At 33.2% G+C, this 72,089-nt stretch overlaps 6 protein-coding genes and 1 pseudogene across 6 annotated transcripts; 2 read left to right on the top strand and 5 right to left on the bottom strand.

Moving 5' to 3' along the window:
* Positions 1-13,030: 13,030 nt before the first annotated feature.
* On the top strand, positions 13,031-17,882 carry LOC146949740 (inactive poly [ADP-ribose] polymerase RCD1-like). The gene is made up of 4 exons (XM_085745671.1): positions 13,031-13,199; positions 13,478-13,621; positions 13,700-13,795; positions 14,971-17,882. The coding sequence occupies exons 1-4, from the start codon at positions 13,170-13,172 to the stop codon at positions 14,998-15,000; spliced, it is 300 nt and encodes a 99-aa protein (XP_085601797.1). The 5' UTR covers positions 13,031-13,169; the 3' UTR covers positions 15,001-17,882.
* Positions 17,883-21,435: 3,553 nt separating this feature from the next.
* LOC146949739 (uncharacterized) lies at positions 21,436-22,444 on the bottom strand. Its single transcript, XM_085745669.1, has one exon. The coding sequence runs from the start codon at positions 22,406-22,408 to the stop codon at positions 21,695-21,697; it is 714 nt and encodes a 237-aa protein (XP_085601795.1). The 5' UTR covers positions 22,409-22,444; the 3' UTR covers positions 21,436-21,694.
* A 141-nt stretch (positions 22,445-22,585) lies between these two features.
* Positions 22,586-23,764, bottom strand: LOC146949738 (uncharacterized; annotated as a pseudogene).
* A 924-nt stretch (positions 23,765-24,688) lies between these two features.
* Positions 24,689-25,651, top strand: LOC146949737 (thioredoxin-like). The gene is made up of 2 exons (XM_085745670.1): positions 24,689-24,920; positions 25,079-25,651. The coding sequence occupies exons 1-2, from the start codon at positions 24,758-24,760 to the stop codon at positions 25,396-25,398; spliced, it is 483 nt and encodes a 160-aa protein (XP_085601796.1). The 5' UTR covers positions 24,689-24,757; the 3' UTR covers positions 25,399-25,651.
* Positions 25,652-29,530: 3,879 nt separating this feature from the next.
* On the bottom strand, positions 29,531-30,446 carry LOC146949736 (uncharacterized). Its single transcript, XM_085748559.1, has 2 exons — positions 29,846-30,446; positions 29,531-29,609 (listed from the first exon to the last, which is right to left on the bottom strand). Exons 1-2 carry the CDS (start codon positions 30,444-30,446, stop codon positions 29,575-29,577), a joined length of 636 nt encoding a protein of 211 aa, XP_085604685.1. The 3' UTR covers positions 29,531-29,574.
* A 13,250-nt stretch (positions 30,447-43,696) lies between these two features.
* On the bottom strand, positions 43,697-48,953 carry LOC146949735 (UDP-N-acetylglucosamine transporter UGNT1-like). Its single transcript, XM_085745673.1, has 10 exons — positions 48,753-48,953; positions 46,334-46,410; positions 45,754-45,921; positions 45,553-45,686; positions 45,117-45,247; positions 44,979-45,023; positions 44,781-44,878; positions 44,573-44,680; positions 44,239-44,295; positions 43,697-44,125 (listed from the first exon to the last, which is right to left on the bottom strand). Exons 1-10 carry the CDS (start codon positions 48,877-48,879, stop codon positions 44,051-44,053), a joined length of 1,020 nt encoding a protein of 339 aa, XP_085601799.1. The 5' UTR covers positions 48,880-48,953; the 3' UTR covers positions 43,697-44,050.
* Positions 48,954-51,044: 2,091 nt separating this feature from the next.
* On the bottom strand, positions 51,045-57,426 carry LOC146949734 (tRNA (met) cytidine acetyltransferase, putative (DUF616)). Its single transcript, XM_085745672.1, has 9 exons — positions 56,685-57,426; positions 55,183-55,470; positions 54,794-55,007; positions 54,315-54,424; positions 54,032-54,231; positions 53,740-53,843; positions 52,521-52,711; positions 52,203-52,402; positions 51,045-51,565 (listed from the first exon to the last, which is right to left on the bottom strand). Exons 1-9 carry the CDS (start codon positions 56,932-56,934, stop codon positions 51,344-51,346), a joined length of 1,779 nt encoding a protein of 592 aa, XP_085601798.1. The 5' UTR covers positions 56,935-57,426; the 3' UTR covers positions 51,045-51,343.
* Between the last annotated feature and the right edge of the window lie 14,663 nt (positions 57,427-72,089).

The following is a 72,089-nucleotide window of genomic DNA, read 5'->3' as shown; positions in this document are numbered from 1 at the left end:
GTAAATGGTTTCTGAGATTTTCACTATGAAACCATTTTCCTGTGGAAATGGTTTCAAAGTGTTAAGTTGGTTCAATTATAGTGTTGTTGTTGTTTGTTTGTTCATGATGTAAATTGATCATGTAGATCTTGTTACTATTGGAAAATTGATCATGTAGATCTTGTTCATGATGTAAGTAGGTTCAATTATAGTGTTGTTGTTGTACTTTGTAAACACTTGTGCTGAGGAAATATGGTAAAACCATTGTGCTGAGCAAATGGTTTTGGTCAGTTGTACTCCAAAACCATTGTGCTGAGCAAATGGTTTTGGTCAGTTGTACTCCAAAACAATTGTCTGTAAATTGATCATGTAGATCTTGTTACTATTGGAAAATTGTTCATGTAGATCTTGTTCATGATGTAAGTTGATTCAATTATAGTGTTGTTGTTGTACTTTGTAAGCACTTGTGCTGACCAAATGGTTTTGGTAAACTCTGGAAAATATGCTAAAACCATTGTGCTGAGCAAATGGTTTTGATCAGTTGTACTCCAAAACCATTGGCCTGTGAAAATGGTTTTGGTGAGTAATAAGCTAAATTCATACTCCATCAGTTTTCAATCAAGTAAAATTCAGTTTACTTCAGTTTTATAGCATAAGTTTTTTAGAATCAGTTTTCAATTCAATGATCCTTTACTTCAGTTTTATAGCATCAGTTTTGTGTTTTATAGCATCAGTTTACCTTTGAAGTTTTAACAGTAATTTTCAATGATTCAACCATAAGCTTTGTATGTAAAACCATTGGCCTGTGGATATGGTTTTGGTAAGTTATACTCCAAAACCATTGGCCTGTGGATATGGTTTTGGTGAGTAATCATCAGTTTTATAGCATTGAGCTAATAAATCACAGATTGAATATTCACATTGAGATAAAAACATCACATATTGAATATTCACATTGAAATAACAACATCACAGGTTGAAAGATTCAAATCTGTGATTTTATCTCAGATTGAATGAGTTAAAAATCACAGATAAAAACATCACAGATTGAATAAGTTAAAACTGATGATTACTCCAAAACAATTGGCAATGATTCAATCTAGTACAATTCAGTTTACTTGAGTTTTATAGCATCAATTTTAAATTCAATGATCCTTTACTTCAATTTTATAGAATCAGTTTTCGATTCAATGATTAAACAGTAATACGAATTAATAGAATAAATCGAATTAAGAGAATAACTCGCCGGATAATTACGTCGGAGTGAATAACGTACGAGAAGGTGAGTAATACGTCGCAGAGAAAGATGAGAATCACGTCAGAGTGAATAATCACGGCTAAGAATCAAGTTGCAGATTCGAGAAACAGTGAGAATAGCGGTGCCGGCAATGGATTTCTGAATTGGAAGAATCAAGATGGAGAAAGCGAGTAAGGGTGAATAACGTCGAATAGAAGGATGAGTAAGGGAAGAATCACGTCGAAGAAGCAAGCGACGCTGAGAATCACGTCGGAATGGCAAGAAACCGGTGAGAATCTTGATTGCGCCGGCGACGGAATATGGAAACGGTGAAATTCTCGATCTGGAAAGGGAAGAAACGCTGTAGCAAGCAGAAAGCATAAGATTAAAACACGTGTACAAAATCCGACGGTTATGATATGTTTGGGCTAAAGAATCAGATTATAACACCTGTCCTTGATCTAATGGTTCAGATTGGCTTATGCATGGTGCATATAAATATCCTTATGCATAATAACTTGTGCCTTGGAAATAGATTGACATTAATTGTTTGTCATTTACAATGCAATTGGGGGATTGAGCAATACTCAGATCTGATCAACGATTAATGGCGCCCAAAGATTAGCATCCAATGGCCAGGAATGATTGGCGCCCAAAAACAGTAGAATTAGGGTTGGCAGTGCTATTAGGAATGTTAACTAGGATTAGGAATAAGTTAGATATCTAGTGAGCCATATATATATATATATATATATATATATATATATATATATATATATATATATATATATATATATATATATATGACATATCAAATAAGAGGAATTTTTATTATGAGAGGATCTTTTATCAACCACCTGATCAAAATCAACGGCTAATATTAAAACTCTTATTCTAGTAAATGTCTTGATTTTTTTCCCTAATCCGTTATTTCAATTCCTTGAGTACAATACAAAACCTAATTTGCATACCTAACCCTAAACCAATTTGGCGCCACATAATCACAAGTCATTTGAGGGTTACACGATTACTAAGCATATTAATGGCATAAGTTCAAATTCAAATTTTCCCTCTAAAACTCTTCCAATTCCCCAAGTAGGGGTGTACATGGGTTGGGTAAATCCAAAAAACCCGTCAAACCCACCCAAAAAAAACCCAAAAAGGTGGGTTGGGTTGGGTGATTGGGTGGATATGGTTTTAAAAAATGAAAAACCCATAAAAAAATAACGGGTTTTGGGTAAAACCAGACCCAATAAACCCACTTACCCAATAATGTCTATATTTTTATTTTCATTTTCATAGCAAGGAATGTGAATAACAAAAGTTTTAATCATAAATCTAGTCTAATTTCTAAACCCTAAACCCTAACCCCTAAACCATATATGTTCAAATACGGGCCTTGGAAACCTAGAGGTCCAGTAGCTATTTGGCTCATTTGCAGCCCAGCAGGCTATCTCATGAGCAACGTGATTGCTATTCCTATTGGTCCACTGGATTTATATCTTATCTAAACCATCACATAATCTGATGCAAAAGTCTATAGTTCCCCCTGTAAGAACGAATACGCTTCCTTGAAGAGAAGGCAATAATACAAGCTTGTGAATCCGTCTCAATAATAACCGAGCTGAGTCCTTGCTTCTTGATGAATTGAAGTGCTTCCAAAATACCTAGAGCTTCTGCCAAGTTAACATCCTCACCACTCCTGACTACCCTAGTGTCCACCACAACTGTGCCCCCATCCTCCCGTCTCAGGATTAACCCCAAACCCCAACGGCCATCACCTAAACGGTGAGCATCCACATTGATTTTGAGGTAACCCTTTGAAGGAGGACTCCATCTAATGTTGCAGCTCTGCTCACTAAGGTTGTCTGTTGGAGCTTTCGACGAGGTATGCTGATTCAAGGCTCTGAGCTCCTCAACAATATTTGACGCTCTGGAGATAGCTTCAATCACAGGTATAAATTTATTTTGAAAAATTAGGAGGTTTCTGGCATGCCAGATTTGGTAGATAATAGCCATTATATGACATAAATTCTCTTTTTCCATAGACAGCAGGATCTGATTTAGCCAATCCTCGAAACTAAGGTTGAGATTGTCCATGTTTAGCGTGAACTTGGACGCAAACCAAACTTGTTTCGCCCAAGTACAATGCATAAATGTGTGAGAGATGTCCTCTATTGACTCTGCACATCTAGGGCAGAGGGGGTCACTGAGAATGCCCCTATTAAAAAGGTTGTATTTAACAGGGATACCTTTGTGGAGAATGCGCCATATAAGGTTTGTGTACTTGGGGGTATCTTAAGTTTCCACAACTTGTCCCAAGATTTGTTATCCTGAAGCTGATATTTACTAGGTTCATTAGAATGACGTTGGTTACAAGATAGAGTAGTGTAGTATCCAGACCGAACCGAGGAATTACCATCATTGGTTCCCATCCAGACTAATTCATCCTCCTGATCATGAAGGGAGAGAGGTATCTGAAGAATTTGGTCAGCTTCAAATGGGAGAAATAGCTCCTTGATAAGGTCATGCTTCCAATTTAAAGTATTCTGGTCAATCAGATCTTTAACTAGATTATAAGGAGTTGCTTGAGGTTTAGGTGTCCAGATTTTGAATCCATTCTGGGTAGGTAATCATTGATAATTCTAGATGTTTATTTTGTTGCCATTTCCCACCAACCAGACACTTCCTTTGGTAATCAGGTGTCTGGCCTTTAAAATACTTGTGCAGGTGAAACTAATGTTTGGGTTGCTTAGCTTCTAGAAAGGAGCATTTAGGGTGATACTTTGCTTTATACATTCTAGCCAGCAAGGAATCTTCATTGGTTATAAGTCTCCAACTTTGTTTAGCCATCAGGGCCTCATTGAAATGACTAAGATCTCTGAATCCCAATCCACCTTGTTTTTTTTTTATTTTTACAGAGTTTGTTCCATTTAATCCAGTGGATTTTACTTTTGTCCACAGAGCTACCCCACCAAAAATTACAAATCATTTTTTCAATGTAATTGCAGAAGGTCTTAGGGATGTGAAAGCAACTCATTATGTATGTTGGGATAACATGAGCTACAACTTGTATAAGGGTGCTCCTACCAGCAAATGACAAGTGTTTTTCCTTTCGACCCTTCAACTTTTTCCATATTCTTTCTTGTATATAATCAAAAATTTGTCTTTTTGATCTTCCAATGTTGTTTGGCATTCCCAGGTACTTTGAAAAAACTATTACCACTTGCATAGGGAGGCAGCTAATCACCTCAATTTTTTGCTTGATTATCCACTTTTTTGCCGAATAGAAGTTCAGACTTATCTAAATTGACAAGCTGGCCTGATGCCTCCTGGTATGTGGATATAATCTGTTTTAATATTGTGGCTTCTGTTTTATTTGCTCTGCATAAAATTAAACTATCATCAGCAAAAAATAAGTGACGACTTATTTCAGGAGCTCATGGGGCAATTTTGATTCCATGAATCTTATTGTCCAATTGGGCTCTTGAAATAAGGTTAGAGAACACATTAGCACAAATAATAAAGAGGTAAGGTGATAGGGGATCTCCCAGTCTTATTCCTCTATGAGGTCTGAAACTAGTTGTAGGCTTCCCATTGATAAGAATACTATAGGAGACAGTAGTGAAACATCTCATAATAAGAGAAACAAGATGAGTAGGGAACCCCATACTGGTCAAAGTAGATTTAATGAAAGTCCATTCCAGTCTGTCATAGGCTTTGGTCATGTCAGTTTTGATAGCCACGTAGCAATTCTTCCTGTTAGTATGTTTGAGGTAGTGGAAAATGTCAAAGGCAATGATGGTGTTATCTGTAATAAGTCTTCCTGGTATGAAGGCACTTTGGTTATCAGTTATGATGTTAGGAAGAAGGGGTTTAATTCTGTTGGCTATAGTTTTAGCAATGAGCTTAAAGATGACATTACAGAGGGATATGGGCCTATAATCTTTAGGAAAGGTAGGGGTTTTGTTTTTAGGAATCAGACAAATGTTAGTGTGGTTGTACTGGCTAAGGTCATCCCCATTATTAAGGATGCTGAGACAAATGGCAGTGATGTCAGTTCCAATAATGGCCCAATATTGCTGGTAGAATTTAGCAGGGAGCCCATCAAGGCTTGGAGCTGCTAGACTTTTCATGTTGTGGACAATATTTAGGATATCCTCAGAAGTAAAAGGAGCTTTGAGAGATATTTTCATATCCTCAGTGAGTTGGTTTTGGACAACTTGGGTAGCAACCTCTACATTAACAGGGTTCTGGCTAGCAAACAGATGTTGAAAATAATCAACAAAAACCTCTTTTATTCCATGAGGGTCATAATGAGTGTGCCCTGCATTGTCCTTAATTCTGGTAATATTATTCCTTTTCCTGCGCTGATTGGCCTTCATATGGAAAAACTTTGTGTTTTTGTCCCCATTTTGAAGCCAAAGTGCTCTAGACCTTTGTTGCCACCAAGCTTCCTCTTGAGTTAATAGCTCATCGAGCTCTTTTTCTATCTTTGATTTGAGTCATAATGCCTTGTTGCTCACTTCTAGTATTAAGCTCATATAGGGCCTCCTGAGTGGTACCAATTTATTCTATGTTGGATTTTTTATTTAATATTAATTTATTATTTGATGACGCTAAAATATAGTGAAAATAGGTTACACAACTTTTTTAAGAAATAAAAAGTTGAGCAATTTTTATGAAGAAAAAAAATGAGGACTCGTCATTTAATATTGACAAAAAAAACAGAAAAATAATTTGGATAACACCCTCTGTATATACTAGATGTAGATGGAAGCGCACTTTTCCTTATACCACCTTTCCCTCATACACATTATATATTATATAGACGAATAATGACAAAGATGAAGCAGTTTTCAATGGTGTATAACTGATCATGGATGCTGACTACCCCATGGAGGTAAAATAGATAGTTGGAACCATGTCATGTTCTTTTACGGTTTAGTCATTATAATTAAGGACACATTTTTTTGACTTATAACTCATGCCACAATTGTATGAGCTGCAGAAATGACTGATTGAATTCGGTGATTCAAAGTGAAGTTGAACAGGTGTCCGGTAACAATGTCATAAACCTGATGAATGTCGACCAAAGTGGTTGGGAAAAGGACCGCAGTTGAAGTTGGATCAGACAAGGTTTGCGATGCTGAGGCTGGGGAAGAATCTACCAACAAACCCGTGAAGCTCAAAGCTATGAAGATTGGGAAGAAATAATTGATTATATGCATCTGTGTTCAATGTGATGTTTTGCTTTAATGTTTGTCGTTGTTTTTCAATTGTTGTATGAACAACAATAAATACAAAAATACTTCATTTTAATATGATTTATTTTCATATTATAAATAAAGAAGTCATTGGATTATTTTGAATGCAATAAATTAATACTAATAAATACAAAAATATATCAAACAAAATTAATTTTAAACAACAATGCATAAAGTTTTGTGGAGGTTGGTAGGGGACAAAAATCGTTTCAGAAAAATAAACAATAAATAATCATCTATTGCAACACTAAACGAGTGAGAGAAGGTCAATCATTCTGAAATTCTTTCACTTTATTTTCATTATTTATTTCTTTTATACATCCTTCTTATCAAAAACCTTCACGTCCTTGAAATCGAAAATGGATTTTAGAGTCTGTCAATTTTCTCAACTCTATAGTAATTTATGTTACGCCAACTGCAGTTTCTTAACATCAACGCCATAGGAGTGTGGCAATTGTAATATATTAGGTATGAGCTCATTTCGTCATTTATATTTCAAATCAATATTTCAAATCTCCGATTGCAAGTTTTTCCTATTGATTTATGAACTTGATCTTCTTGTTGAGTTATAGGGGATGAAATCAAAGAAATACTCTAAGAGGAAGAAATCCACCTTTGGGATTAGAGATCCCGTTGTATCACACAATTAAACAATTTGCAATTTCTTAACGCCAAAACCCTAGGAGTGCGGGGAGGAGATGGAATCAGGTATGGTATAGTTTCTTCATCTATATTTCATGTCAGTGTTTTAAATTGACAATTTTATGTTTGTTCCATTGGTTTATAAAATTGAGTTTGTTGTTGATTGCTAGAGTGTGAAAGCAAGGAAATATTTCACGAGGAGGAAAATCAACCTTCAGGGTCTGAGATCTCGATGTATCATACAATTATATCACTTGCAATTTTATAACACCAAAACTCTAGGTGCAACACAATGGTAAGAAATTAGATATGAGATCAGTTCTTCATATATATTTCAATTTAGAGTTTTAAATATATGATTACACAATTTTTTATATTGGTTTATCAAATTGAGTTTGTTGTCGAGTTCTAGAGCGTGAAATAAAAAAAAATCAACAGGAGCAAAATTAACTTTTCGGATCAGATATCTTGTTGAATCACACATTGAATTGGAGAGATTTAGTTTTATTATAATTTAAGAAAAAAGAAAGAGAGATACAAATACATCGGGCATTAGACCTGAGTCAGGTACAACTCAAATGGACATACATCTTGATAAATCAGAGTATCAGACCAAGTGAACCAGCCCTAATATATGCTAACAAAAATTAACTCTTCACAGACACAACCCGCGTACGGGCTCGAAACCAAGTTGCAAAAAAGATGAAAAGCGAACATTTGCAAAAAAAAAAAAAACTAGGGTTTAAATCTGGTGAATTGATCAACCGCCAACACAATATCAAAATCCAAGTTCCAACAGCTCCCTGAACACAACAAGCATAAAAGCTCTTTCGAGCATTAGCCCGAGAACAGTCACCAGGACTAATACAGATAACAAGCTGGTACTAGTGCGGTGGCATATGTGATGCCTTGAAACCTGCAAATCTCAACAAATTTTGAACATCAGAGTGTCGAAGAGGTAAGTCCACTAAACACAATGGATTTTAATCAGATGTGTAAGAACTTTGATCGAGAGATGAGTCCAATACGTTAGTAACCAAACACACTCATTCGACTTAACAGAACCAGAACCTTTCGGGTTTTTGAAACTGAACCACATAAAAAAAAGGCACAAATCTTCAACCACATCTATCACACAAATAAGACGTGAAATTCCGGCAGGCTAGCTTTCAGATGTTTTATACGACGTTTCAAAATCAGATAAGAACAAAATGTTGAGTAGGATGTTTTAACATCGAGCTAGCAGAAAACAAACAGAACAAGAAAAATATAACGAATGTTGAAATTCTAGCGCGTTAGTTAGAAGCTGTTCTATGTGATGTTCTAACTTCAGATGCACGGAAAGCAGATGTTCTGTTTAATGTTCTAACATCATGCTAACAAGCATAAGATATGCAAGAAAATAAATGACAAGAAAGTAAAAGGCACAGAGAGTTTGTTAACCCAGTTTGACCCAACTCACCTACATCTCAGGGCTAGCAAGCCAGGAAGGAAATCCACTAGTGTAGTCCTTATTCTAAGTTATCAACAAACTCCTCGTTTACAACTCTAGACCTAGGACCTACCTGTATTGATTTCAACCTAGGAACTCCTAGATCTGAGATCCCATCTCACTATCCTACAGTCAATCACAACCCATGTGATTATCAGACTCAAAACAAAAAAACGGTGAAGTTACCTTTAAACAAACTACCTAACACCGTGCTTCACAGCTTTGGTGTAGTACACAATCTACCTAGCTCCTTGCTTCACAGTTCAGAGTAGTGAACACGAGTTTACAACTCAATAAACAGTCCTTAACATGTATCAAGAAAATACAAGAAAGGCTCACAATAAACAAACAGTTATAGACTTGCATCAACATAACACAAGAGAAGAACACACACGGAAGACAACTCAAAACTTTAAAAATGACTCTTATATAAAATGGTTTTGATATAACTCAATGCATCAATATGATACAAAGAGAGGCTCACAAAATAAAGCACAAGGATTAACCCTAAAAGACTCAATTCAATAACATTGAATCGGTGAATAAAACTAGGGTATGAGTTTTCCCTAAAATATATTTCACAAATAAAAATATCCATCTGAAAAATATATTTCTTTTGGAAACACAAGTCTCTTGGACCAAAAGTCACGTTAATAAAATCTTCATGGAATCTTTTGTAATCTCACGTAACAAATTAGAAACAAATATGGTAACTCCTAAAAAGTAAGAACATCTTTAGGAACCTCCAAACACACCACCAAGGAATTCTAAAATATTGTTTATATTTTAGAAACAAATCTTCCTCTGGATAAAAACGCGTTGCTTGGTGAAAAAGAAATCAGGCGTGGTTTCCTGAATAAGATAAAGATTGCGTAAACCAAGCCACATAAACAGGGCACACTGAACCGTGCCAAGATGTTGGAACATCGTATCCAACATCATACATGAGTATTTGTTTTAGCAACAATGAAGCCAATATTCAAATACCCAACAAGAGTAACTTATACATTATTTATGAATAAAGGTCCGAAAGAAGCTAAAATATGAATTTTAACATAATTTTTAAAATAATATAATATTTTTGTGAGTCCAATCTAACAATTTTTACTAATAGAAAATACAATTAAACATGAAAATGATCCGACATAACTAATTTTAATACATTAAATATCTCTCAATACATGTTTTATTAGTATCTTTTGGATATATTTATTTGGATACCTTTTATTAGAAGAAATATGTTCAAGAGAAACAAAGCAACACACCTCCCACTAAAGAGTATGCATACATTAATTATTTATATTTATAGATCTATAATATGCTTTAATGAGGTCAATCCTATAAGACATTTCAAATACTATCAATATTAGACGATTCTCTCTCTCTCTCTCTCTCTCTCTCTCTCTCTCTCTCTCTATATATATATATATATATATATATATATATATATATATATATATATATTGGTGTTAATCCTCTGATTGTCATGGAATTCAGCCCTAATAATTCAGAGTTTGATTGTGAGGTAAGTATCGTAATTTGTTTTCAAGAATCAGATTCAGGTCCTCCCAAATCCCTAATTTGTTTAATTTGTAAACTTAAAAAAAAAAGTGATTCAAAATATTAATTTTAAATAAATAATATAATTGTTTTCAAAATTGAATGCCATAACAATTGGTTGTTTTTTAATAGCATGATAATCTTAAAATTTTGATTAAACGCACTTTTGACACCTTAACTTTGCACTAGTTGCGATTTTGACCTCCTATTAAATAAAAACCACATTCCAGCCCTCCTAAGTTTTTCCCCTTTTGTAACTTTATATTTTGATCATTCAAAATCAATCATTCAAGACACTAGAAGATCAAGAAACCAGTCGCAAGCCATATTTTTTGCCCTATAAACCTAAAACTTGTTCAACAAAACACCCCACTTGTTTTTACTATCTTGAACGGTTGATTTTGAATGATCAAAATTGAAAGTTGCAAAAGGGGGGAATGTGGTTTTGTTTAATAGGGGGCCAAAATCGATACTAGTATAAAGTTAGGGGGTCAAAAGTGTCTTTAAGAATTGAAAGTTGCATATGGGGCTGGAATGTGGTTTTGTTTAATAGGGGGCCAAAATCGATACTAGTATAAAGTTAGGGGGTCAAAAGTGTCTTTAAGCCTCAAATATTATAAAAAGAAGGCTTAATTGCACTTCCCCCTATTTTTTGCTAATTTTGCGATTTTGCACCCCCTCTTTTTTTGAGCGATTTTGCACCTCATTTTTTGTCAATTGTGTTCTGTTCAAAATCATCATTAAAAGAGGGGAAAGGGGCAAAAGATGGGATGCAAAATCGCTCAAAAAAAAGAAGAGGGGGTGCAAAATTGCACAATTAGCAAAAAGATAGGGGGCAAAAGTGCAATTGAACACAAAGATGGGGTGCAAAATCAGAAAGGGAGCAAAAAGATAGGGTGCAAAATCGCTAAAAAAAAAAGAGGGGGTGCAAAATCGTACAAATTAGAAAAGGATAGGGGGGAAGTGCAATTAAGCCTAAAAAGAATTATACATGTATTTCTCATTATTTTAAGAGAAAATATAAACAACGTTAGTGTAAAAAATGTCAACCCACCACGATTAAACTCTTGACCATAGAAGTAATTATAATTAATCTTAAAAATTTATAATGATCCAAAAATTATGATTGTTGGAATTAGTGTTCTTCTTCCCCCAATTTACATATCTCTTTTATCCTTGTAAAATACATTTTTTTCTAGTTTTAATTTGATATTTTAATTTCTTGTTAATTCGTAAATTATTGATCTTTTATTGAGAAATTCATATACGGTTATTTGTTTAGATTTCATATTATTTTTACTTTTAAAATAATGAAAAATTGTTATGGAAATAAATTTTAAAAGAATTTGAAAACAGATTAATTTTTAAGTAATATTGAAGGTGACATTAAATTTTAAGGGATGTTAGTGCATAACTAATTTACACTTTTTTGCAAAAATTGTGAGCAAGTATACATAGTCAAAGCAAGTAGTATAATCAAAATATTTACACGGTAAGTGCCAATGTCACCTTCAATATTATTTATAAATTTATTACCATAACTAATAAATTTATTTTAAAGTAACAAATCGGATTTTTTTTAACAAATATCCATACTTGGATTTCACATTAAAAGAATGTTTTTATAATTTAACAAATCTTCAAAAATCAAATTTAAATTAGAAATATAATAATTCTAGAAGGATAAAAAAGATTTGTGAATTGCTGAAAAAGAAAACTAATACAATGAATAATGACTAAAGGCTTACTCAGCGTTCTAGAAGTGAATGTGAATGGATAAAATACATACCAAAACAAGTGAAGGTTTGTTGAATTTCATAGAAGGAAATTATCAATTTATTAATGTTTACCTTTTAAGGCGTGTCTATGAGATGCCAACTCGCCTAATGGATTAGTTTAGAGTTTATGTTTTTGGGTTAGAATAAGTATAAAAAGGACCTCTTACTCCTACAATTAGATGTACAATTTCAAAGTTAGAACAAATTACTTGTGAAATTGTTCAGTATTCTATTGTTGTGTGTGTTTCTGCATTCAGGTATAATTTTAAAGTCTTTTCTCTTTTGCTTAGTTTTTTATTTTTATTTATTTAATTTAATTGTTTGTTTTTTATTTTGAGTTTCAATTATTGTAATTTGTGTTTCAAGTTAGGATCTTCTTTTCCTTATGTTTGAATTGAGTTTTTTTTTTTTTATCAATTTTAGGGGATGATTTTGCAGTTTGAATTGATTTTAAAACTCATAGATGTTTTTTTGAATGATTTTATTTTGGGGTGTTGCAGATGATTGTTGGGGGGCCAACATATTCTGGATTTCAGTAATTCATAATGATGCATTTACATTTTACATTTTTGCTTAATTTTTTTTCAAAGAGGAGCATGGACTTAATTATTTATTTAAATTTGGGGAATTATTTATACAATTTCTTAGGTTGAGATCGGTGAATATTGCATGTAAGACATTTTTGGTTTTGAATTTTGATTAAACCAAGCATTGAAAAAACTTACGATCTTTTATATTGTTAAATAACTTTACTATGAACCGAGATGGGTAGACATAACATTTTTGTGTTACTATTGTCAATTAAGTCAGTTCTTGATTGTGTTTAGTTTTTTTTTTTTTTACTTTTATTCATGTTTTATCTACGGTGTTTTTGTTTTTATCTTTAGTTTCAATATTTAGTAAATTATAGTTTGGTTACTATGTATAACCCTCTCATGGATGCCAGATGGTGAAAATTTCACTGATGACGGATTTCTTAAGAATCCATACTAGTTTATCTCAAAGTGATACCCAAATATGGGAAAGTTTGAAGCCTTTTATGCATTACTTGTTTATGAGTAAATGGTAAATGGATTAAGATTTGTCAATTTTAAGAAAATCATATCAGTCATTGATATTTTTTTATATTTCTTTCAACAATCGAAAAGTATTCATGGTAACGACACATGATATTTCTTTTATAGGAAGTGTTTGTTCAAACAAGAGTAAGAAAAATGGCTATGAGCATTCCACAAGGGACACACGTAAGTTTTTTTCATAAGTTTTACATCTTTTATTTTCTTGGTTTTCTATATAAAAGACAATATTAATGCCAATTTTTTTAACTGTTTTTAAATCTAAGAATGCTTTCTCTAGTGTACATTTCTATCCTAATAATTTTTATTTATCTTCTGGTTTTAACATATTCGTGTGCAACATTTTGGGGTTTTCATCTTCTAAGATTCGACTTATGATTTTTAATTCTATAATGTTTTGTTTTATTACCTTTATACAAACAATTTTGGTTTGTGGGATACCTCAGGCAAACGCTACTAGTGTCCCTGCTAACACTGGAAGATCTCCGAGGACCCCCTGGCTTCCTTTTATCATGCTTTTTGATTCTATCAGCAACATTGTTCCTTCCCATATTATGTCTATTGTCAACACCCATTATGCATTGCTGAAGGTATGTATATGAGCTCCAATTGGTGTCTATGTCTTAAATAATAAAATATCGCTAATGTATCATGTCATGCTTGTACAGTCGAAGAAGATTTCCCGTGATGATTTCATACAGAAGTTGAGGTTGATTGTTGGAGCTAATGTCCTTAAATCTGCAATATATAATATTCATTACAAGGTACCAAATTCATATTTGTCTTGATTGCATGTTTGGTCCATTGTGTATATTTATAGGTTTTAAGTTCGTCCCTTATGTTTAAAAAATTTTAAGTTGGTTTTTTTGTTTTAAAAGTTTGGTCCAAAATATTTCTCACGTTAGAATAAGATAGTGTCTAACACAACATAATATTGACTTTAATAATACAAAAAAAAAAATGAAAAAAAATGTTTTAAAATTGATTTTGTAAGTAAGTTAAATTCCAACATCCATATATTAAACCCATATCTCTAAACGGTCAAGTGATAGAAGCGACCAGGCCCGGTCTTGGGGGAGTGCAAGGTGCTCTACTAGGCCGGGCCTCCAAATGTTACGGGCCTCAAACAAAAAATTAAGTCTAATACCCACTCTCCATTTAAATAAAAAAAATTATATGTTACTTCTTTTTCTTTCTTCAGCACACGTTTGAGTTTTTTTTTTAGACTCTAGGTCTCCTTTCTAAACATAAATCTGATACTATCAAACCACCCCAATTTGTAAAATCACTTAATTAGTCAATTTGGAAAGCTATTTCATTGAAAGAATCACAACAATCATTTTTTTTCGCATAAACCATTCGTTTTCCCTTCCCACAACGAAGGAGTGACAAATCCAAACAACACTGTTAGGTAAATTTCACCTCTCTTTCACTTAATTTTTTTTTTTATTTCGTTTCATGTTTAGAAGTTCTTATTCTGATTTTTTTAATGAAGTTTAGCTACACAAAGAGAATTACGTTTTTATTTTACTAGAGGCCTATTTTAAAAAGAGAGCCGAGCCTCCTATTTCATTGGAACGGCCCTGGAAGCGACTAACTTATTCCAATGTAAGTAACTTTTGGGGCAAACTCAAAACTTTTAAAATATAAGAGACTAATTTGAAACTTTTGAAACATAAGGGACAAACTTGAAACCTAAAATAAACATAAGAGACCAAACATACAATTATGCCTTTACTTTTTCTAGAAGTTTAGTTTGGTTTTGAAATACTCCATGTTATGCCTTTACATTTTGATCTCGTGTTGTCTTTATACGTCCCATCAAAATCACATGAAGTTGCAATAACATATGTTATGCTTAACTTTTACATTGTGAAATCATATGAACTATCTCTTGTAATTTGACTATGTCTTCTAATGTTTAATTGGCTTCTTGCAGACACTACCAGGTGAAGGACCAAACGCTTAAACATTAATCAAGAATGAGTCTTTCAAACGAAGAGGCGGAGATCTTACACTTGGAGTTAACTATTGTCAACTTGAAGTTGTGATATTGTTTGTTGCTAAAAGATTTTCATTTTTATTTCATTTTATCATCATAATTTCCAACTTTGATTTTAAAATGTTCGGTGATCAAATAAATTCAAACCAATTTCTAAGATTTTGGTGGTGCAAAGCAAATCTACAACGTGAACCATAATTAATTCATAGTATAAAAAAAAATATTGAATTCCCAGAATGTGAAAATAATTTAGTTGAAGATGATATTCTTTATTACATTAAGAAATAGAAGTGTGATGATGGTAATAAGCTCGTAAAAATAAACATATAAATTCCAAAACAACGTTTTAGTGGTTACTTGATTGTTTTGGATTCTCTACAATGGCGAAGATTGAAGAGATCAACGAATCCGTTGTGACCAAAACGAATAGAAAAAGGAATCATGGATCGACCAGATTCTTTGTCTTCCTTGATTATTTTTTCATCTTTATGTTCATGGGATTTCTCTGCTTCATCGTTTTCCAGATTTTTAGTGGTTGATTCATCACATTAAAGAACATTCTCTTTATTTTCACCTAGGTATCGTGTCCATCTACTTTGTTTTTATTTTTTATTTTTATTTTTATTTTTAATTAATCGTGCCCCATAAGATGTTTTTCTTCAATGCATGCTTCTAATTGTTGTACCCGATCAACCATGGGAATATATGATATGATCTCTATATCGCTTAATAAGCGGCTCTAATTTCGAATTCAGCCTTAAAAATGCAGCTGTGTTTAATTTCTTGAGGGAAATGATTAGTATCTGCAGGTGCGTGCAGAGGATATCTTGCAGCGCCTACCGATGATCAAAGACCGTAGTCACCATGGTTTAACACAATTTTTTTAATTTATACAATGATTATTACATTCATATAGAGAAATAAAAATTAAAGATTTATTATTGTATTTTTGTTTGAAGGCAGATTTATAAATATATGTTATTAAAATTACTCTGATTTTTTCTTTACTTTTGAATTATCAATGAAACTGGAAAATAATGGAATGAGTTTTGTTATGATTGTTGTATTGGTCATTATCACTAAAAAGCGTCTTCATTGTCAATCAACTGTCTCGGTATCAATAAATTTGTTTAATGTACATTTTGATAATTGGAACTAGGCTTAGGTGGAAAAATGGTGGAAACTAGGATGGAAATATGGTTTTTGATCGAACATTATGGCGTAATTTGATCCATGTAACCGACACTACATAGTGGATTAAGGCTTGGTTGTTGTTGAATCCCACAATGACAATGCTTATATTTTTGTACCATGTGACCACATAGCAAGGCTCATATATACCGATTGAATTAAATGGGTGGTGAACAATGTATTATCACTTGGCAGCAAAGCTGTCAAGATTGCGGGTTAGATCATAGGATCGCACGATTCTACAATTGACAACCAGACTTCTGTGCTGTGATGTGACCAAGATCGTTAGAGTACTCTGTCGTGGTTAAAAATATGATTTTCCGGTGGGATCGCAGGATTGTGTGTGTGGGATAGACGTGAAAATGGGCTTTTTCAGTCTTCAGGCCGGGTTTTGTTTATATGACCAGTTTGGTTAGCACCAATGACTGTGATTGCGCCACCGCCTGCGCTCATGCTGCCGTATGTGACTCTCCCTTTTCCATGTCACACGATATTGACAACCATGGTTGAGGTGGCTCACAGTCTCTCTTTTTTTGTTGATTAGTAGAACTATTTTTTTGCTTTAGACTTCTATGTGTTTGTGAGGATGAGGTAATTGGGCTGTATGGCCCAAACTCTCTTCCAATCAAATTAATTCTATTGTATTATTTAGTTTAATAGCGATTTAAGGGTTTATTTTATGCATATATGATTGTTTTTATGCTCGTGTGTATATGTATATGTATAAGTACAATTTTATCTTACGGCAGGATCTTGCAAGTTGTGTTATGATACTCAATTTACAATATTGAATATCCATGTTTAGAAAGATGGTGGTGCCATTGAGGAAAATAATAGAAGTTTTCTCAATTTTTCTTATTTCTTCTAGGTTTCTGGAAGACACTGTCTTCATCTAATATTGATAGGTACAGGTCGGAGGAGCCTGTGCTATGTTCATAGCCTAATAAGATTTAGTTGGGTAATTAGGAAACACGACATGTTTCCTATAAATAGAGACTAGAAATTAGAGAATGATGATCTTATTATTTGTGTAGACCTGGGGTTTTTTGGTGTTGGGAGAGTCTAGAGTCTTTCAACTGTCACTATTATTAGTTAATAATAATAATAATTTGGTATTATTCGGTTCGAAAAATTACAGTTCAGTTTTTTGTAAAGCTGGTTCAGGTTTGGTTTGAAACTACAAAACCAGTGCACCAAACCTTTATACCAGTTCTGTTTGGGACGAGCCATTAACGGTTTGGTTCAGTTTTACCGAACTGTTGTAACAGTTTGGTTGCCTTCCTAAACCAAATCATGAACGGTGTTATATTTGAGAGACTCTAGACTCTCCCAAATGCCGACAAGCCCCAAGTCTACAAAAGATCATCATTCTCTAATTTCTAATCTCTATTTAAAGACAACATGCCTTATTTTCTAATTACCTAAATAACTAACTCTTATTAGGCTATGGACATAGCAAGGCTTCCATTACAGATATAAGTCCAAGTTCAAAGGTCAAATGTCATATTTGATCAAACCCTAAATGTAATACTTGAATTTATTAACTTTCTGTGTTGCAAAACTTATGCTCTGGAATCCCAAAATTTGCACCATTTATCTAGTGTGTTACATTTGATCTTTTGTTAACATATCCTTATCCTACTTTAATAATTTCATTACCTTTTTGCTTGACAATGATAAAAAATTATGACAGCTAAAGTAAAATCATGATCAAATTACACTGCTAAAACTAGAAATTGATAGTGATAGCAGAGCAAATTTCCTTTGTTTTCTGTTAACTGTTTCGTTACTCAACTTGAACACACTCTTTATGATGGTAGTTCATTTGCTAAGATGTCAACACATAACTTAAAATGTGATTAATTTAGGAAACAATTAAATTAACCTATTAAAAACAAATCAACAATGAAAAAAATCAAGTGTTTGGACTTAAGTGGTAAACAAACTTCCGTTAATGTCGTATTGATTTGGAGTATTTGAGTTCGAATCCTAATTGAAATGGTCTTCAGTCGTACTTTATTTATCTCTCAACTAGACTTCAGTTTACAAGAGTTTACTTTCTCAGGAAACCGGAGGGTTAAGACTGGAAAAACAAATTATCAAAAATGTAATCCAAAGTACGGATTTTGAGGTGTAGAACCAAACAAAGGCGGGAATCCTACTTTGCCGATGCCTGGAATCCCATCAAAATGGAAAAACCACCAAGGCTCTTTCTTTTCATCGGTATTTGAGTTTTTCGGAATACTATTGCATGCTGGACAAGCAGTACTAAGCAGAATATTGGTGATGAGAACTAGTGCAAGGAAAGTTGAAGCTTTGTAAGCCATTTTTGTTTATCCTCTCCATAAAACAACCGTAAAAGTTTTATATTTAAGGACAAACAATTTTTTTTTACATTGCCTAATACTCCTAATTAGGGATGGAGAGAGTATTAACCAAACATAGATGTTATTTTGACAACATCTTTTGTTGTTTGACACCGTACATCTATACTGTGTATATAGAATTTCATTATAAATGATAATTTTTATACAATGTCGTTATAAATGTCAAATTTTGTATGTTTAGGTCAATCAGAAAATGATTTTGAACCAAGTTAATGAAACAACTTTTATGTTTGTATTGGATTTTGCAGTGGATCCTACTACTGATGAAGATTGGAAGTCCCTTATCAATTCGAATACTCTTGTGGTGGTCGTATTCTGGGCTGACTGGTGTCGTCCATGTCGTGCATTAAATCCCATAGCAAATGAATATGAGGGTATGAACGTTGAGTTTTACTCGATCAATGTTGATGAAAATCCTTTAAGTGCTGCTGAATCTGCGATTAGCAGTCTTCCATCAGTTGTTTTCTACAAGAGTGGTGCAATGTTAGATACAGTTTTTGGTGTTGCGTCCAAGCAAACATATATGACATGTATTGAACAATACATGTGAGATGATGACAAAACAAACAAGGCAACATCTCATCAATAATGGTTATTATCTCAAATTTGAAAGTTTTGCTTTCTTAAATAATCATTTGTGGTTTCTCAAAAACAAAACAAACTTTTTATGTAATGCTTCCCATATTATGCCGTTTAGATAATTAAGCATGAGTACTTGATACCATCTAAAAGTGAAGAAGATGAGAGATTGCAAAATGGTCTTATAACTTGCGAAGAAAAGTAGAGGTCTATGTCTAATTCTTGTGATTGGTTGTTGCAGGCTTCAAAAAGGAGTTAAAATAGATGCTGCAAGGACCGGTATATGATGTTTTGCTGTAAAAATTAGGAAAACTTATGATGTTTGGATGATTTTGTATCTTAGAGCTTAATGTGTTATGTTGTTGCTGCTGATATGGCTATAGTTTTGTAAACATTGTTGTACTGCTACACTTTTTGTGTTATTTTTGTTGACATGCATTTGTTCCGTTAATGTTATGATTTAGAAGACAGTTGATAACAAATATCAAATGGAGGAATGGCTTGGTTAATTTGATTGAAAACTTTGTCTATATAATATCCATGACAATTGAACTTTGTTGACCCATATTTCATTCTACACTGTGTACAATGAAACTCTGTTATAAAATCAGAAGTGAACACATATCAAAAGAGCGTAAAAAACACAAATCACTAAATAATCACATTCATTGACCAAGTAGCATCCATTCGTGACAATTTCTCTCTCATGCTTACATTATGTTTTTACTCACTCTATTGTTTTGTTTTCGTTTCCGTCTCAATATCTACTTTTCTTTGTAAATTTATGATTGTCTCAAAAGTTATCACACAAATGGTTGTTCAAATAATACACCTCATAAAAAATGGGAAGATCAAGAACATGGGCGGTTTTATCACCCGGCAAGCCTGGGCACATGCCCGGGCTCAACCCATATTTTCTTTGTATCACTGCAAGAAATTTACAAGAAATTTGACTTGTAGTGACGGCCAAAATCCGTCACTATAGGGCAAATTTCCGTAGCTAAATCCGTCTGTTATTGTCAAATGGTTGTCACTGCATGTTTTCCACCTTTACCTACGGACAAAACCGTAGGTAATTTTAAGGAGACCATTTTAAAAACATTATGGACCTCTACATACGGTTGCGACTATCACTAAAACGTATCATTGTTTTATTTTATTTTTTTATATTTTCTATTCTACTATAAATTCTAAAAATGAATAATTCATAAAATTACCACTAAAATTAGTTTAATCAATATAATAAAATATTATAATCAATATTGGAATTTGAAATTGATTACTATAATCAATTTTTATAATAAATTCTTGAAGTGAATTATCTAAAATAATTTTCTTAAACTATGAACTTTTATACCATTCATCCGAACCAATACTCAATACTCAAAGAAATCAAAATCTATATAGACTTCATTGTCATTTAATTTATGCTACAAAATTTGAATCACTATTCATAATAGTTTATTAGAAAAAATAACATACTATCAAGTTACTCCCTAAAAAAAAAAAAAAACCTATCAAGTTACAATCTACAATCACTTCATACCTAAAAAAAACATGCAATCACCTACAACAGGGCATAATAAATCAGATTTTAACTTCTAATTTGTGGATCTTCAACAATATCAGGTGTACCAACATCAACAAAAGTTGGAAGACCAACAATTGTCAATCCCTAGCTATTAATAAGCTAGTAAAATAATCTTATAAGCCCGTGAGAAAGAATTGTTACCACCAAGAACAACGATGTGTGGTTCAATGACTTGATGATATGTTACACCGAGCGGGAGATATTCAAGTCACTTGATGATGTTGATATTATTCGAACATTCACCGCAAAGAGGTCTTGGAAAGGGCATTTACCTCCTAATTTTATTTAGCACACATTGTTGGCAGGTTATGTTTCGTCTCTCTTATTTCAAATTGTATTTTTATTGGCAAAATAATGAGCCTTTTTTATTTCGATTTATGACTATTTATATATTATGTTACATGTGAATTTGCGGTCAAAGTTTTTGCCCAAACTCAAAAATTTCGGGCTCCACCACTGAACGAAAATTTGCTTAACATGAAAGAGAAAATAATAATATTTTATTGCCTTATGGATACAATGTAATGAAAGTTGTTAAAAATTGGATGTTAATATATCATTCCTATAAAAATTATAAATTGCATGTTAATAAGTATGTTTTAAAGGTTTCACATATATTTAGAAAAGCCATAAAGGAATGAATATGTGTAGTAATTTTAACTAAAATTGTTCCTATTAACCATTGTCCTTTTTTTTTTTAAAGGCAAAAGAAAGCAATAAAAGTCAGGAGAGGCCTGAACCTGGTACAGCCAAAGAGTACACACAAGAAATCCTAAAGAAAGGCAAGCCTAGACTAAACCAAAAAAAAGAAACAAACATTGAATGAGAAGCAACTACTAAAGTGAAGCCCAAGTAAACATTGCTACTGAAACAAAACTCTAAAAAGAAACAGGACAGGCAAATTTCCAGCTTCCTAAATCTTCCAATGAGCTTTATTGAGATATGTCTTTTTTTCACCTTTTTTGGACCGGGTTTGAATTGCTTCATTACTATTAACTCTTGTTCTTTGCAATTTCTCTTTCTTTTTCTGTTTTTTAGAGGTATAGGGAGTGTAGTCCTCATCCTTTTCTGTGATAACGTATCTATCACTTCCAACCTCACTCTCTTGATCATCAGAGGATAAGTCCCCCCAAAGCTTCTTAAGCACTCTAACACTTTCCATTGCTTTCTTAGAGGGTGCATTGGCCATAGTATGAGCAACAAAAGGCCTCTTGTCCAAGGTCAAAGCTGAATAGCTAGTGTGTGGCATGGCCATAGCAGTACTAGTAACGAAGGTTTGAGCAGACAAACTTTCCTCATTTCCTCCCACTGCCAAAGAACCAACAGCTGGGAGGTTTTCATCTTGCTCCAATAATGCATTCTGCCTTGTACCGGCAACCTCATCAACCTTGGAGCTTGAACCTGGCCCTCTTAAATTTTCCACTTGCAAAGGTGTTAGAACATCTGTAAAGACCTCAATAGAAGGCACCTCAGTAGAACCTTCAATCAAAATTATAGGAGTGACATTAGTGGACACGGTGGTAGGGATTCCTTTGAGAGTAAGTTCCTCTTTCTTTGAGTCTTCGTAAGGTTTTCCTGGACCGTTCACCTTTGCAACCTGATCACTGATAACTTTATCAAGCAACATAGTAGCAGAAGGGTAAACAACAGTACTGAGGAGCTTGTTGTTGGCTCGCAGTATAGGTATATCAGCTTGTTTCGTTATATTGGAGACAACACCAGCCTCCCCAACAGGTTCATCCAATTCATTTTCAAGCAAATCAAATGAATTGTGCAGTGCCAAAGTAGGGTCCAGAATGGAGTCCTATATGATTGCTGTGAAAGCCTCATCATCAATGGCTCTGTCCTGTTCCTGTATCAGACTGAAGCTGTCAATTCCAATGGATTCATTAGCTAGTTGATCAGTAGTGGCTGCATTTGGAGTCTTGTTAGTTTGCACCTTGTTGGTGATTTCCAAGTGCTCAAGAGGCTTCTTTTGTAACACTGGAATGGGAGCTTTCCTGGTCACTTTGGTGGAAAAATCCTGATGAAGCTTCTTACAATTCTGAGTTGAATGACCTAACATCTTGCATTGGACACAAAAGAGAGGTAGTCTCTCATATTGAACAGAGATAGGTAGAGCAAATCCTTCACTCTCCACCAGAACAGATTCGAATAACTGAGCAGATAAGTCCACATCAACGAGCACACGAGCAAAGAGACCAAATTTTCTGGATAATGTAGCCTCATCAATTGTCAAGGGAGTACCCAAGCCAGATGCGATTTCGAACAGTCTTTTTACGCCAATACTCCTGTGGTAGCTGCATCAATCGGACCCAAATCTGAGCATGTGTCTGAGCTTGGTTGTGGAGTTTAAAAGCTCTCATCCATGAGAAGAAACGTAGAATACCTGGCTTCATATTTACAACACCCAAAGCCCATACCTTCCGTATATCTTCCACGGATCCAAATTTGAACTCGAAGAAACCCCTTCCGAGAGGAAGAACACTCCAATCCTTTAAGGATGGCCATGATCTGCTCAAATGAATCTGCAAAGCCTGAGTGGTCCAAGGAGTATCCCCCTTAGCTAGAGTAATCCTGCCATGAAGATTCATTCTACAATCTGCAATACCTGATTCCAATTCGTTTTGAGTGATGCGAACCCTAACAGTGTCACCCATTATAACTTTCGGAGGGAGTTGATGGAGCGGTGAATCACAAGAGTCTGACACAACTTGAACAAAGGATTTCTCAAGTTCAGGGAGTTTCTGACTTGAACAAAGGATTTCTCAAGTTATTGACTTGAACTTTGTTTTTTTTTTAGGGAAACAAATTCATTGCATGTCATTAGAAATCAAAAGTCAAGATACAAGGTGGTAAATCAATAATGAAAATATGGGGACTAGTTAAGGATGGGGCCTCTCGTATAAGGGTGTGAACTACCTTATTTGTTTGTCTCCGATTTAACTCAACTTGAGAGTTTTCAAAATAAACTTGACAACATCATTTAAAAATATGCATAATTCATTTCAAAATTCATAAAACATTCGTAGCAGATTCGTAAAGTAAAACAACATAACACCAATATTTCAAGGTATATCATCATACACATCATGGTTTCTCAACTCAATCCAACAAATAATATAAATAAACAACTCCTGACAAATATTATTATATTTTTTATTTTTATTTTTAAGAAAACGGTGGAAGTATATTATACGGCGGATTAATAATAACTGGTACGCTGTTTTAAAATCAGTAGTGTTGTAAAGGCATACTTGGAAAAATTTATTATTTTTTCTTAGGGAAAGGTTACACACAAACACTATTCTACATGTCAAATAAATATTATTCTAGAGAACCCCTTTGGTGCCTTTAAAATTTGGTTGGAATATTATTTTAGAGAACTCTTGGGTGTTTTTTTTTTTAAGAAAAAATATTAAACCCTAAGGTGCCTTTAAAATTTGGTTGGGTAGTGATACCATGTAAGCAAAATCAGTTTAATATACAAGTTTAAACATAGTTTTTACCTCTTAAATATTTAAAAGTTGTGATTTCGGCCTCATAACAAAAAAATTGGCATTTTTGCTTCTAACATTAAATGTTGCAATTTTTTTGCCCCTTATCTTTAAGAAATAACAATTTTGACATTTATTTTAAAAAAAAACTTGCAATTTTGGCCTCCTGTTTTGAGATATATGACGTTTTTTAAACAAGTTTGGCCTTTTATCTTGAAGTTTGGTGGGCTGACTGAAATCACAATTTTTTATTTATTGAGAGACGAAAATCATAGGTTTATAAAAGTTAGAGGACTAAATGTGCATTTAAACTTTAAATATAATATTGATAGCTACATATTCAATCAAACATGTTGATCTTATTTTTAAATGATTGTGCACCGCATTTGTGTCTTTAAAACAACAATGTTGAAAGACAAAAAAACCATAAAACTCACATTTAATTGTCTATCTCTCACACAGTCACACTTGTTCATTCCATGGCCACCATCACAGTAGCAATGTCTTGCTTCATCTTTATAATACTTTTTCACACTCTTTCAGCATCCATGGCCACCGCACAACTCGAATCCTTACCCGGTTACCTCAACCTTATCCAACCCCTCAACAATGCCACTAAAGATGCTTCAAACGGTTATGGAGGTTTGGTTTTAATTATTAACCCAATATTTGTTGTTGAGATTTTGTGTTTTTGTTTGTTTGCAGACGAATTGACAAGTACCACGATATTTTGTTTTAGATATGTTAAAAAAGATTGTGTCAAGTTATTTAAACTTTTATGTTGTCATTGGATATTGCAGTGGCTTCTATTACTGATGAAAATTTTGGTTCCCTTGTCCTTAACTCGGAGACTCTTGTGTTGGTGGAATTCTATGCTCCATGGTGTGGCCCCTGCAAAAATGTTCATTCCAAAATGATTGAGCTGGCAAATGATTATGCAGTTGCGGTCAAGTTTTTCAAACTTAATGTTGATGACAATGAAATTACTCCTTCTAAATATGAGATTCAATATATTCCAACTGTCCTTTTCTTCAAGAATGGTGAACAAAGTGATACACATACACTTGTTGGTAACGTACCCAAGGCAACGTTTATCAAACGTATTAAACAAAACCTATGAGATGTGAAAAGAAAAAAAAAAAAAAAAAAAAAAAGGCTTCAGCTAGAAGGAAAGGCTATCTCATCAAGCCAATTCTGTCAAATTTGGATGTTTTGCTTTCTTGAATAATCATCTGTAGTTTTCAATGAAAAAATTATAATCATTTATAGGATGATTCACATATTGTGGTTTTTAGATAATTATAGTCACCTACTAAGCATGAGTACTTGGGGAAAAAAAATGAAGTATTTGTATTAGATACGAATTTGAGACATATGGAGGTTTTTTTTTCTTCCATTAAAGTGAAATTTGTGACTTATGACATATAAACACAATAATATAATGATATTTGTGTATATGAATTTAATTAGGGTTAAATATATTTTTGATCCCTATAAATCTGGGACCTAATTTTAAGTTTAATCCTTACTTAATTTTAATAGTTCTTTTAGTCCTTAAAAAAAAATTATGCACTCAATATTAGTCCCTTTTCAATTCAAATTTGTTTAATTTATGCTTAAACTCTTGAGTTTTTGAACAATTTTTAGCAGACGTGTTAAGAACATTACTAAAAGTTCCTCTGCAAAAAATTGTCGCAAAATTTGATTTCTACGTCCAGATTTTGTTGATTTTATCTTTAACTTTTGCCGTTTTAAAAAATTCATATTTAATTCGTTTCATATTAAAAAATTCTAAATTTTAGTAAATGAACCTTTCATAGTGTTCTAAACTTGTCTCAAAAAAATCGTTCAAAAATTTAAGAGTTTGAGGATAATTAAACAAACTTTGTTATAACAGGGACTAAAATTACACTACTAAAAAAAAGTCATTTTGGACGAAATTTCGGACGGTTTTGGGACGGAATTTACGGAACTTTCCCACGAAATTCAGACGGAAATGCGTTTTCGGATGGAATTCGGACAGATTGGGTGTTGTCCGAAAAAGCCACGTAGCAAATCGTATTTTCGTTCGCACAAACACAGTTGTGGGATAATGTGTAAGAATATAATTCTGTGCCTTTCATTGATATCAATTGTGAATAATATACAACCATTGCTGATTCTATTTTAGAAACTATTTGATTGCTAATCAATATAATTCATGACTAATCAATTGCTAATGAATATTTACAAGTCAAACATACAATGAATCTAGACATATTCTAATACTCCCCCGCAGTCTAAGCGGGAGGTGGACGGACGCTGAGACTGTCTCTGAAGTCTTGAAAAAGTATAAGCGGAAGTCCTTTGGTAAAAATATCTGCAATTTGATGTTTCGAGGGTACGTGGAGTACTCGAACTTGACCCCGAGCTACTTTTTCACGAACGAAAGGAATATCCATCTCAATATGTTTCGTTCGTTGATGTTGAACTGGATTACCCGAGGGTAGATAGCACTGACGTTGTCACAATAGACCAAGGTAGCCTTATGAATAGGGCAGTGTAGCTCGAGCAAAAGATTTCTTAACCAGCAGGATTCTGAGACCACATTGGCAACGCCGCGATATTCTGCTTCAGCACTAGAGCGAGATAGTGTGGGTTGTCTTTTAGACGACCAGGAGAGGAGATTGTCTCCAAGAAACACACAATAATCGGAAGTGGAGCGTCTAGTATCTGGGCATCCGCCCCAATCTGCATCTGTATATGAGATTAATGAGGTAGTAGATGAGGAATAAAGATGTAGACCGTAGTGTTTTGTGCCTTGAATATATCGCAATATCCGTCGGAGAGCATGCATGTGGGTGTCCATCGGATTATGCATAAAAAGACAGATTTGTTGAACAGCATATGATATGTCAGGTCGTGTGAATGTGAGATATTGGAGGGCACCTGCAAGGCTACAATATAGAGATGGATCCTCATATGGGACACTGTGTGTTGCACTCATCTTAGATTTTGTATCAACTGGAGTCGGACAAGTTTTACAGGACGACATGCCGGCTCGTGAGAGAATGGCTTCGGCATATTTCTTTTGTGAAAGAAGTAAGCCATGCTTGTGGCGAGTAACTGCAATACCCAAGAAGTAGCTGAGTTGTCCTAAATCTTTCGTAGCAAACTCGGAGCTGAGGAGAGAGATGTTGGATTGTCGCAGAGTGTCTGAGGATGTGGTGAGGATGATGTCATCTACATAAAGAAATAGGTAGACAAGATTAGAGTCTTGCTTGTAGATGAATAGGGAGTGATCACACTTGCTTTGACAGAAACCAATTGATGAAGCATAGTCGGCAAATCGTTTGTACCAAGCTCGAGGAGCTTGTTTGAGCCCATATAGTGATTTGCGAAGATGGCATACATGATTAGGATGTGTAGAGTCTCGGAAACCTAATGGTTGATACATGTAGACAGTTTCTTTGAGTTCACCATGGAGGAATGTGTTCTTGACATCCAACTGATGAATATGCCAAGATTTGGAAAGAGCAATACTGAGAACAGTGCGAATTGTAGCCGGTTTGACAACTGGGCTAAAAGTTTCTCCACAATCAATGCCAACCTGTTGACCTGCACCATCACCTACAAGTCGGGCTTTATGCCTTTCAAATGAACCATCAGAGTTTTCTTTATGTCTAAAAATCCACATAGATCGAATAACGTTAACATCAGGTGGTCGTGGTACTAAATCCCACGTCTCATTTTTAATTAAAGCATTATATTCATCATGCATGGCCATTTTCCAATTTGGGTCTTTAAGTGCAGACACAGGATTCTTAGGTAGAGGAGACTTTGTAATGTGAGTATGTAAACCGTAGTATTTTTGGTTTGGTTTGAAAATACCGTGTTGGCTCCTAGTGACGGGTTTTGAGTCTGCTTGTGATGTAGGTTGGTAGATTGGAGGAAGATTGTTGGGAAGATTATTATCTGATTGTGGAGTTGAAGAAGTTACAGTTGGGGTTAGAGGTGATTGGGGCAGATTTGAATGAGTAATTGGAGTGGTAGGACACATGGTTTGATGGGGTGTCTCTGGCAAAACAGTGTGGTCAGTTGAATTAGATGATGATGTTGTATTGGAGGGAAGGATCGGTGGGCCTGTTGAGGGTTGGCTTGGCCGTGGGTCATGATATGGTTGATGATGTAAGGGGATAGTTCATTGTCTAAAAAAGTGTAGGTATTAGTTGCAGGGGTGTGCAGCTTTGCATAGGGAAAAGTAGACTCATTAAATAAGACATGACGACGGTTGATGATGTAAGGGGATAGTTCATTGTCTAAAAAAGTGTAGGTATTAGTTGCAGGGGTGTGCAGCTTTGCATAGGGAAAAGTAGACTCATTAAATAAGACATGACGACAAATGATAATTTTGTTGGTTGTCATATCAAGACACTTATATCAACGATGGTTTGACGGATACCCAAGAAACACACATGGTGTGGAGCGAGGTTGGAGTTTGTGGATGGTGCTTGAAGGAAAAAGAGGAAAGCATAAGCAACCAAAAATGCGTAAATGAGTATATGATGGGTTTTTGTTGTATAACATGGAAACGGGTGACTGAAAATTGATTGATTTGCTTGGTAAAATGTTAGAGATATATGTGGCCATTTCTAGAGCATATTGCCAAAATGATGGAGGTAGTGATGCATGAATTAATAAAGTTCGAATAATGTTATTAATGGATCTTATTTTTCGCTCAACTTTACCATTTTGAGGAGAGGTATAAGGACATGAGAGACGAAAGGAAATTCCATTAAGTTCACACATATTTCAAAAATTATTAGAGACATATTCTCCACCATTATCACACTGAATTGTTTTGATATCACGTTGAAATTGTGTTTTGATATAAGCTCGCAGTTTTTAAAAAATAGGATAAACTTGAGATTTATGTGAAATGGGGAATGTCCACAAAAAATTAGAATAGTTATCCAAGAATAAAACATAATATTTGTGACCTGTCGAGCTTAAAATGGGAGATGTCCATACATCACTATGCAGAATATCAAACGGTAACAAACTATTATTGATGGAATTTGTAAAAGGCAATTTAATGTGTTTACCAAGAGGACAAGAATGACAAAACTGAGAATGTAATTTACTTGGTTTATTACATTCAATCAACTTATTTTTGCTAAGAAAAGATAAAACATGATCGCCCGGATGTCCTAGACGATTATGCCAAGGTGATGATGACAAAGCTGCAAATGTGGATGGTTGCTTGGCTTTATTTGTGATATTGTGGTTGGTAATAGGGTATAGATCGCCTTGGCTTTCACATCTCATGATAGGCATCCCCGTCTGAAAATCCTTCACAGAAAAACCAAACGGGTCAAATTCAATTGAAACTTTATTATCTGTAGTAAATTGACGAACAGATACTAAATTTTTAATTAAATTTGGAGCATGAAGGACATTGTTTAGGATAAGAGGAGGGTGGGGGGTTTCTAAATGTGTACTACCAAGACCAAGAATTGGAACAGAATGACCATTTCCAACAATGATTTTATTATTTTTGCTCAATTTAAAATAAGACGAAAGATTACCTTGCGAGGATGTCATGTGAGAGGTGGCTCCAGTGTCCATGTACCATAAGGGATCAGGCTGAGCAAGGTTGAGAGTGCTGAAAGCATTTGCAATGTCAGTTGGGCTAGGAGTGTTGACATTGAAAGCAGCCTGTTGAGGTTTAGGTCCAAGAATTCCACCCTGCTGTGCTTTAGGCCCATTATTAGGTTTGTTCCAGTTTGAAGTTGGGTAAGGGCATGGTGGATAATTCCAAGGACCCCATTGTTGCCAAGGTGGGATGTTCCATGGCTGCCACTGTTGTTGTTGCTGTCCGCGGTTTCCTCTCCCAGAATTGCGGCCTCCGCGGTTGTTCTTCTTGCCTCTGTTGCCACGGTTATTAGAATAAGATGGTGTTGGGTTGGGAGCAGATGATGGTGGTGTGGACACAGCTTCAGTTGAAGCGGCTTTGGCCATGAGTGCGGTTGAAGGAGATGAGGAGTGGGAGTCACGGGCGGCACGCTGGAGCATGGTGGATTCTTCTAGCTCCAGCCTTGACCGTGCGGTGGCAAAGGTAGGGAGAGGATCATGTTGTTGTATGTAGGTAACAAAACCAGCATATGCATCTGTGAGCCCAACTATCATTTTGAGAACCAGGCGCGTAACATTTTCATTCAAAATTAAAATAAATGATAAAGTGGACAATTGAGAACTAAAATATCCTTAAAATGAGACCCATACCAAGAGAACTCAATTCATACATCTAACAAGTAAGATATCTAACATATATTCATGCCAAATTTACAAAACAAAAAACCAGTTATGAAAAAAAATTAAAAATAAAAATACATGAGAATAAATGTGAGTGGATAAGATCATATTACTATATTATACCCTTAAAAAAAGATCAAATTACGTAGTTTGTTGAGATATTATAGGAAAATATCAGGGACGGAGCCATGAATTTAACTTAGGGGGATTAAGTTGAAAGTATAATTTAGTGTAAAAAAAAATTATAAGATATCTCCAAAATTAATAGATATCTAAAATTATAAGAAATTTAAAAGATATAAGAAAGTTGAATACCTTGAGGTTTGTCGGAGCATGACGAGACTAAAACAATCTTTGACTAGCACAGAAAGAAAATATGAAACAATGAAAATGAAAATATAGGAGGATGCAATTGTGAGCAGTGAATAGTTGGTAGTTGTTGAGAGTGCGTATAGGTAGTGATTCGATATTCCTAAGCAAAATTGCAATAACGAATCATAAACTGAAATTTTAGTTAAGATTACGATTCATCTATAAATTTTAGAAAAAAACTCTACTTTGTTTTCGGCGTTAAAGATTTTTGTTAAGGATTAGCGCAAGAAAATTGCTCTTCTCCCTTTCAAAATTGTTCATTCCCTTATCTCAGCGAGAGTTAACTCACGCTCGACATTTTTTAGCATGAGTTAACTCACGTTGACACTTTTAAGATCGATTAACCTGACTTGAAAAGCGAGTGAACCAATCTTAAAAGTGCAAGTGTGAGTTAACTCAGGTTGAAAAATGCCGAACGTGAGTTAACTCACGCCGAATTAAGGGAAAGGACAATTTTGAAAAGTAGAAAGCAATTTTCTTAGTGCAATTAAGCCTAAAAATTTGGGTGTTTAAGGCTCAGTATATTGAGTTAAATGAATGTCAATATACAATATCGTATAAAGTTCTTAACGAAATCCTAAGACCGAAAAATATTATAACATATTAATATAGTTTTTTTTTTTTAAGTTTAGGGAACCGTGACCTCTAACTCCATCTTTGAAAAAGATAACAATATTCAAACACGTGACTATCAAAACAAATATGTATTTATTTGGTTACAATTTTGTTTTTCGGACAGAGAAAATTATTTGAGTGAAACTATATGGTTGCAAAAGATATCAAGTGTTCATAATTGCATTGATCTTCAAATAGTAAGGCTTTGATGCGATTTCCATATTTATTGAATGCTCATTTCGCAATTTCGCTATTACCAACTGTCATTCGAAAACAGTTGATTCATTCTGTTCCGCGTTTCAATCTATTATACTACCTCCATCCCAGTTTAATTGACACAATTTGGTTTTTATAAATAAAGGGGAAAGTGGAATATATTGTATTGGGAATGATAAAAATATTATTATTTAGTGTTATATTGTATTGGGAATGATGAAAGTTGTATTGAAAATTGAAATGGGTCAGTTATTTTGGGACACTTTTTGTTAGAAAATGGGTCAGTTATTCCGGGACGGAGGGAGTAACAAAATTGAACGATTGCAAATCCTATTAAGCGATTTGTCAGCGGATTGTGGGATATCACTAACTTGTGTTGGTAAGTAATTGATTTCTTCCATACTATGTAAACGTATGTTTAATAGTATATTTTTATGTTGTACTTTCTACCTAGGTCACTCGAAGTTTGAAAGTTTGGTTGGATATAAAAAAAAATTATTCGAATTAGTTTTGTCTACGATACTAACACCAACCAAACTTTGAATTGTCCTTTGTTTTATCACATTTTTAGTGAGAAATCATCGTTCTTAATACATGTTTGTTTTAATTCTTTTAAATTAATTTAACTTTCATTTATATTATAAAAAATATATATGTAATTTGTAAGCACTAACAAATTTCATCTTGATAATTTTGTCAAAAGAAAAATTCATTTTCTGAAGCAATTAAGTTACTTTGCAAGAAATTATGGTTCGAACAGAGTAAACAACAAAAATAATAATATTAAGGGATAATTACATTGACCTCCCATGAGGTTTCTTTAAATAACACAAAGACCCCTCTAGTTTAAAAATGAACATTAGCCTCCCTTATTTATTTTTTGAAGTGACAAGGACCTCCTTTTATGTTACTGTCGTTAGTGCTCTGTCAACAAAACTCACAGTGCTCACACAACAAACAGAAGTAGCTCCTCTTTTAAGGTTCAAGACTGCAATTTAGGATAGGTATTTGCTTCTTCCATAGGAGCTGAAAGTAATAGTTGTTGTTAGCAGCAGTGAGAACTATTGGCAGCGTGTTTTTTTGCTTCTTCCATATCTGTTAACAAATTGAGAAAGAGTTCTCTCCAAATCAAATTCACTGTCGTCCTTTTTCTAATTAAAGGAGGATTAATCTAATATTGCTAGGGCACAATTCCTCAAACATTTACGACCATTTCCCCTAATAGAGAGGATAAAATATGTATATTTATTATTAGGGATTATCCAATTGCCACTGCTATCTGATTTTGATGATTAGCGGTAAGGTTTAAAAAGGTATTAGATGCGTAAACTAGTGGTAGTATTTTTTTTAGTTAATCAAAGGGGATATGATAATGGACAATGGTCACACGTAACAGGGATGATGTAAGGGGAGATAAGAATTGTTAAGAGAGAAACCAGGAGCCTCATGCTAGACGGCGTTAAATCACAGAGGGGAGGTGCATGTTTTTTCAAAACTAGAGGGGGTCTATATGTCGTTTAGGAAAACCTCGGGGGAGGTAAGTGTAATTTTCTCTAATATTAATGGAATCAATTAGTTAATTAGTTTTCCTAGGGGAGATTCAATTGGTTATTAATTTATGTTTGTTACGTGACATTAAGTAGTTGTGACCGTTGAGATCGGCGATCGCTAGACCCACTCTATATTTATAGTCCATGTTATATTTAAATTTGTTTGATTATCATTAAACTTTTAAAATCTTGAATGACTTTTTTCTTATAAAGATTTGATTTTTTGAATGACTTTTTGCAGGAGTGTTTAGAACATTATAAAATGACCTTTCACATAAAATTATATTTTTTTAACATAAAATGATTGAATATAAATTTTTTACAACTTTAAAAAACTTAAGATAAAAGTAATGAAAACTTGGACAAAGAAATTATATTTTGAGCTCATTTTTATAATGTTCTAAACATGTCAGACAAAAAAGTCACTCAAAAATTCAAAACTTTAAGAATAACTAAACAAATTTGAATTTAGCAGGGACTAAAACTGCATGCAGAAATTTTTTATATGGACTAAAACATGCAAAAAAAATTATGAGGACTAAAAACTAATTTTTTTTTGAGGGGAAAAAACTAAATTTGATATATTTATAGGGAGCATAAACTTATTTAATCCTAATAAGAAAATACAAGGAAAAAATGAAGGAAAAAAAATGAGAGACCAAAAAGATAATTAATGTTTTTTTGACAAAAAAAAATTAATGTTGTTGATGTTACTCTTATAATTTCAAAGTGGTAACTTATATAATTACTAATTTTCCCATAAAATAATAGAAATGTTGCAAATTTTTTATCTGATTACTTAAAAATAACATTTATTTGATAGATAATAGATACATAAATATAATAAGGGTTAAGATTAACAATAAGTTTGTATTTCTAACTTATAATGTTCATTATCACATGACATGAATGAGTCGAAGATTCATGCATTCTTTGTAAGATATCTGTCAAATAAACAACTTCTCTAATAATTTTACATTTGTTGGCTTTTTGTTTTATTAGAGAAGTTGTTTATTTGACAGATATTATGACACTGACTTTGAATATTGCTTAAGATCAGTGACCATCACAAACTCTTATCAACACCTTGCATTATGGCAATGTCTAGTTGAGATTTCAATAGAATCATCACTCTATCATTATTCACGAGCAATGTACATAATCCTAACAAAACCCAACAACAACATCCTCGAAGTTAAAAAAGCAAGACTAATTCATGGCTAGAGACTAATATGTTGTTAAAGTGTTTCAAGAGAATCATCACTCTATCCTGAGCTTTGTAACTGATAGCTACATGTATAAAAGATGCATACATCTACACAGGTGAAATTGATTACCGATAGCTACATGTATAAAAGCTACATACATCTACACAGGAAATAAAAACACTTATCACCGAAGAAGCTTACAATTGAAGGTACCCGTAGGCCTTTTTTATTACAAAGGGACCAATTGGCCTTATTAGACTGTTTTGGAAATCAAACGACTTCATGTATAAACGGTGTTCCATTTTATTAGAGAAGTTGTTTATTTGACAGATACTATGACACTGACTTTGAATATTGCGTGAGAACGGTGACCAACACAAACTCTTATCAACACCTTGCATTATGGCAATGTCTAGTTGAGATTTCAATAGAAGCATTACTCTATTATTATTCACGAGCAATGTACATAATCCTAACAAAACCCAACAACAACATCCTCGAAGTTAAAAAAGCAAGACTAATTCATTGCTAGAGACTAATATTTTGTTAAAGTGTTTCAAGAGAATCATCACTCTATCATGAGCTTTGTAACTGATAGCTACATGTATAAAAGATGCATACATCTACACAGGTGAAATTGATTACCGATAGCTACATGTATAAAAGCTGCATACATCTACAGAGGAAATAAAAACACTTATCACCGAAGAAGCTTCAATTGAAGGTACCCGTAGGCCTTTTTTTATTACAAAGGGACCAGTTGGCCTTATTGGACTATTTTGGAAATCATACGACTTCATGTATAAAAGGTGTTCCATTTTATTAGAGAAGTTGTTTATTTGACAGATATTATGACACTGACTTTGAATATTGCGTGAGATCAGTGACCAACATAAACTCTTATCAACACCTTGCATTATGGCAATGTCTAATTGAGAATTCAATAGAATCATCACTTTATCATTATTCACGAGCAATGTACATAATCCTAACAAAACCCAACAACAACATCCTCGAAGTTAAAAAAGCAAGACTAATTCATTGCTGGCGACTAATATGTTGTTAAATTGTTTCAAGAGAATCATCACTCTATCATGAGCTTTGTAACTGATAGCTACATGTATAAAAGATGCATACATCTACACAGGTGAAATTGATTACTGATAGCTACATGTATAAAAGCTGCATACATCTACACAGGAAATAAAAATACTTATCACAGAAGAAGCTTACAATTGAAGGTAGTCGTAGGCCTTTTTTTATTACAAAGGGACCAGTTGGCCTTATTAGACTATTTTGGAAATCATACGACTTCATGTATAAAAGGTGTTCCATTTTATTAGAGAAGCTGTTTATTTCACAGATATTATGACACTGGCTTTGAATATTGCGTGAGATCAGTGACCAACACAAACTCTTATCAACACCTTGCATTATGGCTATGTCTAATTGAGATTTCAATAGAATCATCACTCTATCATTATTCACGATCAATGTACATAATCCTAACAAAACCCAACAACAACATCCTTGAAGTTAAAAAAAGCAAGACTAATTCATTGCTAGCGACTAATATGTTGTTAAAGTGTTTTAAGAGAATCATCACTCTATCATGAGCTTTGTAACTAATAGCTACATGTATAAAAGATGCATACATCTACACATGTGAAATTGATCACTGATAGCTACATGTATAAAAGCTGCATACATCTACACAGGAAATAAAAACACTTATCACCGAAGAAGCTTACAATTGAAGGTACCCGTAGGCCTTTTTTTATTACAAAGGGACCAGTTGGCCTTATTAGACTATTTTGGAAATCATACGGCTTCATGTATAAAAGGTGTTGTTGAGGCAAAATCCCTATTTAATTTTAAAGATAATAAACTTTAATGATTAAGGATTAAATGGACTTTGATTAATTCCTTGGTATTTAACTTGTGCTCTTGAGTGTTTTACTAAGACAAGAACAAAGTTTAATTCATACCAAGAAACATGAAATCAAAAGACAATGAATAAATGAACTAATTCTGAAGTTCAGAAAGTTAGTTCAGAATGATGATTAGTGAGTTGATCAGAACGTTCTTATGGAAGCTCAGAAGGGTGTTCATAAGCAAGCCCAGATTCATCAAGAACGTGAAGAACATGCAAGTACTCTTGACATGAATAAAAGGTCCAGAAAAGTGCATCTGCATGGATCTATCAACAAATAAAGGCATGAACAAGGATTTATGTCAAAAGGATCTTTAATGTTCATCTAAGACTATGAACATTAAAGTACTAGGAATATTCCAATAAGAATATAATCCTAGATGTTGCATTCGCTGCACTTTAGTTATGTCCTTACTATTAGGATTGATTACATTAAAAGCCAGTCTTACAAATCATCCTAAAGTAAGAACAAATGGAACATTCTGATGGTCAGAATGTTCATTTCTGTGCATGCTTCCAACCATGAACAGTGTAGTTGGTGAAAACTTAGCAAGCAAAGCAAAAGGAGATCTTGCATTAGAGATAACCTGTCCTTTGAACTGTAATCAAGCAGATTTCCTTGAAGCATGGGCCTGAAGATGCAGATCCACTATCCTCTCTCTCCTGCACAAAGTCCAAGATAGATTTGGTAACTTTATCACACTTCATCCAGCAACTTTTAATGCATATGGAGAAGTAACTTTTTAAGGATAAAACCTGAACAAATCTTATGTCACGCATGGGACCAACCCAGAAACTCATCAGACATTCATCATTGATGAACCCAGATGAAGAACATCATGAATATCAAACATTCTGATGAAGAACACAACAACATTCTGATGTTCATCCTGGGAACACAACAACATTCTGATGGTCAGAATGTTCACCCAGATTTTCAAGTAAAAGCTCGTGGGGCCCAAGACACGTGGCTTAACACCATTGGTCACCTTACAACGGCTATATGAGCCCAAAAAATCTATAAATAGAGATCAAAGTCTCAGCATTACTTGCACCATTGCAAAGCATTCAAGAAAACAACTTAAATTTGTTTGAAGCTCTTGCAATTAAATTGATCATCACTGAAGGCTCTTTTTACCTTCTTTATAATGTAAATCAATTCTCTCTGTTATCTCTTTCGAAGATAACTTCTTTCTCCTCTTCTTCTATTTGATTCACAAACACTCAACCTCCATACAAATTGTAACAAAGTCTCATCAAGCTTTAGGGGTACTAAAGTGTTAGCTTGAGCAAGGGTTGTAAAAGTCTAAGTGGTTAACTTAGCAACAAGGTGCAAGCCTGCTGAAGCTTAGAGAATACAGATTGTGTAATTGTTTAGGTGAACAAAGATTGTAAGGTGTAGTATTTGAGAGGTTATCTCAAGCATCATAGTGGAAACTCTCACAAGATTGTGAGGAGTGGACTAACCCACATTGGGGGAACCACTATAATTTCTGTGTGTTGATTCTCTCTTCCCTTTACTCTTTACTTACTGCAAACACACACAAACACATTTACTTGTTAAACTATTTTTTTTGCACTCAGACATCAGAACGTTCTGAAGTCTGTTATTAACTTAACCATTCCAAGTTTCAACTTGAGAATCACTTTTAAATTTCAGGATAATTTTTAAAGGGTCACAATTCAAACCCCCCCCCCCCCCTTCCTTGTGACTATTTTATCTACTTCAGGTGTTCCATTTTATTAGAGAAGCTGCTTATTTGACAGATATTATGACACTGACTTTGAATATTGCGTGAGATCAGTGACCAACACAAACTCTTATCAACAACTTGCATTATGGCAATGTCTAGTTGAGATTTCAATAGAATCATCACTCTATCATTATTCACGAACAATGTACATAATCCTAACAAAACTCAACAACAACATCCTCGAAGATAAAAAAGCAAGACTAATTCATTGCTAGCGACTAATACGTTGTTAAAGTGTTTCAAGAGAATCATCACTCTATCATGAGCTTTGTAACTGATAGCTACATGTATAAAGCTACATACATCTACACAGGTGAAATTGATTACTGATAGCTACATGTATAAAAGCTGCATACATCTACACAGGAAATAAAAACACTTATCACCGAAGAAGCTTACAATTGAAGGTACCCGTAGGCCTTTTTTTATTACAAAGGGACCAGTTGGCCTTATTAGACTATTTTGGAAATCATACGACTTCATGTATAAAAGGAGTTCCATTTTATTAGAGAAGTTGTTTATTTGACAAATATTATGACACTGACTTTGAATATTGCGTGAGATCAGTGACCAACACAATTTCTTATCAACACCTTGCATTATGGCAATGTCTAATTGAGATTTCAATAGAATCATCACTCTATCATTATTCACGAGCAATGTACATAATCCTAACAAAACCCAACAACAACATCCTCGAAGTTAAAAAAGCAAGACTAATTCATTGCTAGCGACTAATATGTTGTTAAAGTGTTTCAAGAGAATCATCACTCTATCATGAGCTCTGTAACTGATAGCTACATGTATAAAAGATGCATACATCTACACAGGTGAAATTGATTACTGATAGCTACATGTATAGAAGTTGCATACATCTACACAGGAAATAAAAACACTTATCACCGAAGAAGCTTACAATTGAAGGTACCCGTAGGCCTTTTTTTATTACAAAGGTACCAGTTGGCCTTATTAGACTATTTTGGAAATCATACGACTTCATGTATAAAAGGTGTTCCATTTTATTAGAGAAGCTGTTTATTTGACAAATATTATGACACTGACTTTGAATATTGCTTAAGATCAGTGACCATCACAAACTCTTATCAACACCTTGCATTATGGCAATGTCTAGTTGAGATTTCAATAGAATCCTCACTCTATCATTATTCACGAGCAATGTACATAATCGTAACAAAACCCAACAACAACATCCTCGAAGTTAAAAAAGCAAGACTAATTCATTGCTAGAGACTAATATGTTGTTAAAGTGTTTCAAGATAATCATCACTCTATCATGAGCTTTGTAATTGATAGCTACATGTATAAAAGATGCATACATCTACACAGGTGAAATTGATTACCGATAGCTACATGTATAAAAGCTGCATACATCTACACAGGAAATAAAAACACTTATAACTGAAGAAGATTACAATTGAAGGTACCTGTAGGCCTTTTATTATTACAAAGGGACCAGTTGGCCTTATTAGAATATTTTGGAAATCATACGACTTCATGTATAAAAGGTGTTCCATTTTATTAGAGAAGCTGTTTATTTGACATATATTATGACACTGACTTTAAATATTGCTTGAGATCAGTGACCAACACAAACTCTTATCAACACCTTGCATTATGGCAATGTCTAATTGAGATTTCAATAGAATCATCACTCTATCATTATTCACGAGCAATGTACATAATCCTAACAAAACCCAACAACAACATCCTCGAAGTTAAAAAAGCAAGACTAATTCATTGCTAAAGACTAATATGTTGTTAAAGTGTTTCAAGAGAATCATCACTCTATCGTGAGCTTTGTAACTGATAGCTACATGTATAAAAGATGCATACATCTACACAGGTGAAATTGATTACCGATAGCTACATGTATAAATGATGCATACATCTACACAGAAAATAAAAACACTTATCACCGAAGAAGCTTACGAATGAGTTGAAGATATGACATGAATGAGTCGAAGATTATTGCATTCTTTGTAATATATATTGGTGGTTCATGCATTTAGTTGATAATGTTGTCTGTGGTTGAAATATATGATTCCAAGAGTTGCGTTTAATTCATTAGAATGAGAAGAAAAAAAATCAATTATTTAAGTTGATAATGTTGTTTGTGGTTGAAATGTATGACTCCAAGAATTGCGTTTAATTCATGAGAATGAAATAAAATCAATTATGTGAGATTTATTTAATATACAAATTGATTTTATTTATTTTAAAGTCAATGAAAAATTAATTGTGTTTTTTTTGGTCAAGAAATTAATTGTTTTTATCTTTTGCTTAATTGACAAAGCATACATTATCCAATGTTTGGTAGATTTAATTAATAAAGCAAGTTGTGAACCAATTCACAACAATTAATGTTGTAATAACTGATTTCTTAGCATGATTTAAATATATTTACACTATAGGTGATTTCCAAAATAATGGAATCATTTTCAACTTATTGGAAGACCCAAGGCCTACTATATTACGCAAAACACAAGGAAAACGGTCGGAACACAATGCCGAGCACTAGAGAAGGAAGTTCGGGCGCTGACTCTATATGTGTGGACGTTGGGTCCTAGAGCTGAGCACCCATACAAGCGCCATGTGCGTTTCTGTACCCTAAAAACATGTGTTTTGTGCGGTTTTTTCTCATTTTTGGATTCCAATGGTTGTAACTCCTCATAGATTTGATTGAAATGTATTATTTCATTGTTATTACATAACTGTAAGTGAACCAATACATCTCTTGAATCAAAAGTTATGATTTCAAATGATTGCAACTTTTGGTGAAAGGTTGTTTACTCATATTTGAATTGGTGTATCATGTGTTATAAATACATAGTCTATAACCATCAAAATGGACACGAATTTGGCAAGTTTCATAGCCTTATTCTCTCCCATTTTCTTACTCTAAATCATCCTCCTCTTCTTAATTAATGCATGCGAGAAGTGTAGGAAACATTTTTCTGTAGACTATTATCGAAAGATACGCTTAGTTTGCTTGTGCAAATCACATTAAGGAAACCAATAGTATCCTGAAAAGGATTCAATGTTCATACTATTTGCACCCAATATATACTTATTTATTGGTGGGGTGAATCGAACCTAAAAATTAGTGCGAAAACACACGCTTTGGTTTTACGTGTATTATTCATGATCTTTTTCATTAATCAAGTGTTGCGGCCTCTACCCCAAAAGCAAGATAAACAACATCCTTATCAATAAAAGTAAAAATAATTGGCGGTGTTACCTTGTGTTGTTTGTTGTGATGCTTCTCAGATTTATTTGTTTGCTAAACAATGATATGTCTTTTTTTTATTTTGAATGTTTATAGATGTAACCCTATTAGTGCTATTATAGTGAATTTGGCTTTTTAATTTATTTTATTTTGTAAATTTGCATCCCAAACTTTTTGTTTAAGTTCTACCCTTGTGTACAGATAAAGCAATTTTGTTAATATGATTATGAGAAATATATCATTATTTTAGTTAGTTCAGAACACTAATATTCTAAAGGCCAACACCCTAGTGACATTGCAACTGATGTTCTAGGGCCATCTGCTCTAGAGCTAGGATCTCCATTGTCAAAGCCAAAAAGGATTAATTTAGATTTAATTGATTTCATAACCATTGTTTGCTGTCTGTTTGACAGTTACTTGGCTGATTTATGGTTGCTATCTATCCCCGCATAGCTAGAAGATTGTTTATTTGTCAATTTTTTGGGTGCAATTGTCGAGGTTCGATTCCGGACACCCTACTTATTCACCTTAAAATATGAATTCTAGGCACTAAGATACTTGAAAGGGAAAAAAAAAAAAAAAACTGAAATCTCCTTATTCCCCTGCCTTTTGTTTACTTCTAAAATATTAAATCACCTTATCAATCTTTTTTTATATCATAATATTAGTACGAAGTTTTCACTGTTGTATATTAGTGACCAATCTCCGTCATAAAACTTATGGAGCACACAAAGTGAGTTCTTTCAACTAGATTTTTTTCATGCGCATGAGCCAGTGAGTTCTTTCAACCGAATTTTTTCATACGCATGGGCCAGAAATCAAACCTCTAACCATATATTTAGGGACTCCAAATCCCTTATCACTTGAATTAATCCATTGTTGGTTCAATCCTTTTCATTCAATGTAAAAAATAAATTATTTACTCTCTGTCGTCGAACTAATATTTGAGTGTTGCTAAATAAATACCTAGACTAAAAATATGTAACTGGATTCCCAAACATATCAGTAGTTTGTAGTTAAATTCTAAATTTTCATATGATCATTTTTTAAGGGAATATTCATATGATCTTAAACTTTTAAATAATATATAATTATATATTACAAAAAATTTAGTTAATTTATAAATTGTAGTTTTCATATGTAACAAGGGTTATTAAGTAGTTTTTAGGTTTAGGTTTAGGCTTAAATAGTTAAATAATCAATTAATTATACACAAAAAATAAATAAACTATTTATCATATTATATAAATATGTATATGCGGGTTGCGGGGCTGGACAAAATATTACCCTTACCCGTACCCATACCCATTTAAATGTGCGGGTAATAGCCGGACCCAAGCCCGGACCCATGAAACGGGGTTTTACCCTACCCATTGTGGGTATTTTTTGCGGATACCCATCGGGCCTGTGTCTAATTGACATCCCTAGCGGCATAATGGAGGATGCAAAACACTTATTCCTCTCTGGTGACTTTTTTGGAAAACTTAGGTGCGGTATCTCTAAGTGGCTTCGTTTCCACATAGTGTATCAAGAACATGTGTCAGACCATTTAAATCAATTTGGCACCTTAGGCGGGTTTTTTAAAAGTATTCGCTCAGCTTTTAACCTCGTATGGCTATCTTGTGTGTAGGTGATTTGGATTGAAAGAAACGTTGGGGTCTTTCACCAAAAGGAGGCATCACTTGATCAATTACTCTACAAAATTAAACTTCAATCATTCTAGTGGTTGAACGCGAATCGCCCTAACTTTGTTTACTCTTATCATTTTTGGTGTTGAATCCCTTACCTTGTTTGGGAATTTACCTGTGTATTACGGGATCTTGGCACTTCGCTCTATTTTTTGTTTTGTTACCTTTTTATTTCGATGTAAATTGATACTCTTTTAGCTAGTTTTTTTGGCACTTCTTGTGCTGATTTTTCCAAGTTTTCAGTAATATATTCCATTTTAACTTTCTAAAAAAATGAGAGAGAAATGAGAAAAGAAAAGGAGAATAGTTCATATATGTGTATTCAACATTTAGGTACCTTAGAATTCTCTTTTGTTTATCACATTTTTAGTGAGAAATGATTCTTCTAGATATACGTGTTTCTAATTTTTTAAATTAACGTAATTTTCTTTTATAAAAACTTAATGCAACTATAAGCACTAATAAATTTTATCTTGTTCCTCTTAAAAAAAATAATCATCTTGTTAATTTTGTCAAAAATAAAACATGAAATACACATACATACCCAAAATCTAATAAGCATTAATATTACAAAATTAGCAATTGCCAATATATAACATAGCTTTTGTTCAGCACAATATCCTCAGTGGTCTAAAAATGATCTACATATCATGTAATCCATAATCCTATGATTGAGATTTTTTCATCTGATCCTGTGGATCATATGTAGTTTCCTTTAAACTGAGAATGATCTTCATCCTCTAATTTATAAGAGCAAAATCTGAAGGTACTCACTATGCTACTATAACACATTTTGTATGCTATAAAAGAAATTTTAGAGAATTCAAAATTTGTAGAACAATCAATCCACTGTAACTGTGTTTGATTTGATGTTTCAAAATGAAATCTATGATCTTCATATTCCTTGTAGTTTACAATAGGCATACAAACATGAACCAAAGAAGCCAAGGGTTTGACCAAGAACATTGAACTGCATACCAACAAAACACAAGATATTATAAGTTTACATAAAATAAAAAAATGAATACAGTGTAAATGATGCACCAATCAAGAATTCAAGTCCCTAAAGGGATTTGTGTTTACCAAATCATATGGAAGTCCTCCAAATAATGCCCAACCAATCCCACTAGTAAAGACATCCTGCCAGAGAAGAAATATTCATATTTATGATAATAGTATTTACGGACTCTTCAATTATGTAGCACAAACACTTCATAATGAAGTCGTGACAGACATGTGTTAGACACCAGCACTACACCGACACATGTTCAATTACTTCAAATTTTCAAATAGTGATGCAGACGTTTCAATGTTGGTGTCTGGCGTCCGTATATGTGTCAGTGCTTCATAGCTTATTGTTAGTGCAAAATTTAGAAAGCTGATAATAAGAAATACATAATTTAGAGACATAACTAACCTTTAAATTACCACAGATTGCCTGTGTAAGTGCTGAGTTGACAGTTGTATTCAAAACTACAATGTAGTTTATAAAGAAAGTAAAAGCACATGACATTACCATCACAACCTGCCAAAGATTCCAATGCAGTAAATTAAATAATGCCTCCAAATTATCAATGAAATAAAAAAGATTGGCAATGCTCTAAGCATTTGGTATGAAGAAGCACCTGAAATCCAGGGTTGAACAAGTATGGAAAGTTGAGTGTTGATTGTAGGTCACCTCTAAGCAAGGACCAAAGAAACATTATTGGTCCACAAATCAATACTAAAAATAAAAAAGAAAGGGTTAAGTTAAGATGAGTCTAATTACTATGATGTTCAAAACCAATGAAATAGGAGATAAAATAAATAACACAAAATCTTACCATTGCTCCATAGAAGACCAAATATATTGAGACCACTAGCTTTACCTATGAAAAATTGTAGCAGTATATGAGATTCAATGATAGACTCAAACAATAGTCAAATGAATGAGACATAACAAGAAACATTGTTCATCTTACCAACACGAGAGATAGAAGCAAGGTACACTGCTTTGCACATGTTTTCTATGAAAACAACTGTATAGGCATAAGCATCAAATGATAAGTCTCTAGCTCCAGCAACCAAAGCTCCAGCTATGATAATCCCGACACTAATAAATCCCTTAATCCGTCAGGCAAATTAATTAAGGCATAATAATCATTGAGAATTAAGAAATTGAATAGCTACATAGAACTAAAGTGCTTATTTTCTTAAGCAAACTAATCGGTTAATTGATATCGTTAAGCCTCGTTCAGATTTTTTGATCGAAGAGTGGTGATGTGGCTAGTTTTTTGTTGACGTGACGTAAAACAGGTATGTTATAAATCCATTTGAATGGTTCTACATTAGGTTTTATGTCACGTCGACAAAAAAAACAGTCACTTTCATTATGACTATACAATGAGTGTACCATACCTTCCAAGAACAAAACTTGAATGTTTCTTCCCTGATAGAAAATACTCCATAACCATTGTGAATGCCACAGTAGTTCTTCTAAGAGTGGTATACATTGGAATATTTATGCCGCGGACAGCTTCCATGGTCACCACCTGAAAATTTATGTTCTTATATAGTCTAGGAAGAAAGACCAAAAAATCAATGTTTAGAAATACTTACCATAAACAACAAATATGTTAATGCTAGAGGAACTGTGTAGACTAATGTACTGAAGGAAACAAATATTATTGAATTGTTAGACTTAGAGCTGTTCTGGGATTCACCAGTTGTGAAAGAGATCATCTTCAAGGATTTCAACACATAGAGAATAACAAATGCACACACCATCTGAAACCAACATGACATATATTAGTACATCATATTACTTATCAGCATGGGAAAAAAATGGTAAAAAAAAATACTTGCCTCTGCCCTATTTATAAGTCTCTTTGATAAGTTTCACATAATATTAACAAAAGTTGACAGCGTAATTAATGTTTACCTATTAATGTTACTAAAATGTCTAATGTGTATAGATGCGCTTAATTCCGACTTTTCATCTTTGAAGAAAATTAGAAGTACTGATATTAATAAAGGGTATATTTGAAAAGAAAAGAAAAAAAGTATTTAGTGATTTAAAAATGTGTTTCTATTTAGAGTCTTTTTTTTCTAAATTAAGGTTGAGTGGTGACAATTTAGAGTGAGACAACAAGCATTAACCTAAGGATAGTCAAAACACAAGCTTGAAAAATGAATTTACCTGAGTAAGTGTGATGACATTTGTAAATGGAAAACTGTAAGAAGTGAGGGCTGCTTTATTGAACATGACCAAGAGTACTGTACAAAAATCAATCATTACAATAAATTGTTATAGTGCTAAATCATCCTTACTCAAACAATTCACACATGTAAAGAAAAACAACTATATAGTTTTATAATCTTGTTATTATAAGGATGTTTTTTAACTTGTGATCTTCTACCATTTTTTATTACATTGATACTTGTCTATAAAATAATAATTTTATGCTAATTAATGAGAGAACTAGAACTTCAAGTGGTGATACTAATTAAACAGAAGAACTTTATATGAGTGGGTTACTTTCATTATAGTGAGATATATATAACTTTTATATATTATTATATATAAGCTTTTAACTTTTAGAGAAAAAAGAATACTAAAGAAGAAAAGAAAGTACATTACCACAAGAAGACAACAATGAGTAGCACTGACTCAAGATATGAACTTAGATTCCTTTCTAAACCTAAATTGCACATTGCACACATGGTGAGACACTATTGAGAGGTCTTTTCTTATATACAAGTGGTTGTTGTTAGTGTGCTTGAAAGTATAGTGATGTGAAAGATTAAGGGAGAAATTGTTGAAATTCAAGCGTAATGGTTAGTCTCACATCGATTATGATATATCAGAGAGATAACTCTTATATTCAATATCTTTAAAAAAAATTATAGGTATGTTGTGTTCAGATCTTGATGGTCCCGATATTTAGTCTGTTGTTGCTCTCGGTGCTACATGAACTTCTCAGCCAAAACAATCTAGAGTCCAAATTGTTTTATCAATGATAGGAGACATAAAAGTAGAACCCTAAAAGATAATATAATTCTCTAAATTTTATGCCTAAAGTAGGCACTAGAATGGAAAAAAGTATAAGAGATGTTAGACAAAAAGGCACATTCCTAACTCTATAATAAAAAATAATTTTGGGATAGCAATCATCCCTAATCTATATATATATATATATATATATATATATATATATAGACACACACACACTACATGAGTATTATGTTAGTCTTTTTCCACACATCTTTATCATAACATCTCATCACTTAAGTATGCTTCTATCTTCTTGTATCTTACCATATTATTATCTTTATATCACAAATATTAAGTTATTGATCTTGGATTAAGATCATATCACTAAGGCACATGCAGCCAGTATCGGGCCATGACCCTCCTTTGTTGATATTACTTATGACAATAATAGACCTTGTTGAGTTGGGTCACTTCGTAAAGGGTAACGACACAAACATTTATGTGTTTATATCTAAACATATTTATTTAAAAATAAATCAAACAATGAATTTGAGACTAAAAAATATCTTAGAAATTCTAGTGAATGGAGCACTTGTTATCATGACATTGTTCATACAATTCCCACTACTGTTACCTTTGTATCTTACTGTAACAATTTGTGGATCAAATCCTAGAAGCTTATGTACAAACAAATTCTCTACTGTTTATATTGTAACAATATAGGTTACAACAAGATTCTAATCCTAAACAAATTCACATCAAAATGGTCCCCAGCCAGCCACATCTGCTTGTTTTGATTTGTTGTTTGACTTAGATCTTTGCAGACTAGTTATGCACTAAAATAATGTGACATTCTCTCTGGCTGAGCTTGAAACAAACGTTGTCTCCAAGGTAACTAACTAAATATGAGAGACCTAAGTTTACTGTAGCAAAAAAAATAGTACTCACTACTAGAAAACTGTCGTTTAGAGACCAAAATAAACTGGTCACAGTAGAGACCGATATAACAACCGATTATTTTAAACAATTAACCAAAATGAAGCTGGTCTCTAAATCGTTCACAAAATATATATAGCTAACATTTAATAAATTAGAATAGTTGATTCAGTGATTTTGATTATTCAATCAATCTTGGGAGTTATATGGATAGCCAACCAATCCCTTTTTCAAATGTTGTTATAAGCATATGGTAACACAATATTGGTGTATAGATAAAAAATTTATGATAATATTGAAAAAGACAATTAGAATTTAATTCATATACATTAGTTTAAAAAACTTATCATAAAGACAAAAACTGTCGCAATCGTCCTATCATTAAAAAGACAATTAGAATAATCAAAATTAGAATTTATCTAATTAGAATTGATATAATTAGAATTTAATTCATAAAGACAATTAGAATTTAATTCATATACATTAGTTTAAAAAATTCATATACCGCCAATAAATCGCAATCGTCCTATCATTAAAAGCGATCGACCTTAATCATAACTAGATATAAAATTAGACAAATGATGTATAACTTTTTACACATACATTATATCAAAATTATTCACTTTCCTCTCAAAATGTGGATTGTAAATAAATAAGAAAAATGATGTTTCAAGAGGTAAAAATAAACCTGAAGAGGCCATGTAAGATAAAGCAGCATAGACTCCTTGTCTTGTCATGGTTGGAACTTTGTGTTCTGTCTCTTGGCTCTGCTTAACATCATCAGAAAGTGGTAGCAAATTCTTTGTAGACTCCATTGATATTGCATGCACTAACTCTCTCACTTTCTCTCACTTTCTTGTTTGCCTTTGAGAACTTAAAAGTTGAGAAGTGATTATTTATAGCAAAGCAAAGCAAAGAGAAAAGGTGACAAGAAAGCAGTGTTTTTTTAGGTGAGAAACTATGGTGATCACAACGTCAAATCAAAAATATTTAAACATAATACGCACAAAATAATATACATCTTTTAATTATTTTAAAAATATACTTTAATTATTTCTTTTTCTAACTTTTTTCTTGTATGTGCTTGTTCAAAGGGTGCGTTTAAGTCTTGTGACCGCTCAAGACTTTCTCATTTTTCAATGACTTTTTTATATCATTATTATTGAAGATACAAAAACACACATTTTCGATTAAAAAGAAAAAACTTTAAGAACGCAATGCATGGAAATCATCTAGTATTGATTTCATTTTTCTTGTTACTTTTTTGAGAGGATTTTTTTTCCTTGTTACTTATTTAAGTATACTACCATTTAGCATGCTTATAATTAAATTTCTATTTATGAAATATATTACACAGCATATAAAAATCTCAGTCAAAAAAATATTGTTAGATAAAGAAAAGTAAAATAAATACTATATATAATAAACATTATTTTCAATTCATTTAGTGTGTTTGTCAAAAAAAATTCATTTAGTGTGTTGGATACTTTCTTTTTTTGTATAAAATTCAAATACTTTATAAGTGTCAAATACTCCAATCTTGAATTTATATTTATTATTGTTTGAAAAAGAAACAATAAAACTACATCCATAAAAAGAAAAAGGAAACAATGAAAAAGAATGTGAGACTGAATTGTGAGGGTGCAATGCAACAATGCCTATAGAGCAGGGCTTCAAAATTCTGGGGACCAATATTTCAAAAACAGGAAAATTGACTTCTGATGACGGACAAACAATGTCGCTAAATGTCAATTATTCTTAAGCAAGTGTTCGTCCGTAGGTAAAGCTACCTACAATTTTGTCTCTAGATAAAAACTAAACAAGAAAACGATGATTCTTTATAAATAGAAGATGTTGTTTTTTAAAAAAAAAAAAATTGTGTTTCTTTTTATTATAGATCCATTTTTAATAGAGGAAACAAGCTGAGAGGCGAAGAAGTTGAGATGATTTGTGGATTTCAACCGGAGGAAGGAAAGAAGCTGGTGTTGTGTGGGACGTTCAGAGCCAATATCGATGATGTTGAGCGCGATGTTGATCGATAACGATGAAAACAGAACGTTGTTTTCTTTATATTATTGTTTGGAGAACAAATGTTTGGCCATGGTCATAGAAACCTTGGTTAGGTTGATAATTGATTCGCTGTGGGAATTCATTGTTCTTGATAGAAAACATAAAGAGCAAAAGCAGAGTGTGTTTGCAATCTATTTCGATTGCATGTTTTTATAGAAAATAGATGACCAAGTCATGCAAGAATTATGAGCCAAATCTTGCATATTAATTTTCAACAAGATTTTTTTGCAGGGATATTTATTAGAGAATTTCTACAAATGTCAAGGTATCACTCAACGGTATCACAGAGCTAGAAAGTGATAAATGCAATCAGCGCCATGAATTCTAATAGTAACGAAATCTCCAAAATCAAAATCATCCATTTTGTATTACAAATCAAATTTAAATCTAAATAAGAGATTAATTTATATGGCGGAAGATTTTAATTATATTGAGAAATTTGTAAACAATGGCAAATAAGAAATGAGTTTAATTTTAATGCAATATCAAGTGGAAATAAAAAATTACATTGTCAACAAAATCACAATCAATCATATACATGAATCGATTAATTGTGATAGTCGGAAACAGAATTGTGCTGGATTTAGTTTCACTAATTTTTGTTCCTACTTTCTTGCTGCAACTTTTCTTTTGAAGTGCCTTTTTTAATGGTTTATTATGAAACCTAAATATTATGGAATGACAAAAATGTTTATTTTTTAGTTTAAAAACTAGTGTTCTGCAAACCAGATAATTTAACCAACATTGTTTATGGTTCAATTATTTGAGTGACTCAATTGCAGTTTTGCCCTGGTTCAATCGGTCTAAATTAGTTGAACCATAACTCAGAGATCTCGCCGATTCAATGTCCAAATTAGCAAAACTTGAATGTTCTCTCATTTATATCATGGATAAAATTTGCAAGTAAATATATGAGGATTAAAAAATAACTAATAACTTATGAATACAAATTGTATTGTGTGCAAAAGGCGCACACAACTGAGAAACCATTTCTTTCTCCCTTTTTTTCTTTCCCTTTTGAAAAAGGTAAGCAAGGATCTTGTCAAAGACATAGATATTTACAATTAAAACATAAAAGGAGGCAGCATTTTTGAAATGGTATCAGTTGTTCAGAGCTCTTTGATGTATAATTTGCAACAAAGAATGCATTTACAATTTAGAACCCCGAGTTAAAAAAGTAACCAAAACCTCAAGGAGAAAAGATCAAGACTAAAATAAAATTTGGTTCATAACAACATTGTCTACTATTTTACGATGACGCTTAGAACCTGATCTCCTATCTCCTCTCCCGCGCCTAGGATTCTTCTTCACCAGAGGCTTGTTAGTAGTATAGGGAACAGGTGGAAGACGAGGACGCCGAATTACAACAACTGGACGAGGACGAGGAGGAGGAGGAGGAGGCATGTTCTCCAATACGTCTCTATGGTACGCCTGGCATTGTTTATCACAAACCAACAACATAAAAATTCTTTATTTCAAAGAACAAATGAGGAAAGAAAAAAGAAGGTTGGTTACTATTCACAAATTTATATACGTGTGTGTGTAATGCAGAGAATTTACACTATGAAGAATTAGCCAAAATCTCATGAGGGGAAAATGACTAGCACTATTCAATTTGTTTCCTTTTATCAAAGGTTTGTACATGAAATGTTCAGACTGATTAATTACTTTTTTTGTTTCCAATTTTGATTTTCACTTTTAATTATAAAACAGTCTCCTTGTTTTCAGAGTTGTACAGAAAATAATGGAAAGTGAAGACCTGTTTCACGTACAAATGTTCAAAAATATAGACTAAAAACAAGGTAGCAGAGTTGCATTTATTTAAAAGTGAAAACAGAAAACAATTTCTCAAATCGGGTGGACATGGGAGTAACTTTGACTCCTTCACAATGTTCAGTGATTCAATAGAACTGAGGGATGTTCTAGTGCCAATTATTTTTAGAAAATTGAGAGATCATTCAAAATTCCCCAAAGATCTCTGAAACACTTGTTTAAAAGTGAAAAAAAATGGAAGTGAATCTTCAATTCCAAACTGAACACAGAAAAATGGCAGCATGTAAAAACTAACCTGTATTACAAAGTTACGCCTCTCACAATCCAGAAACATATTGATACTCCAATCAACTTTTGCCATTATTTTGTCTCTTACCGTGGAAAAGCTTAACTGATCTCTAGAAGTAAAGCGGTCAACTTCATTGAACCATAAGCAGGTAAACAGATTTGTAATTGGAATGTGTTCTCTAATGATAACACAACCTTCAGGCACATCTGCAGAGGCACAAGGCACATTTTAGATGGAGTATTATATGCAACCACAGGCACATCTCTCTGCACATAATAACCTATTTTGCACACACAGGCATGTAAATATCAAAATTGTTCTTACCACTAGTTATAGGAAGCTTAGCCCTGGAATAATGAGTTAAACCATCGTGGTATTGATAAAATTGAACTTGGCGATCAATGGAAGCATTCTCATATTTTCCAGCAACTTTATTAGCCTCTGCCTCGACAAAGACATCAAAGCGTCTATAGTGTCTTGAAATGGCAAAAGTAGCATTTGGGCGCCACAAGAACCTGGATGATATAAAAGAGAGTGGCAATGAATATATTTCTGATATACTATCAGAAATTAAATTACTGTTGACAAATGACAGGGAACAGCCCAATAAGGAGAGGCCTCATGAGGTCTATGTTTACAACTTGTATCTAATCTTGAATAAATTAAAGATAAAAGCTGAATTTTATATTAAGAAACCCTCTGAGACAGTGTATCAACAGAAGTTTGTTTATTTATGATGACACACATGCAACAACACAACATAGGAAATTTCAAGAGACAGGGATGACATAATGTTTGGTTTTCCCTTCCAAGTTTTGAAAGCATGGAATCTCTCCATTCCAATTCCTTAACCAAAACCTGACTAAACTATTTTTCCTTTAACTGTCTTATTTACTACAAACTTACAAATACACAACTGCAACTTACAAACTTTAACTTACATTACATAATCGCACAATAACTATCCCAAGGGACCGGTTCAGACCTGTTTAGGTCTCTTAGTGTAATATTTCTTAGTTAGTGGTCTAACGGTCTACTCCTGAAGGCCCTGCAGTCTGCCTTAGAGTAAGCAGTTCTTCACAGCACACAAATCATTATTTTCACTCAATGAAAGCCTTCTAGGTAACTTTGCTAAGTAAGCAACTGTTACATATAGTGCACCAAAAACTAAGGGCTGCATATTTTGATCATCATAAGTTCATAACTACAAAATGAAATCTAAGTCGGTATTTTGCAATAAGAAATTTCCAAAACTTTTATAGAAAATACCAAGGGCAGAGACAAACTTGAAACCAAATTGCAAGGGATGTGCACGAGTAAGTTGAAAATAGTAAATAAATTTAAAAACATGCAAATCCATGCGGAAAATCATTTAGCAATTAATAAAAAAATAAACCCTCTAATTGTATGGCTGATTTTATAATATCTGAATTTGTCAAATGATATTGTTTTTTACTCTAAAGTATATTACAGTTAACAGAAACTTATCCCACTCTACGTACAACAGGAATAAAAATATAATAAAAAATAGAGAGCCTTTTACCTTTCAAGAATTTGATATGGGTCTTTAACGAGCTCAAGCTTCCCATCAATCCAAATTGAATATCGGATGTTGGGGAAGATTCTGTGCAAAAGAAGTTTTGGAATCTGCAATAAGTTTAGAGGCATCATAATTCATAAGAGGCCATACATAATAAGTTACACACTCATTATATCGTACTCATTATATCGTAGGTGGCATGATATTAGAAATAGGGAGCGTGACCAAAAATACTATCAAATTTCAATAGATTACTGTTATTCTAATAATGAGTAAGCAAGAGTAAGCAAACAACCTTTCCATTACGCCTAGAATCAGCGTATGGAATATTCCGGACAACAATGATTCTCCATAATCCAACTCTCCTCCTGCTATCCAAAATACTGGCATTTCTCATATACATTTCTGTCTCTTCATCAATGAACATATAGAAAGGAATGTTCTTCCTTGCTTGTTTACTGATGTTCCTGGGCTGCTGTATTACATCATAGTTTCCTGGCATAGATGTGATGGAGCAATGAGAAACAGAAAACAAAGGACAAAACAATATGTAGATCGGAATAAGTCATAAATTGTACCAAATATGGCAGATGCAACAATGATATCATGGTACTGATCCAACTCTAAGAGGTCTTCCTCATCAAAATCAAATCCAGTCTGGCGCCCAGGTCTGCTTCCTTTTACAAATCTGTCAAGAGTGTGTGTCAAATGTGATAAAAGGCATGAAAAATGCACTCAGTACGCACAAACTGGATCTAGATTCTGCACAGTAAAAAATTCCTGCAGTCGCCACATCTAAACCGTTGAACGAAGATCAAATGGGTCATGTCTCTACTTCATCAAATTGGGTTTTAAATGCAAACACGAAATACAAATCATCTGATCTTTATCCAACAACCGAGATACAGTCACTGCAAGAATTTTTACTGCATCAAATCCATTTCTGTAAAAACAAATTCTTATGGGACACTAATGGAAACTAAATTATGAATTCTTTCAAGAAGATTAATCTCCAAGTTATGAGAAAATTAAAAACAAATAACAAAAAAGAACTAACCCACAATGCACTTTCATGGTCTCTTTTATATCAAAAGAAGCGTCCCTTTCTTCCAGAGGAGGGTATCCACCAAAATCAGAGCCGCCCTCTGGTTCACTTGGAAACATATTTTCATTATGCGCATATGTGAGAGTGCGAAGTACAGGAGACTCTGATGGGGAACTTGGCATACTAGCTATAGCTTGCTCCACAGGAATATAGCACACAGGACATGCTGAAAGGGAAAGAGTAAAAAGCTGATCATCAAAATTCTAAAATGACTACAACTCAATATGCACTGTATTCGATATTTATATCAGATGCTATTGCACATATTCAAAACAGATACAGTTTTGTAAGTTAATAATGAAAACAAGGTCAGACAGAAAATACAACAAAACAAAACTTACGGCGTGGTCCGGTACGTCTTCTATCAGCCGGTGGAGGAGGAGGAAATGCAAAATGGTCACACTGATGTCCCACAGTAGAGGAAGATCCTTTTTTTCCTTTCAAATTATATGAAGATCGTAAAGGGGAAACAGGATGTTCCCTGAATGAATTTTTATGCCTACTTGTCAACGACGTAGAAGAACTACTATCCTTTAACTTAGTTTCTATTGTTCCATCAACGCCTATAACTTTATAGGTACTAAGGGCATAAGATCGTGTATCTTCAATTTCATTGGTGATGTTTCCACCTATAGTTCAACACAACACCAAAAGCACACCATGAAACATACAGATTAGATAAACAAAAGTTTACAAAGTTATACACACAAAAAAAAGACATTTCAAAGTATGTCATAAGTCAAAACCAATATTACAAAACTAGTTTAATATATATGCACAGGCACAGCATAAAAAACCAATCATATCTCATCATGGTGTCATTTAGTTATATTAATTTCTAAAGGGTAGTGTTATCTTGTGCCCTCAGGGCACATGTTAAGAATCTAAAAATGGAATTAAATAATAAATTTTGTCTTGAAAAGATAAGATTTCATATTTCAAGAATATTGAATGCACAATTTCCAACAAAATATTTCTATCTTTGGCTTCTTAACTTGTGCCTTGAGGGCACAAGATAACATTTCCCATTTCTAAAATATCTCGACGAACATAAATCATCTATGGGACCATGATCCCCTGCAGTAGAAAAAGGCCGCAGTTACACGTAGTATTAGATCTCAGTCATTGATTTGAGATTGGTCAGTTCACATTACACCTTCATAAAATCAGTACTAACCAATCTCTACCATTGATTCAACATCGGGCGGCTGAAACCCACTCCAACCGCAACAGTAACTGCGTGCAATCCAAATCCACATCTATGTAGCAAGATACGATCAATGTTGTCAATCGCGGATCGTGGAAAATAACAGTTTGTCAAATTCTGTTACGCATTAGTGCTATAGCGCTACTACAACAACAACAACCAAGTCTTATCCCACTAAATGGGGTCGGCTACATGGATCAAATTACGCCGTATTGTTCTATCATAAACCATATTTTGATCCAACTCATTAATCTCTAAATCTTTCTTAATAGTTTCTCTTATAGTTTTTCTAGGTCTTCCTCTACATCCAGTGATCTAACTATCCTCCATCTGATCTACTCTCCTTACTACATATAGTGGCTATAGCGCCGCTATATTCATAATTTGACAACATTTTGCACTAAATAGAGCCATTATATTCATAATTTGATCTGGTTATCCTCCATCTGATCTACTCTCCTTACTATATATAGTGATTTGTTCAAATTCTGCTACACTATAGCACCACTACTTAACAACAACCGATATGATTTAATGATAGAAACGCGCGCGCATACATTAAACTCAAAACATAGATGAATGAAACAATGTAAGAGTAACAAACTAACTAACTAACTAACTAACTAAAGCACTAACCTTTGTAAAGTGTAAAGCAGCCAAATACAAAAATGAAAAGGCCACAAAGAAGCATGAGAAGCATGGCAACTTTGCCACGACCAAGATGACGACAAATATACAAACAACTCCTCTCTTTCTCTTTGGGGTTATAAAGGAGCGTCTTCGAAGCTCTACGAACAAGCACCGGAACCTGCGAAACGTTACCGTTTTGAATCAACTGCAGAGAACCATAGCTACCTGTTCGTAGACCCAATGACACTCCAGTCATCTCTCTCCTTTCAATTTCATCTCCTTTTCACCATCAAACCCACCACTGTAACAACAATCAAATCTACAAATCCAAAATCTCTTGAAAACAATAATGATAATAATAATTAACTATTGATGAAAGTTTAAATCTAAGTAGAAAAATTTAAATTTTCTTCATCATGTCACATTTTACAAAAATTCGAAACCCCAGAAGCTACATTTGATTTCAAGCGATGAGAAGGGAAACCCACGAATGATTTCGGATTTTGAGTGGGGTGGAGGGGTAAAAATGGAAACTTGATCGGAAAAGAGGAAGTGGGTCCCACTGAGACTCCGGGGAAGGGTGAAGAGGAAATCAATGAACGGAATCTCGGCGGTTGGAGTTCGAATCGGAGAATCAGAGAATTGGGGAATTGGGATTTGGAAGGAAGATGGAAGATGGAGATGGAGATGGTGATGGATTGAGGTGTAGCGTGAATGGAGGGAAGAGAGAATGGAACACACTGTTTACAAGAGAAACAACAAGATTTGCATTGTGTTTTATTGGGCTTCCATTTGGCCCAAATTAATGTAGCTCCAAAACTATATTTTTCGATGTTTTGCGTGCAGATGCAGAGATTAATCTTTCGAGTCACTAGGTTAGATGAAAAATCTCTTCTCATATGGCACGAAATTTCTTCACGTTGCAGGTCCATTGCACTCATATTGGCTCGAAAGAATTGACTACAAAAATTGTCGTGTTCCGATGGTTGGAGTCGAACCTAAGACCTTGAGTAAAGGTTTTGAATTTTCTACACATAAGGGAAGAGTTGAATTTGGGGAGATGGTACAATTTGTTAATAACACCCCTATGGATTGCGATTGTCTAGAGTTTGGGATCATGTAGTTTCACGCATTAGTTAGTTTTGCCCTTTGATTTGAAATTGAGCGATCTAAAGTATATAGTCAATTTCACAGTGAAACAATCCAAGTCGTAGATCTTGATCGAACGACTGAGCGTTTGTAACTATGTGATGTAGTTATAGAAGGGAATTCAATCCCCAACCAACCTTGGTACTTTTCTTGTTGGAATGACATGGGTTGGTTTAAGTCGTGGATCTTTTTATGAAATAAAGTTTAGATGAGTTAGATTTATGTGATTCATCGGGATCAAAGTAAACCACAAAGTTCAAAGTATTTTTACAAAAGTACTTACAAATCTCTAATCTATAAGATTTTCACATCGACAATGGATTTGAACCCACGTTTTTACAGGATACGGGTCAACCCACTTACAAATTCAACCAACCTCTTTTATTTTATTACCAGTAGTTAACTTATTTATTTCAACTACCCAATCTAATCTCATAACCCTCAAAGCAGACCTAATTTAGTATACTTTATTTGGTATTTGAAGTTGTAAGAATCTATCAACTTAGTCTCCCATTTTACCAATACCATTCGATAATCATTGTTTATAAGGTCTATAAACATAGTTCAAAAAATAGTGCCTATAATGAAATTAAGTTGACATAAGATTCTGCCAATGTGATAAACTTATTACCATTTTGCAATTCTATGAAGCATTTTGTAATATTGACCTACTTTATGAAATTAATTATTAGAATAAAAGAAATCAAATGCTAGTTTATGAGAAGTTCAAAAGTAGAGTCTAGGGCTGTGGATGGTATTTTAGAGAGAATTGTGTTTTGGGCATCTTGTGAATGGTTGTGACTTGTGGCAGACAAATTGTAGGGGACGAGGTAGGAGGTCCCTTTGCTACGGGCAAAATTTATTTACAAAAACCTACCAAACATGAAGTTATTGTAGTGCAAGTGAATTGTCATTGTGTGTGTTTTACGGAAAGGATAATAAAACAAGTTGACTATAAAGTGTAAAGGACATAAATGTGCTTAAAAATGCTGCTTTAAGCAACAAAGAATCTTCACCTAATTTACATTTAAATTAGAGTAGATTTTTACACAAAATTTAAAGTAAGAAACAGGAGTATAAGAAAAATAAAGAATATTAAAGTTTTATAAAATGCTTTTAGATTCATTAAATGAATGATGTATATTATTATAGTCTAGATACATCACTTATTCAATAAATCTAAAAATTTGTTTTTTGTTTAAAATAATAACTGAATGATTTGGATTCTAAGGTCACATTGAAAAAGCAAAACAACATTTATTTTAAGGGAAATGTTAACTAGTGTCATTAGGGCACAAGGGCACTTGTTAGCAAGACTCATTTTAAATATCATTTAACTGCTAAAACAATAATTATTTTGGAATGGGGAGAAAAATTGAATAATTCATAAAGAAAATTATGATTTCATGCGAAATTTTCCTATGAAATTTAAATATTCCATAGGAAAATTTATATAATACTTCTTTAAATAAAAAAATCGAGGGTTAAATATGTTTTTGGTCCCTATAAATATGTCAATTTTTCGTTTTAGTCCCTCTAAAAAATTTCTTCAACTTTTAGTCCCTAAAAAAATCTCCATCTTCACTTTTGGTCTCTCCTTTAAAGTAAACTCATATGTGAAATTCATATTTTTGAATGAAATTTTCCAGAAAAATTCATAATATTATAAGAATCACTCCTAAAAAAATTAAAATTTTTAAAAAACCATGAATTTAATATGAATTTTTATATGTTTTACGGTTAAAAATTCATATTTAATTTGTGTTTTGTTAAAAAATTCTAATTTTTTTAGGAATTATTTTTAAATATTTTACACATTTCTACCTAATTTCATTAAAAAATACAAAAATTAAATTAAAAATAGGACCAAAAGTAGTGATTGAAAATTTTATAGGGAATAAAAGTTAAAGGAAAATTTTAGAGGGCTAAAACGGAAAGTTAATATATTTATAGGGATCAAAAACATATTTAACCCAAAAATCAATATTCAAACTTTTAGAAAGAAAAAAATGTTTTTTCAAGAGAACTTTTTTCAAGAAAATAATAGCATAAATTTGTTATGATTGAAAAAAAATCTATGAGCAATAATAATTCAGAAATACAAATTCAAAAATTCAAATCTATATTTCATCTAATACACAACAACAACAAAACTATGACAACATTTTAGATAATTTCAAATTAAAAGCTATGACAAGTTTCTACTACCTTGCCTCAAAATTAAAACTATCTACCTACCATAGCGGGTTAACAAACACATAAAAATTGTCTCTTTTTTTTGGTTTTCCATACCTCAAAATTAGTTTTGATATTTTGAAAATAGTCACGAATTTTTAAAACTTTATCACACTGACTTTCTAATATATGTACATGAAAATTTGTTTTCGCATATACAAGAAATAAAATTCACAACTAACGTGATTCGACTATTTAACAAATTTGTGTATATATAAGAGAAAACTATTTTATAAAAACATTACAATAATATTGATAATTTTAATTTAATATGTTTAAACCTTCGACAATATTTACAATCTAATTAATGTTTATATAATTACCACAATATTTATCTTAAAATGTGTGTTTTTAATACCTTTAAACATTCGACATTATTAACAACAATACAACTAAACTAACTTTATGTGTGTTTTTTACTAAGAAAATTCTAATTTGAGTTTCATACATCCTTTAGACTCCTATCTTAAATGGTTTGTACTCATTTGAGAGCATATTTTCTACTTAAAATGTTGTGAATATGTTGTGGATTCGTTAATTTTGTCTCTTTTTTTCATTGCATATTTAATCTCTCCTCCTATTTTAAATGACTCTTGTGGTAGGTAATCATATTTTTTTTATATATTTAACAACTGTTCGAAGTTGTAGACCGTATCTTCTAAACTAACATATTTTCCTAGAACATCGTTGAAAACTTCTGCCATGTTGAAATGTTATGTCATTAAAAATCGGACTTTTTGTTCTCATCACAAAGCATTTTAGTTACTTTAACAACAAAGATGTTTTGTAAATCTTTGTATATCTTTATAAGTTTAAGAACATCAAAGGTGACTCTATAATGCCGTTCACCCAAAGCAAATTGGGTTATCATACAAGACGATGAGTCCATAGGGTCAATGGCAGAAAAAATACCAATCCCATAAAGCTTTTAACATATCATTAATGTAGAATCCGTGTGAGCAAAGATATGAGGAGGAATATTTGGCCCATAAGGAGGTATGAGGTTTGGTTGGAGAGTGGTAATTGAACTTTTTTTTTGTATTTGTATTTGGAGAACCCTCCTGTGTGTAATTTGTAATAATACGTTTTTGCAAATCTTTAAAATCAATAGACAGTGTTGCTTGGTAACCAACAACAGATGGCTTAGTCAGTGAATATACCTTTGAGTTTGCTTCAGCAAAGTTGAACATGTTCTCAATATAAAGAAACACATCATGTCCACAATCACAAAAGTGTTCATCAACACTGAGTCTGCATTGAACTACACGGGCACGCGCACCATGGTATTCGTTCATTTGATCTTACACAAGAGCACATTTACTTTTACTATATTATCACTCAGTTTAATCAAACTAAACTCAATCATTTTGTTATATAGATTATAAACATCTTGAGCACATTCTCCATGATCAACGTTAATTTTTTTATACCAACACTAGCAGAAAGCAAAATACTTATTTCTTGTAAGAAAGGTGCAACCAAATCAATAACCTTTATGCCATTAACATTAATAATATAGTGAAATACTCAACATTGTTTTTATTTCACTATATTATTATAATGTTAATTTTAATTTCGCAATTATAGTCTATATTGTTTTTCCATTACTATAATTATTTTTTATCCCTTATTACTTATTTTAAACACAACTCTTATATGATTGCACTATATTTATTGCAACAATTATGTGTAATGGTTGGTTGGGATTTTCGCCTTCTTAAAAAATTGTTTGCTCGGAATCTGAAGCGAATATGACCCACAAACATTTTGATGCATAAGTCAATATAAAACTGTGTTGAAAACCTGGGTTGGAGTGAAATATATTGTAAAGTTATAGAGTGCGTTTGTTTAATTGTTTCTAATGTTATTTTTGAGAATGTGATATTTGAAATGCAATATTCTAATGTTTGTTTCAAGTTTTAAAAGTTTATTTTTATTCAACTTTCATTCTCATGAATGTTTTTTACACATGATTTATGCACTTTCTAATCTCATGCCAAAGGACAGAGATCTATCATTCTCACGAGAATAATACCCAACTAACCATAACTTTCCACTATCATTCATAATTTTATTTCATTTTAAAAAAATATATATAATCAAGCAAACTTTTGTTGAAGCAAAAATCTTTTTGATGAATGTTTTAATGATAACAAACTTAGTGGAATAAATAATAAGTTTTATGAATGGTGATCTACTGATGGTTGCACTTGAGTTTTTGTTAAAAGAACAGGAATCACATATGTGGATAAGCTAGAAGCCACCCACATTGATAAGTGCATCATATCTACTCAACAATGAAAGAATGAGTATATCATCAGTTGAAACAACAAGATCACAGCTCAAGAATCATGATGGAAGAACTTGAATCATGTTGGAAGAACATACATCACAAGCTGCACAAGAATGTGCTTGAAGTTATGTGACAAAACTCACATTGAGTTTATGATTTGAAGATCCACCATGGGTAAAGAAGATAAAAGGAAATATGCATACAAGTTAGGAAGATTCTCAGAACCTCCTCAAAGTATCACACTTCCAAAGCTTCTGAAGATAAAGAGTTCAGAGTTCAGAATGTTCATATGAACAGGGATCAGAATGTTCATATGAATGGAGTTAATCATGAACATTAACCCTGAATATATCCAGAAATAATAAAGGATTATTTCATGGATAAACAAGAATATTTAAAGTCATCAGTTACATGCAATGATGAACTAGAGGCAAAGAAATATTCTTTTGGACTTCAAAGAAAGAATCATCTTGTTTGTCAAAACAAATGATCTCTCATTTATATGCTTCAAGTAGTTCTTGAAGGAAATAAATAAACAACCTTCATAAGGTTCAAAGTGTTGAAGAACATCAGAATGTTCAGCACAGAGTACAACCATCATAAAGGAAGGAACCCAGAAGAAACATTCTAAAGTTCATATGTTTGAACCCAGAAGGAGTTCAGAAGGTTGTTCAGAAAGTTCATTAGAGCAAAACCATAAATCAATGTCCACACCAAGAACATGCAAGAACAGATTTGACATGAACATATCTTATGCAGACAATGATTTTGACTTTGGATCAAAAAATCATTAAATACATCTATGGTGATTAAAAGATTAATGGACTTTGATAGTTCTTGGTATTTGTGCATTCTTGAGTGATTAACCAAGACACAAACAAAGTTAAAACATACCAAGATACAAGAAATCAAAGAACATTTGCATTCATGAACTAACTCCGAGTTCAGAAAGTTAGTTCAGAATGTTGTTCAGAATGTTGATCAGAGAGTTGATCAGAACGTTCTGATGATAGTTCAGAAAGTTGTTCATAAGCAAACCCAGAATCATCAAGAACGTGAAGAACATGCAAAGCACACTTGACATGAATAAAAGGTCCAGAAAAGTACATCTGCATGGATCTATCAACAATAAAGGCATGGACAAAGATTTATGTCAAAAGGATCTTTAATGTTCATCCAAGACTATGAGCATTAAAGTACTAGGATTATTCCAATGAGAATATCATCCTAGATGTTGCATTCACTGCACTTCAGTCGTGTCTCTACTATTAGGATTGATTACATCAAAAGTAGTCTTACAAATCATCCTAAAGTAAGCACAAATGAAACATTCTGATGATCAGAATGTTCACTTCTGCACATGCTTCCAGCCATGAACAGTGTAGTTGGTAAAAAGAAGAAAAAGGTAACAAAAGGAGATCTTGCATCAGAGATAACTTGTACTCTGAACAAAATCAAGCAAATCTCCTAGAAGCATGGGCCTGAAGCTGCAGACCACTATCCTCTCTTTCCTGCACAAAGTCCAAGACAGATTTGGTTCACTTTATCCTACTTTTCCAGCAACTTTTGAAGCATATGGAGAAGCTACTTTTTGGAGGATAAAACTCAAACAAATCTCACATCACGTGCTGGGCAAGCCCAGAAATTCATCCAACATTCATCCATGATGAACCCAGATGAAGAACATCATGAATTTCCAACATTCTGATGAAGAACACAGCAACATTCTGATGTTCATCCTGGGAACGCAACAACATTCTGATGGTCAGAATGTTCACCCAGATTTTCAAGTAAAAGCTTGTGGGGCCCGGGACACGTGGCATAACACCATTGGACACCCTACAACGGCTATTTGAGCCCAAAGACTCTATAAATACAGATCAAAGGCTCAGCAAAACTTGCACCATTTGCAAAGCATACAAGAAAACAACTTGATTTTGTTTGAAGCTTTTGCAATAGAAATTGATCAATGGCTAAGGCTTTTGTTTCCTTAGTGCACATCAATACTCTCTGTTATCTCGTGCCAAGATAACTTTCTCTTCCTCCTCCTCTGTTTGATTCTCAAACATTCAAACTCCACACAAATTGCAAAGCATACAAGAAAACAACTTGATTTTGTTTGAAGCTTTTGCAAACTGAAATTGATCAATGACTAAGGCTTTCATTACTTAGTGCAAATCAATACTCTCTGTTATCTTCAAGATAACTTCTTCTTCTTTCTTCTTGTCTGTTTGATTCACAAACATTCAAACCTTCTTACAAATTGTAACAAAGTCTCATCTAGCTTTAGGGGTACTAAAGTGTTAGTTTGAGCAAAGGTGTAAAAGTCTAAGTGGGTAACTTAGCAAGACGAAAAAGTCTCATCTAGCTTTAGGGGTACTAAAGTGTTAGTTTGAGCAAAGGTTGTAAAAGTCTAAGAGGTTATCTTAGCAACAAGGTGCAAGCCTGCTGAGGCTTAGAGAATACAGGGTTGTAAGTGTTCAGGTGAACACAGATTGTAAGGTGCAGGATTTGAGAGGTTATCTCAAGCATCATAGTGGAAACTCTCACAAGATTGTGAGGAGTGGACTAACCCACATTGGGTGAACCACTATAAACTTATGTGTGTTCTTTCTCTTCCCTATACTCTTTACCTACTGCAAACACAAACACACACAAACACATTTACTTTGTTAAACTGTTTTTGCACTCAGACATCAGAACATTCTGAAGTCTGCTTTAAACTGTTTTTGCACTCAGACATCAGAACGTTCTGAAGTCTGCTATTAACTTAACTATTCCAAGTTTCCACTTGAGAATTAATTTTTAAGTTGCAGGATAATTTTTAAAGGGTCACAATTCAAACCCCCCCTTTCTTGTGACTATTTTATCCACTTCAATTGGCATCAGAGCCTGGTTCTATGGTTTGAGCACTTAACAGTGTATGAGGAAAAGATCCAGAAGGAAGTGATGTCAAAGCCTGCAAATCAAAGTGCATGTCACATATGCAACAATGTGGGATACTTCAAAACTAAATGCCCTCTGAAGAAGAAGATGCAAAGATGACAACCAGAGATGATTTTGAAGTCAGCACATGAGTAAAGACAAACACAAGAAGTGAAGAGGTAAGAAATTCTAATCCTTATCTTTTATATAAAGTGTTTAATTATATCTCATTTGACTCATGCATTTTATCTTAAAAGTATGAACTTTTAAAATAATAACTTTTCTTGTATAAAGAAAGAAAATGTGAAACTACTAATCCTGAATGATATATATTTTAAAACCATTCAAAAATTGTAGTACTATCATTTTTAAATATTTGAGAAACATAAAACTCTCAATGATCAAAATTTTGTAAGATTTAGAAAAGTCTGAATTTTTGAAACAAGATGTTATTTTGAAAAGGAAAGTAAAACTTTGAAAAATGACATATTCAACTTTCTAAAGTCTGTTAAGACCTTTCAAAAAGCTGGTTTAGGATTCATAACCTATCACAAACAAAAGTGAGAAGGTAAATGAAAAATTTTCATTTTGAAAAATCTGAACCTATATATTTTTCTTAAAAAGAAACTTGAGAAAAGTCCTCATTTCAAAAAGACATTCTATCCTAAATTAGAATGAGCTCAAAAGGTTGAGATTGGTAAAATATAGTTTTCTTGTTTCAACAAATCTGATCATCTTAAATCAGAATGTGGTCATAAGAAAGAATCTCTCAAGAAGAGAAACACTAACCTCAAGGACCCAAAGTAATACGGGTACCAAAAGCTTTACCAATTTGTGATGCAGGAATGTCTTCTAAATTTCTAGGAAGAGCTTGATTCATGGACAAATTATGTTCAAGAAATATGTGGAGATCAAAATGATGAAGATTCTGAAACTTCTCAAGATGATGCTGAGTTGTTCTAGAACAATGGAACAATTTAAAATGAGTTCAAGTCAAAGAACCAAAACTTCATTTACTAGCACACATCTAAGAAGCTATCATTTGTCATCACCTAAACATGAACCACAACATATCCTAGAATACACCAAACCTGATCATGATTCCACAAATCTTAAAGATGTCCCTAAAATCTTCCATAACATGATTAGGCACACCTTACTCCCTAGATGTGAAACCTTTGATGTTGATACTGATTTATGTATCATCTCATGACCAAAACAAAATTCAACCTCTACTTCTTAATCCTTCAATACATGATTGATTCTTGTTTGGCTGTCAAACAAAAAGTTGTTAAGTTACCATATGGGATTCATATGACTCTCATCTTTAAGGTTGCTCAAGTATCCCTAGAAGGTGAAGAAAGTAAACACACCTTCATGAGATTCACAACAGAAACCTTAGGACAACTTCACATCACAACCACCAACATGCCTACTCCTCAAAAGACTGGATCAGTGAAGAGACTTTCTGATCAGAAAGTTCAGGAAGTAAGAGAGAAACAGGAAGCTGACAAGTCTGCCAAGAAGGAGATTGGATCAAGCTCTCACAAAGCTGAGAAAGGCAAACCTACTCCAGCTCCTGAAGTCTTTGCTCATGTTGCTGAACATGCAAGAGAGCTGGTTGAGGCAAGCACTCAACAGTTTGAAGCTATGATGGCTACGTGATCTGTTGATAAAGTTGGAGAAACTACTGATGGTCATCAGAAAGTTGAAACAACTCTGAGTCAAGGTGTTGAAGTACCCTCTGAAGATATAAGAGTTGAAGAAAATACTGAGCAACATGCTCAGAAAGTTGATAATGATACACAGGAAGTTGCTGAAATCCTGGTATCAAACACTCTTGGAAGTGAGCATCATCATATGGAAATTGATGAAGGAATTCAGTTGGAACAAGATAATGTTGGAGCTCATTCTGACTTTGATCTCAACATTGAAGACACTACAAATGATCCCTACAATGAGATCTTTCAAAATGCTCAGGGAGAAGACATTCAGCAAGATGATCAGAATGTTCAAAACAACACTGATCAGAATGTTCAGGAGGATACAGATCAGAAAGTTCAGAGAACTAGGAAGAAAAGAAGAAGGTTAGAAACCTATCTAGCATACAGAAGGAAGAAGGAGATGGTTATCTTATGGAAGATAATGAAGCTCTTTCTCTTCCATCCCTGGAGTTATTTCAACAAGTTGCTGATCTTGCAAGAAAAGCAGTTCAGATTGCTGCTGGTGAGAATGAAGAATATCTTCAGAAAGAAGATGAAGTTGTTAAAGAAGAAAATGTGCAAGATGAGGTTGTATATCGAATAGAAGATGATGAGATACCTCAAGAAGCTCATATGGCTGCTTCAATCTCAGAAGATGATACTCAGAAGGTTGATGATGTATATCTTCAGAAGAAAGATGAAATTGATGTAGAAACTCCAGTGAATGCTGCTGAAGAAGAACATCAGAAGGTTGACACACCTCAGAATGTTTAAGAAAACTCTTCTGACCAAGATCAGAAAGTTGAAGAAAATACTGAGCAAGCTTCTAACAAAGTTGATAAAGACACTCAGGAAGATGCAGAAATCTTGGCTTCACAAATAATGAGTCAAGGAAATGCGCAAGTATAAAAAGATGAACACATGAAATTTTCATCTGGTTTTGATCTCAACATAGAAGATCTAAACTCATACTTCAACACTGATGTGTTTCAAGATACTCAGGATACAGTCCAGATTGTTCAAGAAACATCTGAAACTGATGATCAGAATGTTCAAAGTGACTGCAATTCAGAATGTTCAAGAAACATCTGAAATTGAAGATCAGAATGTTCAGGTGTCTGCAGATCAGAATGTTCAGGAAAATGCTCCTGATGCTGAAGCTACTCAATCCAAAAAATTGAAAGCTTCAAAGTTCATCCCTCTGTTTTCAAGCAAGGTATAAATCTTATACTTTGAGAAAATTGGTCAGCAAGAGCTATTACTCAAAGAACATTCAATAACTTTGGAAGGTTAGAGAATGTTGGATCAAACATCAAGGACCTTACTGGTCATAAGAACTGCACTCATATGATGCAAATAAGAGAATTATTTTTGCAAACTCAAGATTGAAGAAGATTGTCTGATCAAAAGACTTGTCTAAACAATCTCTGCATTCACTTGCTAAAATAAGTGAAAGTGTTTGAGTATGTCGTTAATGTTGATCATATACCATGTTCTCAACATATTGTCTTTCAATCTCAACTACATGTTCTTGCAACATATGATTGAAGAACAAGAAGACTTCTCATATTCTATATGAATTGGCTTTCACACTCATATTCAAGCATTTTAAGATGCCTCTGAAAAAGTGAAGTGTATGAGAAGGATTGCCAAATCTTTGACATAAAGAATTTGACAACAATGAGGATCCTCCAACAATGGATCAAAACATCCCTGAAGAAACCTTCCAAGAAGTTACATACATTGCTAAAGTAGCTGTTCAGAAAGTTAATGAAGCTCAGAATGTTGAACAACTTCAAAAGGAAGTTGATGTTGCTGAGAATGGAAGTCATCAAGTTGATGCAATACCTCAAACATTGAGATTGCAACCAATAAGGTTTGGGAAGCTGATACAGCTACTGAAACATCACTTCAGAAAGTTGACACAGCTGCTGAAGATGGGAAAGTTGATGAAGTTCCTGCATAACAACTTCAGAAGGTTGATGAAGTTGAAGAAGCTTCTGGAGAAATACCCAGAAAGCTAACCAAGCAGAAAGCTTTTAGTGGAGAAAGATTCTTTAAATCTTCTACTGCTGAAACAAATTTCAAAATCTGAAGTTGATGTTACAAACATCATGGGTGAACTCCAGTTTGATGAACAAGAAATTGTTCTAGAATCTGATATGGGAAATGTTCCTGTGTCATTAAAAAATCCAGATATGCATGATGTTGCTAAAAGCTCTGGCCACACACATGTTTAGTGAAAACACTACCACAAAGGAATCTGATGAGGATGAGCTAGCTGGAAATGAAGCTGGTTTTGATCTGAATATGGAGGAATTCAGCTCAGACTTCAATACAAATGACTTTGAGGACTCTCAAATGGAAAATGATGGAACAATTCCTTCAACTCAAGTTCAGAATGTTCATGAAAACATTCTTTATGAACAAAGCATTCCATCTGTTGATCATATGTCTCCAGATCCAGAAACATCTGGATATGTTAAAAGACACTCAGATCAGAAAGATGCAAAGACCAAGAAGAAGAGAAAGCTACTGATGATTAAGCTGCTTCAGAAGGTTATGCTTATTGATGCTTGGACTTCTCCATTCAGATGAGAAAGTATTTCAAAGAAAGAGAAACATGCTCTCTTCATTGAATCTCAAAGTGAGGGATATCATCGCATAAGGTACACATTTATTTGCACTAATAAATATGATGATTTAGTTTATGAAAATATCATTCCTCAAACATGATTTTAAATGAATCTTATGTTGGAATTAGCATTAGAAGATTTTTTATATTCTTGATCTTCATGTTGATGTTGTGTATGATCTTGTTATAATCTTCAAATATTGCTCTAAGGTTTGCATATTTTGTTCTTAAACTTATATTGGATTTGCTTTGAGCATAAAAATTTGTTTTAAGCATTGTTGAATAATTATCTTACTTTAATTGCAAAAATTGAAGACAAAGAAAAAGTTGTAAACATCAATGGCATATCAATATGTGTTTGTGCATAAATTTGCTGCATATACTTGATTGTAATAATGTATGTTTTCCACAAATTGTGTCAAAAATTGTTGCTTGTAATTGTTTTCTTTTAAAGAAACTATCTTGCATCAAATGATACTTTGAAGCATTTCAGCTTTTGAAAAAACTCAGCAATATTCTCCAACATGAGAATACTGTAGAGAGAGAAAGATCTTTTCAAAACTCTGATTTCACCGCTTCCACAAATACTTCATTTTCTCTCAATTTCAGAAATTGCTGAATAAGATCAATCGATCTTTGCTCCTTTAAAACTCAATTTAGATTAGATAATCATCTTCTAAATTATGAGCATGACTTTGTCAAAATGAAAAACTTATCTGCTATGACAATAAGTAAAAGAAAATAATTATTTTCTTAGAAAATCAAAAGATTTGAAATATAATAGGATATTCATCTCTAAAATTTAGGGGGAGTTTTCTATACTTGCAGATATCAATCTTTTCGAAAACATTGAAACCAAGGACAAAAACATTTTCTTAAATCTTGAGAAAAATTTCTCATATTTTGAATATGTTGAAATGGTTGCATATGTTATCATTTTTCATGTCTTGTTTACACAACTGATTGAAATAATGATTGATCATGATCCTTGCATTATGTTTTAATTAAACCATGAGTTTAATATATGAATGCACTTGTGAATTACATGCAATGTCTTGTGATTCTTACCTTCCAAGATTATGTCACTTTTCCTTCATATCACCCCTAGTACTTTTTGATAGATGACAAAAGGGGGAGAGATATATATGATGGGATAAAAACCTAGGATGGGGAGACATATGTATTATGGGAGAGAAAAATCTAAAATGGATTTAATTAATGAAGAATGTTATGAATTAACCCTTTCCATATGTTGAGGGGGAGTTTAATTAGGTTGATAAGAATTAAACTCTTGCATGTGTTTAGGGGGAGTTTAATTGCATATCCATGAACATTCTTACATTTATTATTATATCCATCATAAAACTTAATATTTATTCAAAAGGTTTGTCATCATCAAAAAGGGGGAGATTGTTGAAGCAAAAATCTTTTTGATGAATGTTTTAATGATAACAAACTTAGTGGAATAAATAATAAGTTTTATGAATGGTGATCTACTGATGGTTGCACTTGAGTTTTTGTTAAAAGAACAGGAATCACATATGTGGATAAGCTAGAAGCCACCCACATTGATAAGTGCATCATATCTACTCAACAATGAAAGAATGAGTATATCATCAGTTGAAACAACAAGATCACAGCTCAAGAATCATGATGGAAGAACTTGAATCATGTTGGAAGAACATACATCACAAGCTGCACAAGAATGTGCTTGAAGTTATGTGACAAAACTCACATTGAGTTTATGATTTGAAGATCCACCATGGGTAAAGAAGATAAAAGGAAATATGCATACAAGTTAGGAAGATTCTCAGAACCTCCTCAAAGTATCACACTTCCAAAGCTTCTGAAGATAAAGAGTTCAGAGTTCAGAATGTTCATATGAACAGGGATCAGAATGTTCATATGAATGGAGTTAATCATGAACATTAACCCTGAATATATCCAGAAATAATAAAGGATTATTTCATGGATAAACAAGAATATTTAAAGTCATCAGTTACATGCAATGATGAACTAGAGGCAAAGAAATATTCTTTTGGACTTCAAAGAAAGAATCATCTTGTTTGTCAAAACAAATGATCTCTCATTTATATGCTTCAAGTAGTTCTTGAAGGAAATAAATAAACAACCTTCATAAGGTTCAAAGTGTTGAAGAACATCAGAATGTTCAGCACAGAGTACAACCATCATAAAGGAAGGAACCCAGAAGAAACATTCTAAAGTTCATATGTTTGAACCCAGAAGGAGTTCAGAAGGTTGTTCAGAAAGTTCATTAGAGCAAAACCATAAATCAATGTCCACACCAAGAACATGCAAGAACAGATGTGACATGAACATATCTTATGCAGACAATGATTTTGACTTTGGATCAAAAAATCATTAAATACATCTATGGTGATTAAAAGATTAATGGACTTTGATAGTTCTTGGTATTTGTGCATTCTTGAGTGATTAACCAAGACACAAAC

The sequence above is a fragment of the Medicago sativa genome, chromosome 2, assembly GCF_051527215.1.
Source record: "Medicago sativa cultivar Bolivia chromosome 2, Bolivia_mono, whole genome shotgun sequence".
Taxonomy (NCBI): Eukaryota; Viridiplantae; Streptophyta; class Magnoliopsida; order Fabales; family Fabaceae; genus Medicago; species Medicago sativa.
The sequence above is the reverse complement of the archived record's forward strand: the minus strand, read 5'-3'. Positions and strand labels throughout refer to the sequence as shown.

What these genes read in the sequence shown, in the direction of transcription:
- LOC146949739 (XM_085745669.1), bottom strand. Translation starts at nt 22,408, where the DNA reads ATGTTGCTTGATAAAGTTATCAGTGATCAGGTTGCAAAGGTGAACGGT.
- LOC146949740 (XM_085745671.1), top strand. Translation starts at nt 13,170, where the DNA reads ATGGCTATGAGCATTCCACAAGGGACACAC. An exon ending in CCCATTATGCATTGCTGAAG is followed by an intron (nt 13,622 to 13,699) that starts GTATGTATATGA and finishes ATGCTTGTACAG; the next exon opens with TCGAAGAAGATTTCCCGTGA. An exon ending in TATATAATATTCATTACAAG is followed by an intron (nt 13,796 to 14,970) that starts GTACCAAATTCA and finishes GGCTTCTTGCAG; the next exon opens with ACACTACCAGGTGAAGGACC.
- LOC146949737 (XM_085745670.1), top strand. Translation starts at nt 24,758, where the DNA reads ATGGCCACCATCACAGTAGCAATGTCTTGCTTCATCTTTATAATACTT. An exon ending in TGCTTCAAACGGTTATGGAG is followed by an intron (nt 24,921 to 25,078) that starts GTTTGGTTTTAA and finishes TGGATATTGCAG; the next exon opens with TGGCTTCTATTACTGATGAA.
- LOC146949736 (XM_085748559.1), bottom strand. Translation starts at nt 30,446, where the DNA reads ATGATAGTTGGGCTCACAGATGCATATGCTGGTTTTGTTACCTACATA. An exon ending in TCACATGACATCCTCGCAAG is followed by an intron (nt 29,610 to 29,845) that starts GTAATCTTTCGT and finishes TTTTCTGTGAAG; the next exon opens with GATTTTCAGACGGGGATGCC.
- LOC146949734 (XM_085745672.1), bottom strand. Translation starts at nt 56,934, where the DNA reads ATGACTGGAGTGTCATTGGGTCTACGAACAGGTAGCTATGGTTCTCTG. An exon ending in TGTTGCATCTGCCATATTTG is followed by an intron (nt 54,232 to 54,314) that starts GTACAATTTATG and finishes CATCTATGCCAG; the next exon opens with GAAACTATGATGTAATACAG. An exon ending in CCATATCAAATTCTTGAAAG is followed by an intron (nt 52,712 to 53,739) that starts GTAAAAGGCTCT and finishes TATATCATCCAG; the next exon opens with GTTCTTGTGGCGCCCAAATG.
- LOC146949735 (XM_085745673.1), bottom strand. Translation starts at nt 48,879, where the DNA reads ATGGAGTCTACAAAGAATTTGCTACCACTTTCTGATGATGTTAAGCAG. An exon ending in TCAAGTTTTGTTCTTGGAAG is followed by an intron (nt 45,248 to 45,552) that starts GTATGGTACACT and finishes GGGATTTATTAG; the next exon opens with TGTCGGGATTATCATAGCTG. An exon ending in GAGGACTTCCATATGATTTG is followed by an intron (nt 44,126 to 44,238) that starts GTAAACACAAAT and finishes GTTGGTATGCAG; the next exon opens with TTCAATGTTCTTGGTCAAAC.